The sequence below is a fragment of the Cryptomeria japonica genome, chromosome 5 (assembly GCF_030272615.1).
Source record: "Cryptomeria japonica chromosome 5, Sugi_1.0, whole genome shotgun sequence".
Taxonomy (NCBI): domain Eukaryota; kingdom Viridiplantae; phylum Streptophyta; class Pinopsida; order Cupressales; family Cupressaceae; genus Cryptomeria; species Cryptomeria japonica.
The window spans coordinates 594774142-594846230 of record NC_081409.1 but is presented as its reverse complement, the minus strand read 5'-3'; the positions used below and the strand labels follow the sequence as shown (position 1 = coordinate 594846230).

The window sequence follows — 72089 nt, the reverse complement described above, 5'->3', positions numbered from 1 at the left end:
TTTTTGTGTATCAACATCTACTATGTATAAGACTTCAGGATTAGGATTTATAACATCTATATTCATACTTTCAATTGCCGGTTGATCTTTTGTAGTTGTTGTTACCGGTGATGTAATCAAAGGAGGTGGGGGTAAGTTGTCTTTTACTTTGATACTAGGAGGTCCACCAACTTTTCCTTTACCCTTGTCCTTGTCCTTCTGATATACCTTTATAGGTTTGTGGCTCACGTACTCTTCCTGTTTTTCTTTTTCAACTAGGAATATATCCCATGCATTTTATGTTTCTTCAGTTACCTCATTAACTCGTCCAACCATTAAAGCAATATGCTGGTGTGCAGTAGAGAATACTGACCAGTTAGCTTCTGCAATTAAATCATCTATCTCCTTAGGTGAGTTTACTGGGTAAACAGCTAGTAACTTTTCAATTTTGATTTTCTTATCAAGCTCTATAACAGCTTGTCTTCTTGCTTCCATTCTTTTGAACAGTTCATCTGGTACTTCATCTATCACTTCCATCAAAAATTTCTTATACATGTCCATGTGCAAAATGACATTATTTTCCACTTGTTCTTTTTCATCTGTTGTCAGAGTGTCATACAATTTCTTTATATTCTTTAGTTTCCCTTCCTCTGTAATTTCAATTAGCAATATGTCAAGAGGGGCCATGTTTTGTTTTGTCTTCTTCTTCTTTAGTGTCAATTTCTTCTTTGGTGTAGTCTTTATAACCGGAGATCTCACTGTTTGTTGTTTCTATCTAGTTCTCCTAGGTGAGGGTGTGGTTGCCGATGAAGGATGTCTTTTCCTTACAACTCTTTTGAAAGTTGCAGGCATGTCATTCTCTGAAGAAGTAGCTACCGGTGATAGGTGAGTTTTGGGCTATAGAGTTCCTAACTCATCCTCAGTGATACCAGTTTGTTTTAATACATCTTCTTTAATAGCCTTAGCCTATCTAGAGCCTCTTCTCACAACTCCTTCAACCTTTTTCACTCTCTTCTTAGATTGAATTTGACTTTCTATGGTCTTAGCACTACCAAATACTTCTTCCTTTGGTTCATTTGGTGCTTCCAGAAGTGCTTTAGCATAAGTTTCAATTATATGATCATCAGTCTTATAACCCATCTCTATTACCCAGATTGTTCTTGGGATGACTGCTTCCATCCAGATCTCATCCTTTTTTTATACAAAACATATATCATCCTTGTATTTGTCAACAATCTTCTGTGATAATCTAATTCTCTTCTTCATTTTGGCCTTAAGTACTTGAAAGTAGTCATGAATGTTCTTTTCCTTGTCTTCACCCATGTTATTCAATAGTTTTGTTAACTATTTTCCTACCAGTATATCAAATCCAAGTTCTTTATAGCCTATACTGGGAACCTATTTGGTTATGTGTAGCATCAAGCATACAAGCAAATTACCAAACCTAAAATTTCCTTTCTTATCTTTCTTCATCTTGCCTAAGTTGTCAATTAACTCATCTTTTAACCATTCACATATGCCAATTTTCACATTGTTTGTAATCATGTCATAAGCACTCTTAATGCACAAACTTGAAACTGAGTTGAGTCTATTTGCATGAGTAGCTTTATACCCAAAAATCATGCTAACAAATCTCACATTTATATCTGTTACATCATTTACCCTTAATGACCTTCTGTCTGATGTTGCACCAATTAGTTTAGTTACCAGGTCATTTGAGACCTTAGTCTTGTCTGGTCTTTTACTGGTGGAAGGTAACCCTGTGACAACTTTCATAGCTTCCTTGGTAATTTTGTGAATTGCATCTAACCAAAAAAATTCACCATATACCCTGCTTAAGACTATCCTAATCACATCCTTGGGAAATTTAGGAATGCAGAGGATTTCAGTAAATCCTAGGGTTTCAATGATTTTATGTTCCAATTTTACATTTCCGGAATTATCACATATGACAGATTTATACATTGTTTTGATCTCTTCATCTCCTAATTCCTCTATGTTGCAATGAATGTAAATTCTGGGGTCTTTAGCATAAACAACTCCTTTTGGAACTTGAGAAAAAGCACCTACAGTGTCATCTTTCTTTGCTACCTCAGAAACTAGTTGAAATACGGGCCTAGGGCATTTTATAACCTTGACTACAGTAGGGTTTGCTATATATTCATGTGCAGAGGTGGATGCCATGATGATAAATACCTTTTTCTACCTTAGGGTGAATTGATCGCTCGAAGTGTTCTTTCCTCTTTGCTCGAAATCCCTTAGCGCTCTTTGAATGTTTGAAATCTCGATGAAGTGAAATGGAGCCAAAACCACAAATTTATAATGTTTATTTGCCATCTACCACATTTAATGTATGTCGGTTAAGTAGTCACTTAACATTGTCTACCAGCATAGAAGTAATTTCCAACTTCTCATCTCTAACCAAGGGAATAATAGCACGTGTGTCCTTAGATTGCCAAACCCTCAAAGAAACTTTCTTCAATTTGATGAAGAACTTCCTGCCGGTGGAGCACTACTCTGTTCTATCGGTGGAGTAATACTTTGTTCTACCGATGGAGTGTTGATTGGTTCTACCGGTGGAGGAGTGTTCCCAACATTTAGATCAACTTTTCTAATCCATTGTTTTGAGAATTCTTGCTTAACCTCTTCAACTTTTTCTTTACCTTTCAAGCTAGAACCTTTGTTGTCTGCCGGTGATCCTTTGCTTCTATAGAATTTTGCAATATTTCCAATTTTGTTACATGCATAACAAGTCACATTATTCTTCTAAATAGCTTTGCCATAGCCTATGCCGGTTTGTGTTCTACATTGATTAGATAGGTGTCCAAATCTTCCACAAACATAACATCTCACATTCATTCTGCATTTTTCAGAGTTGTGACCAACTTTGTTGCATTTTGAACATTGACCGGTGGGTGTTTTGATATTTTGATAGTTTCTAGATCTATATTCATTTGCTCTATGACCATACTTATTATAGTTAAAGCATTTTCCATTGAATTTATAAGCATTAGGTTGCCTTACCGGTTTTCCATGATCTTGTATGTTTGCAATTTGAGAGCTTTCACCAACTTCAAAGCCAATTCTAGAAGTGTCACCTTTAGGTTTTTGATTTTTCAGCAAGTTACCAAGTTCCTCTGAGCTTTTCTTGAATTTTTCTTTATGTTGATTTGCAATATCTAGTTCTCTTTTTAATACTTCTTTCTACCTCATCAGTTCATTGGAGTCATTCTGAGTGTGCATCAGATTTGTCTTTAACAAATCATTTTTATAGTTGAGTCTTGTGTTTTCATTTGCAGCATCACTTAGTCTTCTGGTCAAATCTTTTTCATTCTTCTTTCTATCTTCAATTTCTTTACAAAATCTCATAGTCATATCCTGCATCTCATTCTTTGTTGTCATGTTCTCTTGTTTCAGCTTGTTTACCATATCATTAAGAGATTTCTTTTCATCATTCTCATTTTGCATCTTTTCACAAAGTTCTCTTCTCTTATTTCTTGAAATGGTAAGATTTTCTTGAAGTGCCTTAATGATATCCTGGGCTGCTTTTAGATCATCTTCTAATTTGATATTTTTCAGTTTCTCTACATCATAGTCAGAAAGAGTTGTTTCTAGTTGCTTCATTAGATTTTCCATCTTTACCGGTGTCAAGATCTTCCTCAAGCTGTTAGGCTTCTGAAAATAGAGGACCAAGCTCTGATACCAATTGTTAGGATTCCCATAGATACTAAGAGGGAGGGGGTGAATCAGTATCTAACCGGTGAATGAAATTTCTTAACTTAAAACATGTAGAGCATATTATAACAGTGTACCGGTATGCAAGAAATAATGCAATAAACAGAATTAAAAGAAACCACATGAAAAACACACCATAACACAATGATTTAATGAGGAAACCCAGTGTGGGAAAAACCTCGGTGGGATTTGTGACCCACAATATTCACTTACTGGCCAATAAGAGAATATTACTTACAAGAGGGGCCTGCCCATGTAGGAAGGCCAACTACCTAGAGCTCACTACTCAATGGGAAGTCTCACTGACTTACAATGATGGATTATACAAATCCAATATCTTGTACTGCTTCAAAATAGCATCTATAATACCAGATCTAGTACCGGTTTCTGCTCTGCTTCTTACATAAACCCTTAACCTATATTTCACATAATAGGTCTGCCTAATATTTCTTCCTTTTTTAACTTTCTACTTACTTACAAAATGTCTACAATGATCTCTCTTATATATAAGAGTCATTTTACAACTTGCCAAGTCGGCTTACAAAGTTTTTACAATAATAAACAAAATATAATATATCAAAAATCTTGTCGGCCTCTATGCCAATATGCTTCCTTTCTATGTGCCGGTGTCGGTGGTCTAAGTGCCAGTGTAGAGTGTGATTTGTTGATGCCAGTGTAATGCCTTGTCGGTGTCATAGGATTGTAAGGTTGTCATCAATGACAAAACCTTCAATCACCTACAATGTCTCATTGGAGTGTACATATGCCAATAGAGATGGCTTCCACATGTTCATCAAGTCTGGGACCCTTGTTAAGTTTTATGGATGGTATGTGATGACAATCCACTCCTACATGAGATCCTTTGTTGTTGATGTTCTTGATTCCTTTCCTTGTTGTTTAGCATCCGAGAGTTTCTTGATTTCTTATGTGGTCATTTGTTCATTCTTGAGAGTATTTAATTAGTGTGTGTCAATTCTTAGACCTAGAGTTGTTTAGGGGCCTTCGTTATCTCCTAGCACGGGGGGTGGTTCCTTGCAAGTTCCACATGGTCGAGTGGTTGGTGTATTTTTACCATTGGGTTTTTTTTTCCTTGCTTGATGGTTTTCTTCTCTCTTGCATGGATGGATATTCTCTATGATGGCAGTTGGATTATTATGGTAGCATATTTATGTAAATGGAATTTTGATGTATCTCCTATTGTAGTCTTCATTGATGTAAGGAAAATATTAATGCATTCATTGTAGTAGATTGTAGGAAATATTGTTTAGGTTAGTGGAACTATGTTCATGATGTAGTATCATGAACATGATATACTCATGATATGCTATGTAATAGAATGTAGTCATGTTTATAATTGAGTTAGAGGAAGGATCTTTTAATGAATTACTATGGATGTAGTAGCAATGATGAAAAGTTATTCATGTTATTGATTTGGTTTAATGATATTGTATTATGATGTGATTCATGTTGGAAACATGTTCTTGTACAACCATAAATGAATGATGAGACAACTAGACTTAAACCCAATGATTCATGGATTATTAGAGTTGAAAACTTGGAACTAAAACTTAGAAAACTAAATTGAATGAGTGGCTGAAAATTACTATCACTCTAATGATCAATGACATCCTCCTAGAAGTAAATATGATGTCATAAGATGGCTGCAATAAATCAACCCACACATGGTTAAATTAACATTCATCCTCTTGCATTGTCATCTTATAATTTATGCATTTTGTGATAGGATCAATGAATGAGCATATAGGTTTTATGCATTATGTTTATGGGTTGCATTATAAACCTAACATAATGGCATTAGAATCTCTTAATGTGAAGATATTGCATAAGGTATATGTAGTACATAATATGTATCAAGGAGGATGTTAAGTTAGTGATTGAGCATTGCATTATGCATGAGATTTCATGATAGGAAATGGATATGTTAGATGCATTATTTCTAAGGTAGATGATTGAATATGCATTAGGATTTGGTATAACATAATAGATGCATTGATTCTAAGGAAGAGTAAATATGGGAACTAGGAACATTTGGTTTTTGGAGCTTAAAATGAACCTTAGGTAAGAAGGGGAACCTTGCATTAATCATATAGTATATGGTTAAGAATAGCTAGTTGTATCATGAGAGCTAGGTAAATGGTTAATTTGCATATGTGCATGAATGGGAGTTAGTGAATGTCATGTAGATGCTTCTTTCATAAGCAATCAATTGGTAGAATGCATTCATGATCATGTAGTTGCATATCATGACAAGAATTTAGATGAGTTACATTCAAACATATGCATTGGTAATAATGAATGAGTAGTAATGTTAAGTAAGTGATGAATTTAAAGTACCTTATGGATAGAGATGGTATCATTAAGTAATTCCGCTTGTGTAATTTCTAATCAAGTTAATTATTAGATAAGATGTGTGTGTTCTAGAGTTAGTTCACGGTGTAAATCTTGTTAGGACAAATATTAAATTAAACTTTAAGTGTATAAAAAAAAAAATAGCCTGTTTAAGGTTAGATTTGTGTAGTTTCTCTAGGGTATTTTGGGTGGGCATTACAAGAAGAAATGTTCTCATCTTCACTCATTTTCAAGTTCTCATATTTACCCTTCAAGCTCTGTAACTTAGCAATTTTTACATAACTATCACCTTCATGCAAGGTCTCCAACTTTACGTAGATCTTGTGAGAAATTTCTAAGTCCATCACACAAGTCATCTCAAAATTTGACAAGGCACTCAACAATGATTCCTTCACTCTAATAGTGTATTCTTCTTCTTTTAGTTCATCCAGAGTAGAAGGACCATTCTGGGGGACATTATAGACATTCGTAGTGGTCTTCTAATACTCTTCTCCAATGCATCTCAAATGAACTTGCATCTAGCCCTTCCAGAGATTGTAGTTCATTCCATAAAATCTCAGACTATCCTTCTTGAAAGCAAAGGTTGTCACCCTGGATCTCCTCAAGCGATCAAGCTTCTTCTGGAGGATCTAGCTCTGATACCAATTGTTGATAAAAATGCAGCAAACTGAGAGGGGGGGGGGGGGGGGGGGGTGAATCAGTTTGCACCAAAAACTTATTGCAACTTAAACCTCAAAACGGATCTAATAATTAAAAGTTAAAGCTTGAAACAACATCACATCAATAACACACATAACATCAATATTTTTGGCATGGAAAACCTGGTTAAGGGAAAAACAATGGTGGGAACCTACCCACAATTAGATAATACCCTGTTAAGAGTGAATGTGAATATTACAATGGGAATGCACATGCATTCAGGAACACTGCCTAGAGCTCACTACTCAGAATAAGAAACCCATAAATATACAACCTTAAGGGAAGGCTCACTACTTTATATGAAGTCTCACTGACTTACAAAAACATTCGGACTACAATCCAAATTACATGAACTATGTAAATAGGATCTCCATATGCTTGAGTATAGTTCTGGTTAACCACACAGTCTTCTCTACAACACTTTTCTCCTTCACACTTCCAAAAGATCAGATCACTTGTTCACACATCCAACTTGATCATACACTCGCATATACAACACAAGCACTTGCAGACATCCATCTTACATGCTTATTGCATATATTTATACAAACCCTCAACCCATGAAATATAGGTAGACTAAACCCTCAATAGAAATTACAAAATAATATCCTCACACACTACAACAATACATGCAAACCAAAACAATGTCAGCTAAAACATAGTCTAGACCCAAAACAATATTGCAAATATGAAACACCTCCAAGAATTATGCCTCGATCATCCACAACACACTACAATCACCAAGAATGTCGCATAACATGAAGAACATCACCGAACAAGGAAAATCTTCAATAATGTGCACAATAATCAATGCGGACCACCAAGACACATAGAACACAATCTAGAGATATTCACAAGCAATATGAATTGTATCACAACAACCATGTAGTACCCCTACCCTAATCAGATTTTAAATTCCGGTTTGACCTTGGTTGACTTACCATGATGCAATGTTATAGTAAGATATTATGACTATTGTGCGTACCTGTAAATGTGGTTTTTGCATCAATTCTTATGTAAGTTTATTTGTTCTTCTGATTTGTGTTATTAATCTCAGGCTAACACTTTCATTATATATATATATATATATATATATATATGTGTGTGTGTGTGGTTCATGATTGTAGGAGATTGTAGGTACAGTACGAATAAGTACGAGGTTCGTCTCCACCTAGATTCACAGGTTTGAGTGTACCTCATTGGTCCTAAGGAATTGGATTAGGTAGTCGTTAGACCCTCATCTACCCTAGTCATTCTCAAGTGAGCATCATCAGTCGTCCGTCAGTTTTCCCTTGGGTTGGGTATGCGAGTTGTGTATCTGGTTGGCTTTCTTGGGTTGTGTGTTTTGCATGTGGTAAAATTGAGTATTTAATCCTAAGTATTTAATTTGATTAAATGTGTTATTTTACAGATTAGTAAACTAAGGGGCTAAATTAAATAGGACCCCTTTTTGTGTGATTAATCATTAATTAGAATTGCTCAATTCTTGTTTGTAGCAAGTTCGATTAAATGGTTATTTTAAATGATGAATTAATTAAGTTTATGCATTTTGAAAGGAAAGGCTAAATTGTATTCAAAAATAGCAATATTTTACCCTCTTTGACATTTTGAAATAGAAATGTTAGTTTTAATTAAATCAAGAAAATCTATTTTAGAAGAAAAAGCAAGTTATGCATATTTGAATTGTTTGGGAAAAATTATTTTCATTTTTATTTGGAGGAAAATATTTTAAATCCAAAAAAATGAATTTTGGTCAAGCATTTCCTTTTAACCTAGGTTTTGAAAATATTTTTGGAAACTGATTTTTGGAATGAAATTTTTGGGGCATTTGGAGAAGAAGGAATTTCTTGTGCTTGCAGGTTGGGCTCTTCATCAAATCTTTCCAGGATTGCTGAACAAGGTAGGATTCTTGTTTATCTCTTTGGTTTCTTTTCTAAATAGAGATTGTATTGATTTTGAAGAAATTTGGTTGTGTTTGTTGATAATCTCATATATTTTGGAAAAAATGGAAGAGTTTTAGTGATATCTCCAATTCAAACCCTCCTTGCTTCCTTTCCAAACCTCCAGATTAAATTTTGGTTGCTCAAATTGATTTTAAAATAAAAAATTAGGATTGGCTGTTCCTAATAAGTTTTTGTTTAAAACTCCATATGAATATTTTTTGATTCAAGTTTTAAATTGGGAAATTAGTTTGTCTTTGGCAATTAGTTGGATAAATATGTATAAATCGATTTTATTTGCCCAAATATGGTATTTGGATGGAGAGATTTGCCTAGTTTTAACTATTCTAGGTCTGGATATTCAATAAATTTTAATATTTGAAAAGCTTGGATACTCTAGAAAATTGTTTTAGTCTCACTCTGAGACTGTGAATTTAAAACTGGGGTTTTCTATTTTGAAAGTTTTAAAAAAAAATTATATATTAAAAAAAAAAATTAATTTGTGTCTGCGTGTTTGGGCATGGGGAGCAATGGCTCTACCCACAACCCCCGTGTAATTCCACAGTCTATGGTTCCACGGCTATGGAAACCATGGCCTGTGGCTCCACACTATGGAAACCATAGCCTGTGGTTCCACACTGTGGACACCACAGACCGTGGTTCTCCATGGTTGTGGAGACCACAGCCCATGGAAACCATGGTTGTGGTAACCACAGGTGTGGGGGCCACCATTGTGGCATTAAAACAAATAAATTAAGTTTTGTTTTTAAATATTTTTTTTATTATTTATTATTAATTTATAAATTAATATATATTATTAATTATATAATAATTGCTAATTATTAATTAATGTATATTTTTAAATATATATTAATTATTGTAATTATATATTAATGTATATTATTAATTATATATTAATTTCCATTACTAATTAATGTATATTTTTTAATATATATTAATTGTTGTTTAATTATGAATTTATTAATTAAGGTATATATAGAGAGATATATATACTAATTAATATCTTTAGTTTGTATATTCGTTTAAATATATGCAAGGAAATTTTATTTCATTGGGAAATGATTATCTAGTTTAAGTTTCTTTAAATGTATATTACCATTTTCGGGAAAGTGTATCTTGGTTTTGGAAAAGATAAGTTTAGTTCAATTGTTTTGAACAAGTATGGAATGATGTTATATTTTGAAAAATAAATATCATATTTTAGTTTATTAATGTATATTTGTTTTATTTTTGTATGTTCTACATATAATTATAATTATAGTAATGTGATTTTGGTTTAAAAACTCATGATGAAGCATTTATATTATTTTATGATGCAAATTGAATTATGGTGAGTTAGTAAACCATGAGCGACATGTACCTAGACAAGGTAGACAAATCACAATCAATTAGATCTATTAGAAAATTGGATCGATTGTAATGTTTAAACAATATGAAAAAAGATTGCCATTTTCAGATTTATGCCTATGCATGTTTAGCATTTGATTAAGAAATGGCAAGTCCTGGATTGTGATTGTTGGATATTGTTGTATGTTTAGTTTGGAATCCTCTTATGTCCTTGATCTCGAGTATTGACTATCTTCTTGTGATTGTTTGTATATGGTCATGTCCTTTATGCGAGTGTTGGGTGTTGTATGTGTTTGACTGTAGCTAGTCATGTCTCTAGTCAGAGAACCTTCAGTCAATGCACCTCGTATGAGGACTTGTTTGGCCAAGGGGTATTCCTATCGTATTGAACTTTGTATGCTTGTCCTAGTGTATTCCTTGGTTTAGGAGTTCGTTTGATTATGGTCTAGTGTCATATGGGAAAGTGGCTTTCGAGTAGGGGTTGTGCCCAAAGTGGTTGCAGGGTAACCCATTGAAAGTGTGTCTAAATAAGTGATAACATAATATCATATTAGAGAGTTTAGTTAATGAAAACACTAAGTAAGATAATTGTGCCTCACGCATGGGATGAGTGCTAGTATAGACACGGCATGCAGTAAGAAGGCCTGAAATGGCAAACCAATAACCTTGTTTTCATGAAAGGATGTGTTGGGTCCACATGAAACTTGGATGGGTCAGAGTTTCAGGAAAGGTTGTCAGGGTAACTCAATAGATGGGGTCGGAACCTATGGAGGCCTACCATGGTAACCATACCAAGTTATGTGATGACACTTGTCCCTTATGTTCACTAGTGTGTAGTTTGAGTGGTCTTTGTTAGGAACACTATTGTGGAGTCATATCTGGTTGTTTATGCCCTTGTGAGAACCTTTTATTCATATTAGACCATGGGTTGCTTATGATGGGTTGCGAGGACTTAGTTTTGTGGGTGCTCTAGTTGTTCTTTTGAGACTACTTATTATCATGTTCAAATGGATTCGTTTCCTTTTCTGGGATCATTCATGTATCTATTGGACCGATGTGGTCATATGTATTATTGGTTTATGTGCGCCTTGATGGAAGGATGTAAATGATGTGAACCTTTTTATATTCTTCACCCTATTATTTATTAGATAAGGGTCTTGCAGTTGAGAAAATCCAGAGATGTAGCCCACTAGGGGGGAACTCTGATATCAATTTGGTGTTATGTGGTGTTGGTGTTCATTTGTTTTCTTTTTATTTAGCATGTATGGATGGCATTATGGTTAAAATGTATAAAGTGGATTGGATGATGTTAATCTTATATGCATGTATGTAGTTATCTTATTAAATGCAGTAACATGGATCATGAAGAATGTAGGTTGGTATAACGGAAAGTATTCATTACTTTTTAATGCAATTAAAATATGTAAGAAAATTAAATGCATGACATATGTGTTATTGTAAGTTTAAATGAAATGTATGGTTAAATTGTGATGGTGAACTTAATCATGTATCTATACCTTTATCTTACCAAATGAGTTTATCCTTGTTTAAAGTATTATCATGTCATTAAGTTAATCAACTTAATTGGATTTATTAGCATGAGTTGAGTTAAGTGTTGAATCAAGTAATCACGTTGGGAAACTCTTTAGGTGTTATTTAAGTCTTCCGTTGTGTAATCTGAACTTAATGTTAACTCAATGTATCTTTGACTTTGTTTTAAATTTTAAAAAAAAATTATTTGCACTCTATTCTTGTGTTTTATCTTTATCCCTTTGGGGTTTCCTGGTGGGGCATTACAAACCGCAACGACTCGGATTACCATAATCATCATCATCTTTCTACTGGAGCACAAGAACATCAACATAACTGAGTGTTAAACTGAAAGATTTGCTTGTGGACCTCCAAATCATGAACCACACAAACTGAAGACACACATCAACATCCAGAACACATCCGCAACCAAAGATATATAAATTTTAGAGAAATACAAAGCACAAACCAGAATATCGAATAACATGAACAACTGCATAACATCCTCAATACCAGATCTAATAACTCAATCAAATCATCATTCAAACCTCTACAAATGGGAATGAACCATCTACAGACAACATACCAGAAACCCTTTAAACCACATCATCTTATCTGCAACACATAGGCTCACTAGTACATTTGGGCCTAATTTTCGATGGCTAATTGTCGGATTTGCGATGACACAATGTTGGACTTCTGACCAACTTTGCCATCGAAAACTCATCGTCAGGCTTCCCGACGATGCCATTTGCATCGTAGTCTGACTATGTTATTAGCTCCTCCGACAGTGGCTATATTTGCACCCTTGGCCACAAATTTTGGCGGATTTCCGTCAAATTTCCAACTGATGCTATGTTTACTCCTCGATGACTGTCCATCCTTGTCGGATGTTTCACTAGTTGTCATCGAAATTCTGACAGCAAGAGATGATGTGGGTCAAATGGCTTTGTCGTCAGTGCATGAAAGCATTGAACGAGTTCTACTTTTAAAAATTGCACAAAACATTTATTATTTATTTGATTCAATGTTATTTGCAAAAAATGATTATCAATGATGCTTCCTTTCTCCAAGAATTGTCTAGGATCTTTCCGTCAGATAATATGTAACATTTAATGACTAAATCTTTTCTTTACAAATGCTTATTTTATTTAATTATTATCTAAGCATGAATTAAAATTTATATATGTATGGAAGTAGAACATACAAGTTGAAGAGTCATGTGCAAGCAAATTTCATAAAAGAAAGCAAGTAGGCATTATCTTGAATGACATGGAAACAAGCTCATCAGCTGCCTAGAAGAGAGCAATTAGAGAAAAGCAGAGGAAAGTGTTAAAGGGTGATAAATAGATAGAGAGTATGCAATACAAACAAACAATGTCTGGAGTGTGTGATGTGAAGTCTCTAATTTATGTCCGGAGGGACTAACTGGTTTTGGAGTTCCTGTGAAACCTATTGGGCCACGCTTGGAGCAAATCAATGTGTTCATGCAAGGAGCACCTTTTTTCTATTATGAGAATGATGCTTTTGCACCAAAGGATATTTGGAAGTCAATATCCAAAAATTTCTATAGTGTGGAACCAAAGTTGGCAGACTCAAAGTAATTTTCAGCTTTCAAAAGACCAAGAGGTTATGTACACAATCTCCCAATAGAAGGGTGATTCTCTCCCCCCCCATGACTATTCAGGAAGAACTTCCTCATACAAAGGACTATTGGCCTCCATGGGATCAAAGAAAAAAATTGAAGCATAGACTTTAGACGATGTGGTGGTGTCCTTCGTGAAGAACTCTGCACTATAATTGAAAATTCACAAGGGAAACTGCAAGATAGTGAAGAGAAATACAATCTTGAAAAGTGAGAAGAATGGATCTTGGTTTGGGTGGGGCCAAGTCAGGTGGCTCTTGTAGAGGTTGACGAGATAGAAATCATATTAAGATTTGATAAATATCACACTCGTGGAACTTCGTGTGCGACTGATCGATTGCAATGTTTGGGTAATGCATTCCAAATAGATACAGTTTCATACCATTTATCTATCTTGATTAAAGCCTTTTATCCTAATGGCATTAAATTAAAGTACTTTATCCTTCTGTTTCCCTATATTTGAGACTTAATAAAATTATTGTGACTAGGAAATTGATTCAAGAGCTACATGTGAAGAATTTGGCAAAGTAAATGATGACAATCAAACTCAAATTTTATCTGTCTTGAAAGCCTTTTATCCTAATGGAATTAAATTAAAGTTCTTTCTCTATTTTTAGGTGATCTCTGGAGCAGAGGTTTCTTTGCATCAACCTGGGATACATTTAACTTGTGTTGTATCTATGGAAATATGTATCATAGGTCGATGCAATGCAACCTCTGCTCCACCAATACCAGATAGAAGAAAAAGTACTTTAATTTAATGTCATCAAGATAAAATGCTTTCAAGACATATATTAGGTATAAAAGGAAGCCTATCCTATCATTTGAAAGGGTTTACCTACAATTCAAGTGATCTCTTAATTATAAAATCAATTCAATTCCAAGTGAACAGGCAATCAAGCATTCATCAAGAATTGAAGGAGAAATCGGGTTAATAAAGATATTTAATAGAAGAGATATTTAATAAAGATATCATCTTTTAAATTAAGAAATGGATAGGAGATTAAGAATACAAACCTTCCATATTGCACACTTCAAGGTATATTCAAATTACAAGTTACATTTATAGGGTTTGTCCTATTCGAGCTAGCTACTATTTCAACACATTCTAACATGTATCTATTTCTATGCAATAATTAGTAGTAGCTACACATAGACTAGCATGGTACATAAGTTATTTTCTAATAGTGCCCTTCATATGCAATTCTTTCAAGATTATTTATCCTGATGGCATTAAATTAAAGTTCTTTCTCTATTTTCTAGTGATCTCTGGAGCAGAGGTTGCTTTGCATAGACCTGGAATACATTTAACTTGTGTTGTGTCTACGGAAATATGTATCATAGGTCGATGTAATGCAACCTCTGCTCCACCAATTCTAGATAGAAGAAAAAGTACTTTAATTTAATTCCATCAGGATAAAATGCTTTCAAGACATATATTAGGTATAAAAGGAAGCCCACCTTGTCATTTGAAGGGGTCTACCTACAATTCAAGTGATCTCTTAATTATAAAATTTATTCAATTCCAAGTGAACAAGCAATCAAGTGTTGAAGGAGAATTCAAGTTGGTGCAGGTGCATTTGGAAGACCAAAGGACTCAATGAAGCCATTAAAGACTTTTGAATCTCTTAGGAGTGAAGAGCCAATCAATTATGATGTCTTAAGGTCCATTATGGTGAATGTAAGAATGGAGAAATTGCTTCCTAAGGAGCAGCGGTAGCAAAACCACCTTAAGGAGGGGCACATTTTATGATTGATAGTGTTTAGACATTTCAAATGAAAGGTGAATCCATCATCATTTGGATGGTATAGTGTTTGGAAGAGGGGTATATGAGAAACCCTACTTTTAAGGGTTTGTGAGAGGCTAAATAAGGGATTTTGCATCTAAGAAGGTTAAAACTTGTAAATAATTGCATTTCCTTAGTTTTAAATCATATACTTTCCAAAACAACCTTTTGATAGTAGATTATGTGTACCATCCTAATCCAAAAAGCATTCATTTTGTCTACATCCGATAGTCATTGCTAAAATCAGTTTAAAGTGTATTCATTTAGGGACCTTTCATTAAATATTCTCAACTTATGCATCATAAAAGGATCTTAAAATATTCATTGTTTATAATGATAAGAATTTGGTTGTTCCATACACCTTCCTTTGCTATTTTAAAAATATCATCGACCAAAATATTGTGCAGCAATAGTATGGAGTGCATTTCATCTATTTTATGCCTAAATATTTCATCATACCACTTTCTTTTCAAAGGCGACTGATCGATTGCCATGTTTGGGTAATGCATTCCAAATAGATACGGTTGCATACCATTTATCTGTCTTGATTAAAGACTTTTATCATGATGGCATTAAATTAAAGTTCTTTCTCTATTTTCTGGTGATCTTTGGAGCAGAGGTTGCTTTGCATCGACCTGGGATACATTTAACTTGTGTTGTATCTACGGAAATATGTATCCTAGGACAATGCAATGCAACCTCTACTCCACCAATACCAGATAGAAGATAAAGTACTTTAATTTCAAGCCATCGGGATAAAATGCTTTCAATACATATATTAGGTATAAAAGGAAGCCTACCTTGTCATTTGAAGGGGTTTACCTACAATTCAAGTGATCTCTTAATTATAAAATCAATTCAATTCCAAGTGAACAAGCAATCAAGCATTCATCAAGAATTGAAGGAGAAATCAAGTTAATAAAGATATCATCTTTTAAATTAAGAAATGGGTAGGAGATTAAGAATACAAACCTTCCATATTGCACACTTCAAGGTATATTCAAATTACAAGTTACATTTATAGGGTCTATCCTATTTGAGCTAGCTACTATTTCAACACATTCTAACACATGTATCTATTTCTATGCAATAATTAGTAGTAGCTACACATAGACTAGCATGGTACATAAGTTATTTTCTAATAGTGCCCTTCATATGCAATTCTTTCAAGATTATTTAGTTGTATCTACCTTCTTAGGTTATGCAAATGGAGATTAGATTAGGTTATGTATCTACTTTCTTGCTCTGTAATTCTCGTTGTGTTTAATAAATTTTTATCCCTTTGGTGAAAAAAAAGGAGGTTGATGATAAATATCTATGTTGTCTATTAGTTGATTCCCATGACAATAAGTGGTTAATGCTGATACAAAGTAACACTAACAAGAAACTTTGATGACAATCTAATACATATCACTATTGAACTTACCCATGTCTCATATAACCCTATGTTGGCTAGGCCCCACAATAATTAGAAGATCCTAATTACTATTGTCCTAAACCTTGCATTGACCGTCACAATTTCACAATGAGTTGAGTTAATTAGTCCATTAGCGAGATTGGGAAAGAGTTTGGTATTGAGTTAGGTGTTGGTGGAAGGTTTAAGGAGGTACACTATCATCATAATTAATGTTAGAGAGTGTTGTGTGAAGAAGAATGGCCACGAAAGGAGTGACTATCCTAAGTGCTTGAGATTGTCACAAAAAGTGAGTGTTGCAGCAGTGAATCTTCCTTTGACCTTTGTGTGTTTGGGAGGGTAAAGACCCATGGTGGTATATGTTGAGTGGTTGGGAGGGCAAAGACCCACATATCAACTATCTACTTTGACATCCTAGGATAGTGTCCACCTACTCCAAAACCTTGTGGGCACTCTCTGTCTGATACTAACATATACATAACATGTGCCTCTCATATAACCCTATGTTGGCTAAGCCCCACCATAATTAGAAGATCCTAATTACTAAAAACACTAGATTCTCCCCTAAAAGGTTGTTGAGTCATAGAAGGCCTAGCTTGATAGCCCTATATTCTCTCATACCTAAAATATCCTTGTGTTGATAATGGTCAAATGTGACTACCCTATGGCCCCTACTATGCTCTAGTAGACCTTTGTCCTTAATATTGATACTATTGGGTTTTTCTTTGTAAATCATATAGTAAGTCTAAATTATCCTTTGAAGGATGGGGAGGCCTATGGACACTTTAGTCCCTTCATCAAGGTTACAAACTTCTTTCATTCCTAGTGTGTCCTCCCATGTACCTCCTTTTCCATAAGAGACTTTGCCATAGCAACCCTAAAGTCATTTGGATTGGCCATGTGTAGGAAAACTGAAATTTTGGGCTTTCCACCCCTAATGAAATAATTGACAAGTAACTTGTCTTGAATGTAATCTACAAACTACAAGAACTCCAAAAACTAACTCTCAAGTTGAGCCACTATGAAACCTTATTATTCAAATTGTGAAACTCATCTATGCATCTCTGTCAAAAATATTTTGAAATAGAACACACTTTTAAGCACTCCAAAATGGTATCTGGAGAGGGTTTCCAATGTGAGTTGGTGCATTTTATCCTCTCAGTACCACAAGGTGGAAGCAAGTCCTCTCAAAAATTGTATTGAAAATTATGCCTTTAGGTTGCTCACATATAGATGCAACCCAACGCATAAGTCCAAGCTAAGTAACCAAGACTTATCCTCAACCCCATTTGTGGATCTTAAAAATGTAGAGGATTGGAGATGAAGCAACTCTTGAATATGATCCTTTGGCTCATGATATGTGCTTGCTATAGTCTATACCTCTTGTATTTATGCATGATGAGGCTAGGTAATGTGTATTGATCAATATTCTATCTCCTTTATGTGTATTTCCCAAATTCAAGGTGAACTCCTAATAAGCTCCCAAGATGCAAGTATATGCTCCTCTAGTACAAGTGGATCCTCATGGCTTGTAAAATTTGAGGTCCATACTTGGGCTACTCATCTTGGTGAAAACTCTCAAAGTGATATGACCCTTCCTTCCATTTCCTACACCCTATTTTCTAACCCACACCTCATAACCTTTACCTCACTTCCTATTATTATTACCTTCCATCACCCTTTCATATCCCCTATCTTAACCTCCTCCACTTTCCTACATCCTATCCTACACCTTAACCTCATACAGACTTACTTTTACTTCACCTACCTAACCCCATTCCATCCTTCACATCCTTTTATCTCCCCCCATTCACTTTCCTACCTTCCAAACCCCTAACATGTCCTAACTTACTCTTTCACCATTACATCCTTCATCACTTACCTCCCTATCTTATCCTAACCCACACCTCATAACCTTATACCTCTCAGCTTCCATTTTATACCACCTTCCTAATGGTACACTTATGCTCCCTTCCAAAACACCGACAAAAAATAGCACTCGATCACTACACATTGCTCTCACGGTTCTGCAGCAGGGATTTTCTGTCACAACCATATATACCAGCATTCATAATTAGGATATATTTTACATAATGGCACTTGATCACGAAGGTTTAGGTCATCCCTCTCCTTAATTAGTATATATTTTAAATATGGAAAGTAGTGTTAATATGTTTCAGGCTAACTATATTGTTCATTATTTAAAATGCAGTGTTTAATTAATACATGATTGTAGGATTGTTCAACGGTTTAGGTCTTGTAAGAAATTCTTCTTTTAAATCGATCATATCATATTACAGAAACCTCTCACCATCTCTACTATTGGAAATTAATCTGATAAATATATAATAAACTTTGAATCTAAATATTTGAATATGTATAACAATGAATTTGTTGATTATACCCTACCTTTTTTCTGCAGCGATTAAACCATTCCTACATCCTGCAGTGATTAAACCCACAAGGAACTATGTCTGCCTCCCTCCTTCGTGTTCATCGGGGGATGGCCCCTACCTACATGTTCCCTATTGTGATCCCCATTGTGATCCCCTAATATGCCCCGAGATAGCAAGAACTAAGATACCTTGGGAGGGCCTTTAGGTAGGCACTCGTTCACTCAACTGGGAAGGGACGCTTATGCAAATAGTTGTGATTGAAGCCAGCGAAGATGGATGGAGATCGATAGTGAGTTTCCAGGAATTCAGGTTGTTTCTAGTGTGGCTCTACTTGCTTCTTTAGGTCAATAATTCTCATTCGTTGGGAAAGCACATAACCAAATCGTACTCCCTCCACTTCCAGCCTGAGCTACAGAACTAGCTGGTTTCACACCAATGATCTTCCCCACCATGATTAAACCCACAGGTTCATTGTAGAGGCAGGATTTTGTAATGGTAGAGGCGAGATGAAGAGGCAGGATTTTGTAAAGAGGCGAGATTTACGAAATAACTTGGTCTTTTCTTTTTTTTTTAAGTAATGCACACAATCGTCAGAATTTTGATGAACACGGGCACTTTTTCTAAAAAAACCCAAATGTCATTTCCAATTCCTTCTTCGTTGAAACTAAATGTGGCATTATCGTCGGAATTACGACAAAATCGGGCATTTTTTCAAAAAAAAATCAAATTTGATCACAATATACCTTCTTCGTCGGAAACCTCTGACGGAATTTTAGGCCAAATGTATTAGTGGCTAAACCAACTCATCCAATCAAACTACAACATTGGAATACATAGAAGAAAAAATTCCAACAATCTCCTCATCAACAATCTCCACATATGCTAGCATAAATGACAAAACATCAATGACAACATATCAGTGAATATCCAATACTTCTTACTATGTGGACCTGTCACCACGTTATCAAAATTGGGCCCACAATGGCCCCCTTATCTCAAAAATGTCTTCAGGAAGATGGCCCACAAAATGAGTTGGCCTTGCCAGTTGTTGTCATACTTCCACCTACTCACCAAAGGAGATTTCTTCGTATCGTGGGGTGGACCTTGCCATCGCTTAAACATTGGCAAAACTATGAAAACGATAAGGTCTTCACTATTTTGTGGAGTGGACCTTGCCACATCAGCTGACCACCGCAAAATGGCGAAAAATATACCTTCCGTTTTCCATTTTGCCAAGGGAAGGAAGCCTTTACAAAACTAACTTGCAAACCCACAAAAGCATAAGCTTTCCTCGCTAGTCAGTAGTGAGAAATAAAAGGAATCGGCCCGCCACAAACAAGGACCCTCCATCTTGTGGGATTTAAGTGATTTGATTGACTGGGGTGGTCAACAAAAATTAGAAACTGAAGCCCGATGAAGGATGCGGCCAAATTGGCTCCAAAGCGGATCACTAACCCTCATGTTATGCAGCTTTCTAAAAAATTAAAGAGGTAGCTAGCTCTGTTGAGTATGACTAACATGATGTGTCGACTAACACGACGTGTTAGTCACACAGACAAAATTGAAACCAACCCCGCCAACCTGTACGACCAAAATGTTAGCCTACTATTGCGATGACTAACACGATGTGTTAGTCACATTGACTAACATGACGTGTTAGTCACACTTAATTTTTTCAAATCTAATTTCTGCTATGGTTGACACAAAAATGTCAATAGTTTCATTTACGTTATCCTATCATATCATTTTATACCCTCCATTATCCTATCATATCCCTATCATATCCTCTTAACCTTGATTATCCTATCGTCCCTCACGTCCATATTCCCTATTCCATCTATGGTCTTGACAAGGCTAAGGATCTTCATGAATGCCATACATCTTGTTCGCATCTTTCAGTCTATCATAGCTTTTTATCTTTATCCATTGGCTTATTGAAACATTTTATCCATATTCCTTGGCATATTGTAACCTTCTGTCATTATCCTTGAGCCTATCGCAATCTTCAGTCAATATCCCTTATCTATTTTTTATCTTGTTTATCCCATCTATATCCTATCGTCGTCCATACACTCTTTTTTGTCCCTTGCTCTTTATTCGACATAAGGACGTAAAATGCAAAACATGGTTTCAAAAACCTTTTGACATGTCCCTCATGTTATGTCATTGCTTTACATTGTCATATCCAGACCCTTATCTCGTTGTGTGATAGCCCTTGGAAATTGAATCCACTCTGTCTCCATAATAAATGACCTTTGTTTTCCCTCTATCCACCAACATTGCAGTAAGCTTATTTATCCATTGTCATATTCCTTGCCTTGCTAGACACTAGGAGCAAAAATTGAAAAAAGAAAAAAAAAATTAGATAATATCCTAAAAAAATCAGTAAAAATGAAATAAGGTCCTAAAAAAAGCACTAAACATTTGAAAAATGTCTTGAAATAATCTAAAAAACATCGTAGGATGTCTTAAAATAGCACCAAAAAAAAAAACCAAAAAGTTCAAAAATCCAAAAAATTGGAAAACAATCAAAATCCAAAAACAATCATTTTTCATTCCATCAATAAACTGTCCCTTTTATACATAGATAGGCATTTGAGCAGACGTCAGACAAAAAATGCATAAAACATTGTGCTTAACAAATCATGCATTAACAGATGAACTTTTCAATCAACCAAGCATTCAAACTGGTCAACTTGTCTTATCAATCAAACAACATCAACATCATCTGTCCTTTTTCAACTTTATCATGTGTCTTATACAAGGTGTGGTATACTCAAAACAAGACTGTGTCTTGTCTTAGACGGGGTATTGCATTCCCTAAAACCAAGTAGCATGATCGTCCTACCATCCAACACAACATTATCACTTTTGGCAACAAGATTAGAATGGTTGTTTGACTAGTTTGGATTTGTGAGTTATCTTTTATTGATTTATCTTTGACTATGTTCCTATGTCGCTAAATGATGTCACTGAGTAATTTAGAGTGGCCGGGATGGCTCAAGGTCATTGGTTTTTGTCTTTTATTTGCATTCTAAAGCAAGTATCTCTTGGGTGTCTGTGTTGGCACATTCACATTGTGGTTGTCTCACATACCTCAACCTTTGACACAGGTAATGTCTTAGGATGGTTGAACCATTCCTTGTCTACAACGTGTTTATTTTACGCAAAGGGATTTCCTTATCGCCCTGGCCTTCATTGCCATGGTGCGATGCATCTGTTTTTCCATATCAAATAAAGGTTCTTACCTACTATTAGCATTTGTGAAAGCAATATTTCATCACACTAATCATTCTTCACTTCTCACTTGTATTTCTCTTGGCTAACATTTCTTCTATCCCATCAATCATTTTATCTATTCATCAAATCAATCATTACATGCCATCCATTCTATCTAATCAATTGAGAATTTATTAATTTGATATCAATCAACCCTTGTCTACAATCAATTACATTCTTCACTTCTTACTAACCATTTTTCTCTTTTACCTACATTCTTCTCTTCTTTCAAGAAATCATTCATTTCTTTCATACATAAACAATCTCTTGAGGGGGCATACTACCTCCATCCTATGGTCTATTGGGGCATGATTTCTCAATTTTTTCTTTGAAACAATGCTCGAAATCGTATTATCTCAAAGAGGGACAAAATATAGACACTGAAATTGTCCTAAGTCTTCGACGACACTTTTCACTAACCTTTTTCGTCTAAATTAATTAAATAATTTTAATTATTTAATTAGTACTAATATTATTCTTCTAATTTCCTATAATTAAATAATTCTTAATTATTTAATTATTTTTCTTCTAAACCATTAATTAAAAATAAAGATTATTTAATTAATATTCATCATTATCTCTTTCTAATCAATTAATCTTGATCTTAATCGATTAATACTAACAATTCCTCTTTGATTAAATAATTCACTTAGTTAGTTATTCTCTTTATTGTAAGCTAATTATTATTTCATGATTAAATAATTATTTTAATTATTTAATCCCCTTCTCCAAATTATTCTAATTAAATAAATTTTTAATTTATTTAATTACCATGTGAGAATGAAATAAATAAATTTTACTTATTTATTTATGACCCCACTTAACTCTTCCACTTTCCAGTTTTTATATCCACTTATATCTTCAAACTTGCTAATTCACCACTAGTCTTTTCCTCCACTTTCATTTTGGCATATTTTAGTAAAAATTAATGTTTCCAATAATATTTTCACTTAACTCTATTTCATTTTGGCATATTTTGTTGAAAATAGATGTTTCCAATATTCATTTTTACTTAATTATTTTCATTTCTATTTCTTCCTCAACATTGGAAATGCAATTTCCTTTTTATCCTCACTTAACAAGTCCTCTCATTTAATCTCGTTCATTTATTAATATAGTCCCAAATCAATCTTAGTCATCCAATCAATCTTAATTTTTTTATAAATTGAGTGCTCATTGCTCATTTTCAACAACCACATTTTGAGTATCCTTACACTGTCGAATTCATCTTATCTTTCCATCATTTTGCTTGCAACACATTTGCATTTGTAAATGAGATCCACATCCTTTTGAAGGAGAAAGAAAAACAATGGAAGAACAATGAAGGAGATACCTGTGTTGGTTTACATTTATTTTTGAGTATTTTATCTTCATGCTTCCATTGAATGTGTTAGGGGTTAATTTCATAACATTTATGATTTGTGGTGTGTGTGTGTGTGTGTGTGTGTGTGTGTCTGTGTGTGTGTGTGTGTGTGTGTGTGTGTATAATATGTATGTATGTATGTATGTATGTATATGTATATATGTATGTATGTATGTATGTATGTATGTATGCATATATATATATGTGTGTGTGTGTATGTGTGTGTGTGTGTGTGTGTGTGTGTGTGTGTGTGTGTCTATATACATACATACATACATACATACATACATACACATATATATGTGTGTGTGTGTGTAGATATATATATTTGTATATTTGTGTGTGTGTGCGTGTGTGTGTGTGTGTATTATACTCCCATCTAGTGAAAGGAAGTCATGACGTCATATGGAGCTCACAAATGAGTAATACAAAATCATTATCTTCACCCTAAATCCCAAGCAAACAATATAATAAAGATCTATTCTACACATAAAATAAAATTTATAGTCAACGTTCACATGTTACTAAAAATATCCACTTCTACAATTAGAAAGTTTATCCAAATGCAAAATTAGACCAATTGGAGACACAGTGAAATTTACTAGGAATGGACTTACTAAAAATAGACACTGCTAAAAAAAGTAAGTTCATGAAAAACACCCAAATTTCACTAATAGGCTCTTTGAAAGATTTCCTTTTCTACACCTGGTCATAGATTAACATCTCATAAAAAATCATACCAAGTCACCAATATATAATCCAAATCATAAGTATACCATCACTAACATCAATATGTCCATTTGAAATAAAGTATAACATTAATCATGTCTTGAAACATAAAAGCATCATAAAATAGTCCAATAACATGGATCGCATGAATGTATCCATACACACGCACACCAATGAAATAAACCACATGTAATGAGTCAAGCATAGTCTAACAAGTCAAAGTAATAAGCATCTAAATAAAATCATGGAGGGGTACTACATCCTCCCCCCTAGAACTAAGCTTACTCCTGGAAGCCTACAAACAAGAACAAGGCACATTTAGTGTAAAATCTATCAATCACATCAACACATAAAAATGACCCTTCAACTCGTCAATAAGTATAGGTTGCACCACACAACTCAACCAACTTTACCTCATCTCAAGGAAACCCAACATGAAACCGTGCCCTCAATGATCTCTCCTTAGACCAAGGAAATTTTTTAAAGGGCTTCCTCTTGAATTAAGGGAAGTAAATATCATCCTACAAAACATGATCATGCTCATCAGGAGCTCATTGAAATCCGGAAAGAATCTCACTTATTCCACCATAATCGTACAAATGCTAGGATTCCTTACAACTATCACTTTCGTCCTTAGCTAGGAATGATGGAATCACTAAAGAGAACTTCTCCAACTCATACTAACCTTCCAACATGGAGTCTAGAAAAAGGCATACATATAAATATACAATAGATATACATATTATAATAAGGCACAAAATTTTTATCTAAGGGCACCCCATCCCTACACAATGTCAACCATGCATGTAGTCAAGGAATCCACATTTGAAGTGATGAATATAGTATCCTTAAGCAACCAAATAACAAGATCAATGGTACCATATACACCAATACAATCAAGCCAAGAGCATCAAGCATAAGGCAATGCACAAGCTCAAACCACACAAGGAGATAAATGCATTCTAGGTGAATTAAACCACACCATGACACCTACTAGCAATAGGGTCTAACGAGAATAATTTCACATGATTATACTACTACCAACACAAGCTCATGCAAAAATACAATGAGCACAATATAATAATCCTTCTACATTTAGTTCATAATCCAATCGCATGGCAATGATTTCCATAAGCATAATACAACATCAAATGCACACTTCATTATAATCTAACATGGGCATTCATGCTTATGCATTATCACCTAAAACATGTGGTTAACATTCACTTAAGACAAAATTTACAATTTATCATGATCTTCCCTAATGCAATATTATAAGATTCTCATTTGTCATGTCATATATTTCTAACCATTTCATATACCCACATAATTTCAATCACATTCAATTATAAAAACATCTTTTAATCCTTTTGCTGAGTTACAATTCTATCTACTCAACAATCACATGTGGTATGTATTTTTGCAATATCCTCCCTTGTACATACTATCAGAGGCTCATAATGAACATGATAGAAAACAACACTTAACACACAAATAGGACCAACAACGTCAAACATTCAGAATAGTCACCATGAGATTTGAAAAACAAAAAATCCAAGTGGGAGAGTTCATCAATTCAACATTTAATCAAGAATTTTTTACAATTTTAATAATACATTAAGTGTGACAAGTGTCACAAAATAGATAGATAGAAGAGTTTGATGACTGATTTCAGGCATAAGAAAGCTCAAAATTCAATGCTAGCCCATGCAATATAGGAGACATCATCACAAACAAATTTTCACATAACTTAGTGACCAATATTGACCACATATGAGAGAGTAACCACTACACAACACCCAAGGACATAATATCTAGGATGATTTAGAAATTGTACACCAGACAATAGACACTTGATTCATCCTACACTTTATTTTTAAACAACATTTAAGCAAGAATATATGTAATCGTGATTTCTACTTACTTGCAACATTTGCTATTTTTAATGCAATGTAGTTCCTTTCTTATGCAAGTAGAATTATGCAATCATTTATTTATGTAGGAAAATATATGTAGAGGGTCATAACACTATGATCACAGGATAATACATTAATGCATGGCACAACTTCATTTGCATTGTTACACTCACGAGGAAGCCACAATCATAGGGATTTGTTACACTGAATCCACCTTACACACATATTCACAATACAAGGCAACACAAAGTATGTTATGGTTACAATACCAAGGTATTTTACTTACATACAGTAGGAGAGTCACAATAAACATATGATAATCATCTTAAGGCCTAATGAGGATATGCATGATCCAATAAAACAAGAGTACTTTGCACTTCACATATACAACGGTGACTAACGATTATTCACATGAGGATTCCCTCATAAGGGTATTCATATACTCACAATACAAATCAATATCACACAAGGGTGCACTAAGATTCACATACTCACAAATACAAGTCAATAGAAGCACACTGCTCGATTAACACTAAGCATAACAAAGAACTTTACAATGACAAAATGGGTTGCTCACATAAGCAATCAAAACCCTAAAAAGGACAAGGCTAACATGCCAATTGCCCTTTTGAACACCCTATGACGCACTCAAACAAAGGGAAATCAACACAATATGATACCGAGGTCACAATGCAAGATGTGCATAATGTAGATGAATCAACAACCTTCTCAAGGCCACAAGGCTATGGGACCACATGATGCTCATACAAATATGATAAATAATAAAAATTGGGGACATAGGTCCTTAACCCAATTGATCTACCATGATTATAGATTTTCCACATGATCATTTGTTTCATTTATGCAATGATGCATTATTACCGATGTTGGTACACCACACACACTAATACAATCACACAATATAAACACATCACTTTATTAATCAAAATAATTCCTTTCACATGTACCATAGTGCATCATTATGAATCATGAGAGACAATATACACAAAGAAAGTACAATAATTCCTAACACATAAGAGTATGAATTACTTCTAACTGTATCACATCTGAATGTAACATTATACAATGAGGAGCATAATGCTCAATCAGGATTCAACATAAACATTTTAGTCAAAGTTAATCAAGAAACAATCACACCATCGTACTAGGATTATAGCAAAAAACAAGGTCATTCAAGAGTCCCTAACATCCATGAAAGAAAAAATCAATCATCAAGGAGATCATCACACTAGGAAACTCCTCGACACAAAAGAGGGTCAAATCAACCCCCAAAATAAAAAATGCTTGTCAAATATCATACTAAGCCAAATGAGGACACTCATCCACTATCACCAACAACATCAAAACACACATACGACCCAAGGGATAAGCAAGAGATTTCTCTCATGGAGCAACGCTCCAAACAATTGATCCCTAGTTCACTCAAGAGTCCCTCTCACAGGGGTATCCATCCATCCCTCATAGGTGCAAGGAGCTAGGAGGTAGTCTCCCTACTCTGCATGCTACTTGGAGCAACACTTACTAACATGTATTAAACACCACTAAGTTAATCACATGAATATAAATTTACCCCATTACATTATTCCAAGTCACATAAAAATTCATAGTAGGATACATTGAATCAACTTAATCAAATAAACTCTTAATCATTAATCATATTACTCATCATATAAAGGCCTATGCTAAGATCATTTTAAAAATACCAAATGAAAGATTTTTATGATAGCATTCATTAAGAATAAGAACATACATATAATCTACATGAGTACATTCACTTACAAGTTATCCATTAATACAAATGCATCTATCATAACAGTACTTTTACAATACTTTCCACTAAGAGTATCCAATTACAAATATCCTTTCAATTACAAGTACAAACATACAATTACATATCCTTCTGATGAACTTATAAGGCTGGTATAGGAGCACCTCATGACTAAGATAATAAGAGAAATAAAGGCTAAAGGAAACACATGAGAATGTGACCTTTCAATCTATGTAATAGGGTAGTCTTGTTTGTTTAAAGTTTGATTTGTTTGTAATAAACCCCACCTTGTTACCCAATGACATGGATTTGGCAAATTGATAAGCCACCATGGCCATATGGGCCTAGGGGTATTTGGTTTAGTATTTTTCTAGGTGTTTATGTGTTGGATATTTCTTAGGAATTTTTAGGTCATGTTGAAGCACCTCTAGGTAGGCGGATTTAACATATGTCAGAAGTTGCTCAAACTTGACAACTTTTAATGACAACTTTTGGTTGCAAATAGAAACTTCCTTCCAATAGTCACCTTGGTTCAAAAAGTGGTTGATAACCATTGAGGAAGGTATAAAATTTCATCCCCAATCATCATTGGGAGGAGAGAATGACTTTGTAAACGTTTGGCTTCAATGAAGTAATATATTTTTGAGAATTTCCTGCAATTCCGTTATTCTACACGGTGTACCATACTGTACGATCATTTTGGAATTAGGAAACCAGTGGGATGTGTTAGAGTGGCCAATAACCTTTCAGATGCATCAATTTTGAGGTCCTAATTTTCCAAGACAAGGAATAAATCGGCAAATTTCTGGAAGTGTTCTAGATTTGACGGTTTTGTCTAGGGTTTTGCAAAGAAATGGCCTTACCTTGTTGATCCTTCATTGGTGGTTCATGGATTTGGAGGGGATGCAAGTATGGCCAATATATTTTAGGAATTTGAAGTCCTTTTGCAGGTTAGGACCAGTTGGAAGCAAGGGTTTGATGCATTAGGGTGGGCAACTCCACGTGGCCACCATGCAAGTGTAAGCAAACAGGTCTCACATCAGGGGTTAAAGATTTGATCATGGCCTAAGACTTAGGAATTGGTGTATTTACAATGTCTTAAGATTATTCCTTGATTTTTTTTGGTGATTTAAGGTCTGTTTCTACACACTTCTTTGTAAAATAGGACTAATTGGGCTATACCGGTCTTTTAACCAAAGTAGGGTTTGGATTCTTGTGTTCCCTACCGATAAGAACCCTTAGGATATGTTTTGTAACTCCCAAAAGGGTATCCAAATCTAGGATTTTTTTCTGGTCTTTTGGAGAAATAAAGAGTTAAGTGTGGAAAACCGGTCTGGCAGGGCTATTAGGTTTTGTAGGCCTTGTTGCAGCAGTTACCCAAACCGGTAGAGGGAACCTGAATTCAATGATTGAAGGAGGTCTCCCTAATCTAGGAGACTTCAAATAAAACCTTAAATATCCATTTTTTCATTAGAGAAGGGACCAAACCGTTGTTGACCATAGGGTCCTTGTACCAGTCAATGAAAGAGACCTTGTACCGGTAGTCTTTTGTTTGGAAGAAAGGAATGTGGGACTTGTCAAACTGATATTCCTTAACCCCTGGGAGTGTTGTGTGATTTCTAGGATCCTTGGTTTGTTCTTGGATTAGGGGAACCTATCCTATACCTATACCAGGACCCTACATCAAAGGCACTGAGAAGGGGGGGTGAATCAGTGCAAGCAAAAACAATATAAATCTGATCACCAACCTTAGCAACTTAAAACTTAACAAGCATATAAGAAATATCACTACATAAGCTAATTCCCAATAAAACAAATTCCACATAACACAAGAAATTGTACGTTAAAAACCCAAAAGGGAAAAACCACGGTGGGAGTTGGTACCCACAAGATTCACTATCTGTAGAATAGAAATCTTGATCGGTTAAGGTCTTACAACTATGCTCTATTAGAAGCAGACCCGGTTAAGGGATTTGAATGATAAGCCCTGTTAAGAGAAATGACCTGTTAGGAACAACCGAACAAGAGGATTTGAGACCCTAATTCAGAGTTACCCTGTTAGGGGATTTATAGATTAAGGCATGTTAGGACCTACCCAGTTAGGGGATTTCACTGTTGCAAACTGTTAGGAGAACAACAATGAAAATATCTTCAAGTAACACCTTCTGTGTTTGATAAGATCCACTTCTGATCCTTAAAACATCAACAACACTTCATTACAAAACTTCCCTAATCACCGCATGATCACATTCATAGTATTCAGTCATGAATTCTTTCTTCACACATACATACCGACTTTATACCTTATCACACTTTTTATAAACATTTACATTTAGTCGGCTACAACCTTGGAACAATTTCCTAGGTTAAATAAATCTATACAAATCGACATCACATTCTTTAGAAATGTTGGTCATTGATATAACAAATTAAAACATGTACCGTGTTACCGATTTAAGTGATTATATCACTATTGGTTAAGTGTTGTACCAGTTTATTTGTTCTATACAACAAATCTCACTCATCTAGTTGAATCTGCCAATGTGGTTGAGAACATAGCTCCAAATACCTGTCACCATCATTGTTGTAAAACCACATCATTCAACTCTTCATGAATCGCTTGTACCAGTTGTTGGAATGCAACTCTATCTCAATCTACCGGTTGAGATCCTAATTACTGGTTCTCTATAAAACCATCATCTATATTGGTTATACCTTACCGGTTGGCTTCGAAGACTTAGATGACTACAAAAACATTGTTGCCATCAATGACAACACAAAACTTAGTCATCAAACATGAATCTCAGTCACTTCATCACATTCACTAACCAATCATATATCGGTCGCATATCAACAACAATCTTTACTAGTCAAATGCCAACAATCTCCCCCTTTGGCATTGATGGCAACACTTAGGAAAAATTTTGTCAACTAAGTGTGCAAAACAAAAATTGACTATATAACTTCATGACATACACTCCCCCTTAGCAATTACTCATACTATTACATACAAAATTTTGACTCAACTCTTACTCCCCCTTTGACAACAATGCCAAGTGAAAATAAAATACATGTGATATCAAAATTTGCATTAGACCATATATATAGATATAAGAGTCATAAAGTTTTTACACGGGAATTCTAGAAAAAAACATTACTAAAATGAGACTTCAAATTTTTTAAGTCATTGTGCCATGTCTCTAAAATTATGCCTGTGATCTCCACATGAGTCTTGATTTGTCCAACTAGCTCCTCAATTGCATCAAGAGTGCTCATTTCCGATGTATCAAGAATGGCTTTAGATTCCTTGTATGCTCGTTGCAAGACTTTGACCTTCAATATAAGTTGTGTTTGAAGTTCCTATAAGGATCTGACTCTCTTCACCTATTCTTGCTCATATACTTTCAGCTTGTGTTGAATTTCTAAAACTAATCTTCCAAAATGAATAGCAGAGTCATTAAGGGGTTTAAATGACTCACTTAGAGCCTCAAGTTCATGCTCAGCTTCTTCCCTTTTCTTCTTCAAATCAACACAAAATAAGGAGAATGTTGAAACAATAGAGAGGATTTTACCTCCAGTTTCCAGTTCTTCCTTCAAATAATCCTTATTAACAGTAAGAGCCACTTTACCTTTATCAATTTTAGACATTAAGTGCTCTGTTCTTTTTTTCTTGTAGTTTTTCTCCACATTGACATAAGTTGCATCCTCTAATGACTTCATCTGCTCTCTGGCATCAGAAACAAGTTGTCCTAGCTTGTCAATCGGTGTCACAAAATTTCCTATATCAGTCTCCAGTAGGAGACTAGACAAAATATCTACTGCATTCCTTATGGTCTCGGCCTCCTTCTATTGTTCTTTCATCCTCTTTTGTTTAGCTCGAGATTGCATGGTAGTTGCAATCCCCATCAACTCAGTAGAACTCAATTTATCCATGTCAAGGGGTCCTTGAATGCTTAATGCATCATCATCATCTTCTTCATCAACACCTTTCTTTTTAGAATCAAGTGACAAAGGTGTCACTATGGGTTCAGTCTTTTCTATCTTATTCTCCTTTGTACCCTCTTTGTTTTTAGTTTTCTCTTCTTCCTTTTCCTTTTCAGTTTCTTCAGTCTTCTCTTCTTTCTTTTCTTCATTAATTTCCATTTCTAGTGGTGGTTGAGTATGTACAGTCTAATCTATTGGTGGCTCCTCATCCTTCTTTTCTTCTTCATCTTTCTTTCGTTCTTGTTCCTGATTTTGCTCATGTTGTTTAGACATCTGAACATCTACATCATACACATCTATATTATCAGCAATATTATCAACATTATCACCATTATCATCATCAGGAATAAACACCGGTTTAGTTTGTGTGTTCACCAATTGGTCATCTAACACAATGTCATCGGGATTAAAATCAATAGGTTTAATACCTTCTAGAAAATATTCACCCTTGAGCTTTATAGGTTCATCATCCTTATCATATTCCTCTTCAGGAGGAATTAGACCCAAAGACTTCTTTAACAAAATTTCAGTCTCTTGTTGGACTGATTCAGTCTCACCGACTAACATCCTTGTCAGTCTTTTCTTAGATCTAAAGGAAGATTTTTCTTTCAAAAAAATATCATCTAATTCTTCTTTTGTGGCTTTCAATTGAATATTTTTGATTGTGTACTCAACAAATTCTTTGTCCTGCTTCATTGCGGCTACCACCTTTCATCAATTTTGTTGTATAATGAATTTTAAATTTTTCCTTGCAGCTCAATAAGGGCTTTACTATATTTATTCATCATATACACTACTACATCTTCTATTAACCTTTGTTCATTCTCACCAAGATTATCATACAATTTATTTAATCCCTTAAGAACACCATATTCCATAATACTTCCTAACAATTTATCAAGAGCAGTAGGTTTATTTATCGATTTCTCCACAGATTTGATAGTGGAGGTTCCAACAACCTTAGATTTCTTGTGGGTGGTCCTTAGGACTTTCTTCTTTTTCTCAAATTTAGTGTCTTCATCATCTGCATCTATCGGTGTTGATTTCTGAGCTTGTTGCTTCTTTCTTTTACTAGTTTTAACCGGTTCACTTGGAGGATCAACAACCTTTCCTCTTTTCTAAAATTGAATCTTTGAATATTTTATTGTGGGTTTCTTTTTCTTAACAGCTGTTGGTTTTACTTTTTCTGCAGCTTTCCCTTTTTCAGCTCTTGTTAGCATACCGATGGAGGTGTCGGTAGGAGTACTAGATGTTCTAGCCTATTGAGCAGCTTTAGCAATGGATTCCTTTGTGAATCCTTCTTTCTTAGCAAAGGCTTCAACTTCCTTCCTAACTTTCTTAGCTATTACTAGTTGGTTAAGTTTTGAGTGCACTTGAAGGGATTTCTCCTTGTAAGTGCCAAAATGTTTTGTTGTAGTATTTACTAGTTGGGCAAGCAAATGATCAACATATACAACCAAAATATCTTTATCTACTTCATATCCCATGGGCATCACCCATGTAGTCCGGAGCTCAACTACCTCCATCAAGCAAGTATCTGTGTCCACCATAAAGCAAATTGTGTTTACATATCGGTTAACTACCTCTACCAGTATCCTTTCTCTTGCATGTATTTTCTTCTAAAAATCCTTGAAGCATCCCCATGCAATCTTATCAAAATAATTATTTAAGCATCCTAATGCTATTCTTCATTTGCATCAAAGCAGGTGTACCTCCAATCCATTGAATATCTCCAATACCAGGGAAAGAATTTTGAAAATAAAAGAATAGACCAAGAATGAGTTGACCAAATTTGAACATCAATCTTTTGTCCTTCTTAATAGCCTCCAGGTTCAGTATCAATTGAATTCTCAATGCTTCAGATAGATCATAATCAACATCTTCTTTTATCATCCAGTAAGTAGTATGAATAGCAGTTACTGGTACAGTGTTCATCCTTCTTGAGTAGTAAATCTTGTAACCAATCACCATTGAATCATATTTCACTTCTGGATCACTGATGTTGTTCACCATCATAGCTCTACCATCCCATTTGGATCATGTCATCTTTTCTACATCATTCTTTGGAATGGATCTAAGTAAAGGGACCTCACCGGTGGCACAAAGTCTGGTGACTGCATGAATGGCTTCCTTAGAAATTTTATGTGGTCGACCGAGCCACATAAACTGATCATGTATCCTACTAAGAACATATCTAACATGTTCATCAACAAAGTCATCAATGAAATTAAGTGCATGATGAAACCCTTTGTCGATAACCTTCTTGTATTGATCCTTCAAAATACCATTCTCATCACATAGTGCTCTATATTGATCAAAAATAGCAACCATACCCAAATCTTCCAATTTGGAAAAATGATCTAACATCTTCAACATGTAATACACCGTAAGGAACTCCGGATAGGGCTCCGACAAGACCAATTTCTTTAGATTTAAATGGATGTCTTTTGAATTTAGGTCATGGCCTATTGATAACATCAACTAGATGTGGTGTATCCATTATCAACAAATCAATCTTCAGAAATAGATAAAAAGATTCTTGCAAAATACCTTTTTCCCATTTCTACACTAGGGTTTCAGACGCCGACAAAGCTCTCTAAACCGATTGTCGATCACAAATCACACTAGATCACTTCAAATCTTTGTCAAATAGGTTAGATGTTGTAAACACAAGTTTGTTGTTCTCTATTCGTTCTCCAAGTTCTCATACAAATGCAAAGTGACAAATAAAATTCAAAAAGTTCATTTTGTTTGCCCATTAACTACCACATTAAATGCCATTATCGGTAAAACCCTAAAATATCTTAAAACATAATACTGGTTCACATAACACATCAAACCTACCGGTTTGATCACAGAATCACTTCTTAATACCATAATACATCAAAGTATGTAGATTTAACATACCTCATGTTCCTTTCGGGGGTTCTGAAATAGATCTAGCATTAAGTTCCCCCTAAGCTTTTAAACAACTTAGTTTGTCGGTGAAGGGTTCTCCACACTAGGTAAAGAAATACGATATTCAGATGATTTGAATTCAATTATCTCATCATCCTTCTTTTTCCAGATTTTATTCATTTCAGCTCTGGTCTCCTCCACATCAACTTTCATCTTCCCTTTTCGATCACCTGATTGATTCATCGGTTTGTTCACTTTAGCTCTGCAGAACTTTATCATATGTCCCAGTTTTTGACAATGATAACAAGACATACCAGAAGCTCTCCAAGGTCCAACATTGCCTCTGCCAGTCCTTCTTCTGCAATTCATAGCCACATGACCAAAGTTATTACAGATTGTGCAAACCACATTCATTCTTTTCTCCATCTCATAGGGACTAGACCAGTTAGCATAGGATCTTTGCCAATTAGGATTTCTTCGGTCATTGAAATTCCTTCTCCAATCACCAGAAAATCTTTAATTCATGTGAGGATAGGATTATTTTCTCCATGCCTGCATTTAATAGATCTATGCCCATACATCTTGCATGTGTAACAATAACCTTCAAATCTTCTAGGCACATATCTCTTATTAGTATTAGGTCTATAACCAGTATTAACATCAGATCTGCTTCTACAAACATTAGTAGTATGGCCTAGCTTATGGAAATTGAAACAAAAAGGCTTATAGGACCTCTTACCAGTGATTTTCTAAATCTTAGGAGATGGTTTACCTTCATACATGTTGAACTTAGTACCAGAAGGTTCTCCTTTCTCAAATGTATTGTATCCTAATCCAAATGTATCACCGTTCATCCTTTGAGATTGGATCTATTCATCAAGCATGATAGAACATTTGTTGAATTTTACAAGCTTCTCATTAGCATCAACAAGTTCTTTTGTAAGATCTTCATTCCTTTTCATGAGAGTCTCTCTAAGAGACATTGCCATATCAAGATCTGCTTTGATTTCTTCTTTTTCTTCTTTCTCCTCATGCCAGTGTGCATATAGAGTGTCATTTTTCTGATTCATCTTGAAGATATCATGTTCTTTCTCTTTGATTTTGTCTTCTACCACCCTCCTTGCTTCAAGCTCTTGACTCATCCAGATGGTTAGGGCTTCAAGCTCTCTCCTCAAGTTAGTTTTCACACCATTTAGTTTCTCCACTTCTTCAACCAATGCATCTATGTTTAATTCATCAGAAGAGATTCTTTTAGATACTTCCAATAGTTATTTAGTAAGCTCTTTCTTTTTATCAAGTGAAGTTTTATACTTGCCTCTCAATGTTTCTAGGGCATCCTCAGTTTCAGCAAGTTTAAGAGACATCTCTCTATAACTCATGTCCCCCATGTCTGCCTTAGGAATCCTTCTCAAGTGGTTAGGCCTCAAAGAAGCTTGGCTCTGATACCAATTGATGAACTTAAAAAGCACTGAGAGGGGGGGTGAATCAATGCAAGCAAAAACAATATAAATATGATCTCCAACCTTAGCAACTTAAAACTTACCAAGCATATAAGAAATATCACTACATAAGCTAATGCCCAATAAAAAAGATTCCACATAACACAGGAAATTGTATGTGGAAAACCCAAAAGGGAAAAACCACGGTGGGAGTTGGTACCCACAAGATTCACTATTTGCAAAATAGAAATCTTGACCGGTTAAGGTCTTACAACTATGCCCTGTTAGGAGCAGGCCTAGTTAAGAGTCACTTGGTTAAGGGATTTGAATGATAAGCCCTGTTAAGAGAAATGACCTGTTAGGATCAACCTCACAAGAGGATTTGAGCCTCTGATTCAGAGCTACCCTATTAGGGGATTTATAGATTAAGGCTTGTTAGGACCTACCCGATTAGGGTATTTTGTTGTTGCAAACTGTTAGGATAACAACAGTGAAAAGATATTAAAGTAACACCTTCTGTGTCTGATTAGATCCACTTCTGATCCTTAAAACATCAACAACACTTCATTACAGAACTTCCCTAATCACTACACGATCACATTCATAGTATTAGCTCATGAATTCTCTCTTCACACATACATACCGACTTTATACCTCATCACACTTTCTATAAAAATTTACATTTAGTCGGCTACAACCTTGGAACAATTTCCTAGGTTAAATGAATCTAGACAAACTTACATCGCACGCTTTACATATGTTGGTCATCGACATAACAAATTAAAACTTGTGTCGTGTTACCGATTAAGTGATTATATCACTACCGGTTAAGTGTTCTACCAGTTTGTTTGTTCTGTACATCAAATCTCACTCATCCAGTTGAATCTACCAATGTGGTTGAGAACATAGCTCCAAATACATGTCACCATCATCGCTATAAAACTGCATCATTCAACTCTTCATGAATCGCCTATACCGTTTGTCGAAATGCAACTCTGTCGTAATCTACCGGTTGAGATCCTAATTACCAGTTCTCTTTAAAACTATCATCTGTACCGGTTATACCTTACCGGTTGGCTTCCAATTTTTAGATGACTATAAAAACATTGTTGCCATCAATGACAACACAAAACTTAGTCATCAAACATGAATCTCAATCACTTCATCACATTCACTAACCAATCATATACCAGTTGCATATCAACAACAATCTTTACCAGTTCAGTCAAATGCCAACACCTTTTTTATCACTTGTGGAAGATACATATCCAATACAATTATGATGGTAGAACAATCTGCATCTAAAACTGGAATACAAAATAAGATCCACCTAGCAAAATATGAACAAGAACTTCAAAAACCTCAATGGATGATAAAAACTACCACCCAACCATTTGGAACCTAGAGGTCCACCCTTTGTGCTAGAGATAGACACAATGCCCTAAACAACAAGCAAGAAGCCTATGGATAAAAGAACCGAACATACACCACAACCAAGATACACAAGACACCATTTATCAAGATTACAAAATAATGGATAACTACCAAAGAACATCCAAAGATCTCCTAGAGGCTTCCACATAAAATTTGGCACAATAGGATACTAGGATACATAAGGAGAGAGTGTCATCACATAGCCTCAACATGGGCTATCTTGGCAACTTGACCATCTCTGAACTCTAGGCCCCGCCCCCCATGGAGAGCTCATGTGATACCATACAATTCTTTCCTAATGGCAAGGTATTGCATGATCATGCTAGTTCCAAATGTCTCTTCAGATGACCAAGCCTTCACAATCTCATCCTCTATCTATACGAGCACATGAGGCCATGGGTGGGGCACCAAAATATTATTTTATTAGTTTGTAAACCCAATAAAACCCAACCTAAAGTTTTATTAATGTTATCACTTATTAATAAACTCTCCTATGGGCTATCCTAGCTACCACTGTGGGCCTTGGCCCCCATAGAGAGATACTCCCCCTCAATGCACCTAAATAACCTATCCTATATGGCTCAAAATAAGCATCATAAAACATATGATACAAATAGGAACATCAAAAATCCATATACATGAATAGATTACATAATTTGTAATTAGGGCTTCCAAACAAAGATCGATCACAAGGTCAAGTCCTAAAACTAAATCATAAGCTCAAAATCACTATTCCTTTTTCACAAACCTAATCAGGAAAGGGCATATGAACACCAATCGAACCAAAATTAAGTCCAATTAGAAATGAAAATCCAAAATTGACAGGGTTGCAGTCACCCTAAGCCTCTGGAAATTGCAAACCAAATCAAAACCTATAAAACTTGCGCAATTGGTTATTGAACCTACATAGTTGCTTAGAAATACAGTAAAATAACGAAAAAAACTTAACATAAAACTCATAACTGAATTTCAACAAAAAAGCCATTTGAAAAAGGCTTGATAATATCCTAGAAACAAAGAAAAACCAAACTTAGGGAATCATATAGCGTTTTCAATCAAGCATGAAGAAAAATTGATCAACTGAAACAATCAATCCCCACACTTGATTTAAGCATATAGCACTCTTTTCAAAACATGAATAAAGAACCAATTTCAGACAATAAATATAATCAAAACAAAATTCCCAATTCCTTCCTAATAATCAATTTTGATTAAAACTAAAATCAAAATTGGGAGATAGAAACCTACTTGAAAACCTGTGAAGAAATAAAAAAATAAAGAGAATTTGTAGACGAATCTCTGAAACATGAATCCTCTTCCAATCAACAACAAAATTTCAACAATCAAGCTCAAAGAAATCCAATCCAAGCTCCAAGAAAAACTCAGAAAAGGAATCCTCCAATCAATACATAAAAACTACAAACCCTTCCCTTAAATTCAGAATCCAAATTTCTCCTTCAAATTCTCCACAATTCACAATCATAATTCTTCTCCCAAAACTTCATGAAAAGAAAACGTAAAATAAAACTCCTATAAAGAATATATATATATATATATATATATACAAGACTCAACTACAACCTAAACAAAGCTTCACAAAAACATGCACAAAAGAAAAACAAAACCCTAATTTGAAAATCATTAAAATATCACCTAAAAACATTAAATCAATAATATTAAATTAATTTCCAAATAAAAATCCTCATAAAACAATTAAACAAATACAATTTAAATATTAAAACACCAATTTAAAACTCCCTTACAAATAGTTAACTCCCACTCAACGACATGCAAATAATAATTAATTATTTCCAACTAAAAATATAATTATCCACCAAAAATAACAACTAGTTCCACCAAACTAGAACAATCAGTTGCACAATAAAGCATAATTTCCACTCAAGAAAACCCCCACACCAAAAATATTCACATGCACAAAATTAAATCATCTAATAAATAATATCCAATAATAGGAATATATTTATTAAATTGAAAACACAATTAAAGCAATAATAAACAATAATTAATTATTAATTGATTTATAGCACTTAGGCTATGATTAATATCAATAATTAAGATAACAAAAAATATCACACTCAAGTAAATCATAAATTAATACCAATATCAAAACAAGACTTGCCACTAATAACAAGGTGATCAAATATTGTCTATATGGTGATTAAGCTTCTAGATTTGACTATGTGTACTTATTTATTATCAACATTTTGAATCATACTCTAGATTCATCATCAGGATGCACTTATTCTCTTCTCTAGCTCATCCTGATGATTAATCATAGAGTATGATTTGAAATGTTGATAACAAATAAGCACACACAGTCAAATCCATAAGCTTAATCACTATACAATTATGGACTGTGGAAACTTAATGTCTACTATTGTCTATATGACAAATCTGACGAGATAAAAATAAAGACTAGATAATTGTCCATAGGTTAGGACAATGGCTAGGGCTAGATACATTTTGGGCCTTGTAGTATCTCCTATACCACCATTGGGATTTAAAGGCACGTTCAGACCTGTGGGACCAGGTGGAGTCGATTTCTGGTACCTACACCAATATATAATCCAAATCATAAGTATATCATCATTAACATCAATATGTCCATCTCAAATAAAGTATAACAATAATCATGTCCTAAAATATATAAGCATCATAAAATTGTCCAATAACATGGATCACATGAATGTATCCATGCGCACACACACCAACGAACTAAACCACACATAATGAGTCGAACATAGTCTAACAAGTCAAAGTAATAAGCATCTAAAGAAAAGCATGGAGGGGTACTACACCACTAGAGAATCATTAACAAGTATTAAAAATATGAGAGTGGATATACATAACATAATTAGATATCTCAATTTAGAGTGGAGCCCGAGTCTTCATAAGATATTTCTTAACAAATTCCATGAGACCCTATCATACACCTTGTTCATATCATTTTTTGTAAATATCCATGCCCTTGTATATTTATCTATAGAATGAATAGCTTCATGAATTATATTATGTTATCTATAATTTGTTTTACTAATAAATAAGTACCTTGGTGGATAGAGATGATATTAGGTAGATGAACTTAGGGTCTCATGGTCAAAACCTTGGAGAATATTTTGTAAAAGTAGTTACGCGAGCTAATTGATATGAAGTCCTTCAAATATTAATTGCTCCCACCTATTTAGGCATGAAAGTTAAGAATGTTTTATTTATTTCCTTAAGAATGCTCCCTAACTAAAAGGATTGTGTCATTATTATGACCACATTATCTTGAATAATACCCCATAAGTGCTAGAAAAAATATTAGTAGAAAACCATCAACCTTGGATCTTATCCCCTTCCATATCAAAAGTCATGTACTTAACTTCATCTAAAGAAGGGAAATTGAACATAATCGCAATATTATCTTGTTCAATAGTACTAGAAAAATATTTAGGATAGCATCTTCCTTGCCAGGATTTGGTTGGGCTCTTCTAGAGAGAATGTTCCTAAATAAGGAATCCTCTTCCTCACAAATTTCATCCTCTAAGAAAAATCCATCAATATATTTAATCAATTTCTTTATCCTAGTGGAATTCTTAAGTATAATTGTAGAAAGAAGAAAGAACATATGATTTCTATGTCCCTCATTTAGCCAAAGGCTCCTAGATTTTTGCCTCCAAAAAGATTTCTTGTTAGTATTGAGATTGTGATAACAATTCATTAATTATTTCTCTTTTTGTCGTAGATCTCGGTTTAATTCTTGGTTCTAGATAGCTTCCTCAGTAGTTTACAATTTATTAGAAATCTTCATCTTGTTCTTGAAGATGTTTCCAAAAATATCTTTGTTCTACTTCTTCAACATAAACTTAATATTCCTCACCTTATGCACTACTTTCAATTTGAACTTGTTCCTTCCACCATTTTTTATTTTTTCTTTCAATATTAGTGCAACCATATTTTCTTAAATCTAAATGGATGATTAACCTTCCTATATTCTTTTAACAAGTGTATAATTATTAATTTATTGTTAGAGGCTATCCTCAAAAGGGATGATAGGTTACTATTTTGGTTTAAAAACATTCCAACAAATAAGATAAACCTATTTATTTTGATTTGTGTATGCTTGTCTTGGGCATTCTTTTCTATTGGTCTAATGTTCCATTTGGGATCCATATCTGTCAAGTCATTTCTCGTCATGAAACATACAAAGGTCATATATACTCGTTGGTAAAACTAGAGAGGTCCCGTCTTTCTAAAGGAGATAAGGGGTATTGAAACCCCTTGCCACCATCCAATCTCGCTCCCTACAATAATTCCTAAAAGACCTACAGATTCTACAAATTTGTAATCTCTTCTAAGGATCTAGGAGTACTAATTTCAACACTTAAGAAATTCTTCCAAATTCTATCCTTAACCAAAAAAAACAATTACTCTTTACCATATATTTTTCTTGCAAAAAAAATAATAAGACTGATTTTTTCTAAGATTCTTAACATTTCTATGCTTGATCCCATCATCAACAATAAAAAACTATAAATATCCCTATCAAAATGTTATGGTCTTAGTTCTAGAACTACATATTATATTCTAATCATATATTATATTCAATCTATTTTTTAATTTATTTTTATTTTAAAATTTGATTTAATATATCATATATTAACGTTAGACCCACATTGTATTTTTTGTACACTTAAATTTTATAAAACTTACTAAATTAAACATTTTTATTGAAATACTGTTATAACCTTTTTGATAAATTTACTCACTTTGACATTTATATCTTCTTTCTTTTTTCAAATTTTTAAAACTTTAAGTTATATTTGTTTATAGTCAAATTGTGCGTAAATGTGAAATGTTCATAATAACTCAATATTCTCTTATAAACAATGAAAGCTTAATGCGCTTATAGATTTTTAAATTTAGAAAAAGAATAATATGTATGTCTTTGTCAAATCACTATATCTATAGTTCTCTTAAAAATAATAGAGGACTTTAGACTCATGGATTAGAATAATATGTATGTCTTTGTCAAATCACTATATCTATAGTTCTCTTAAAAATAATAGAGGACTTTAGACTCATGGATTCTTAGATATGTCTCTGTCACACTATACCAATAATAATAAAAATTAACAACAATTTTATAGACTTATATATGTTGGTCAAACTAATAAGACATGTACCTAAAGCCTCTCTATTTTAATTTAGTGCCCAACTATTCCCTTTCATTAGGTCAACTCCTATAATAGGACAACCCTTATAGTAGGACATTATATATATTGCTAAAATCCTTTTGATTTATTTTATGTTCTTAACATTTACAAGGAGCCTTGAGATGCTCAATTCATGCCTCGTTTACTTCATTTTTAAATACAAGGAAATATTGAGTAGTCCATTAAAGAGCCAAGCAACACAACATGAAGACAAGGAAATATTGAGTAGTCCATGTGCATTTGGAATAAAGGCCAAAAAATGAAAAGTTCTTTTAGATTTTGGTACGATTAGGTGATTATTAATATTTATTAAAAAGCCTTCAAAAAGTGATGTAAAGGCAATCCTCATTTATTAATTATTATGTATTCATAATGGTGAATATTGCATCCCTCTGCCCTTTTCAGAATCTAATAATTAGTCTTTAATACGATAGCAATTTATAAATTCTATTTTTTAAAATTTTATTTCAGAATATTATTTTATTTTTTATACTTAGTTCACTTTATAGATCTTTTATTTATTATTTTGAATTAAATTTGTAGAAATTTTAAAAAATTAAATTATAATTTTTAATTATTTTGAATTAAATTTCTGAGTATTTAAAAAAAATATTATATTTTTTTATTATTTTGAATTAATTTTGGGAGTTGATTTTTTTAGTATGATACATTCAAGAATATTCATTATTTTTAAATCAAATAAAATTTATATAAGAAAAATTATAAGTACATTGTACTAAAATATTGGAACATTTTAGTACAACCTGAGTTAGCCTAGTGGTGGAGAATTTGACACCTTATCGGCTTCCACCTACCTAAAAGAAAAAACTATTACTTAAAATATTCATTTGTTATCAAATCCAAATCATTTTTACATACAATAATATTTGAAAAAACTATTACTTAAAATATTCATTTGTTATCAAATCCAAATCAGTTTTACATACACAAATATCAACATCTTTGATGCGAATTCAACCTTAGAACATAACACAAACAATTTATAAAATTTAAAACATTTATCTTATCAAAACCCTATTTTTGAACATATTGAAAATCAATTGAGATAGACAACACTAAAATACTTGTTTTATTTATTTCAATTTTAATGTTTACTTTTATCTTCTATCCGACCTCATTATGTTAAGTCTAATTCATTTATTATAATTTTATTATAATTAAGCATTCCATTAATTCAAAAGCAATTTTCATATATTGAACAAAAAAATTAAATTTTGTATAAACCTTTTAGACATATTTCTGTTCCTCTATCTCACTAAGATTATGTCTTAGACAATAACTCACACCAACTGGATTTATAGCAGTTATACATACTTAAAAGTTTTATAATCATAGTTTTTATAATAAAATAAATTTCAATACTTATAAAAATAAATATTATAAGAGATCTATTATATTGATATTATGGATATGAAAATGGATGCTTATTAATATTTCAAAGAAATGTATTAAATATATTCAAAAATATTGTGCAGTCATATTATAAGTTAAATCTTATTTTTGCATTAATGTTCTGAATCACATTGTGTTATATATCATCAATAATTTAAATAACTGATTGAAAAACTTTAAACTGAAAACATTCTATATCATGTCTCTAGTTTGAACCTGGGTTTTGACTGACAGTTTGGTGAATTCAATCACACCTTGTGGGTCTCTCTCTCTTATGGCCGTTATTGTTGCACAGATCTCTCATTTAATGACTAGAATTGAAACTAATTCAAAGCCTGTGCCTTCTTAGTATTAATGGAATGTACTGTGTTTCAACACAAGTATTAGAAATGCTTATATTTTCTACGATTCAAAAATGCAAGTACAGAGAATGTGCCCCCCATTTAATTAATGCTGACTGTCAATGCAGGGCAAGTTTTTTTTTCACTTTTTGAATTTGCCTCCAGACCATCTGCTGATAAACCACAGTGAAAGGATGTTACAAATTGAAATTACAGACTGGTATGCAATATGATTTCTGGGACTAAAGATTTCACATGTTACGCCCATATATATATATAAACAAAAAAACAAATCCTGCCACAAATTGACAAATTATTTATGATCCTGTTACAGCAAAATCTTGATTCTCCATTCCCACTACCATACTTCAACACTGTAAATGTGGAAAGTTTATGGCTACTGTACACAAGTCTCAATCATGTTCAACTAGAGTAACATCATCTTGGATCACAAGAGGGCAGGCACCCTTTCCATTGCAAGGCTCATTTGAGCCACAGAGTTTGCTGGCTTCAAGCAACCAGAGAGTAACCAGCAAATATCCTTAACAACCTTCTACCCATCTACCTAAAACTATGCATTCCAACCCAAACTACTAGAAATAGCTTACAAAGTCAAATGGAAGAAATATAATCAAATCAAATCACCAGTCCTTCCTGATCTCAAAGGTGTAATTTATTTCGAGGTGGCATCTCTCATCATCATCCACAAACTGTAAACAACCAAAAACAGAAACATTAGATCACCAACTTATCATTATTATATCAAAAATTAATGCATTATGATAGTTATTATATTTGACATGACATTTCAACTAATTCATATTACTACTGCTTTTGTTAGGAATTGTTTACAGTGTTATTAGCCTTCTACTGTTTATTATATTTTGATTTTTATGGTTATGTTCATAGGCTTTTTCCTTGCTTTTTTTTGGGGTTTCCACGCCTCACATGGCATCTCTTGGCACTTTATATGGGACTGTTCTGCTATTCTGTTATGATTTGCTCTCTTAATGAGGATGGTTTGGGGAAGGTCAGAAATGTCATATTGCTGTTAACTAAATTCACAATGTAAAAACTATGACTCAGTGTTTCATCAGTTAAGCTTTTACATCTTAGAAAAAAAAAAAAACTTTTAAAAGAACAATCTATATGAGAAGTATTTGCATGAGAAGAAAGCATAAATCCACTAATGACCAAAATAGGTTAATGGAATTTGATGACACAGCTGATACAGCTACTGAGCAGCAACTAATTAAACAAAGTATACTACCTTGGTTCTGGCTGAGTAACATCCCCTGGCAAAAATGCCAGAGGGTGTCGTCTCTTCCTCCATCACATATGCGTATGGCTCTTGCTGAGGGCTGAATGTTCCAAGCATAACACGAGTGCTGTCCACTGTAAAAGGGAAAAAGCCACAAATCTTAAAACTGTTTAAAGTTAAACCTAATGTTGTCCACTGCAAAGAAGGCTTAAAACTGTTTAAACTTTGAACAAAACTGTCTAAAACCTTGGAAATTTCAAACTTCTGGTGGAAAGGATTATCTCACCTCTTACTCCACTCTTCCAGACAGTGTTGATGTAAGTGAGCCCTGAGACAATATTATCGTGAACCGAGAAACAAATTTTGAGATTGTAGTGGCTGCCTTCTTTGAGTATGAAGGAGGAACCCCTTGAATTAGTAGGGACAAAAGGAACAGGTATAATTAAGTCCGGCCTTCCTGCTGATAAAATCCCAAAGCTTATAATCTTAACATCTGCTTCCAGGCGTTCTGCAAATTGCCCACAAGGTCATCATAAATCTGGGTGTGAAATGGGTTTATCTAACAAAAGTATAAACGCTATTTCCATGGACTAAACATCATTAAAAAGAACGGCGTTCATGACTGAAGTACAGAAGATCTGGCAGGATGTCTGGCCTTCCGAAGCAGGGCAAAACAATTGCAGATATACAAGATTCTGCACCAAAAACTCTCTCTTTCAGCCTAACAGTGATCTGCAACACTGTCTTTGCCTAAAAGTCAAGACAATACACAAGAAATGCACAAAAAGAAATAGACAGCTAAAGTTCTTACTATATTTTATGCTATCTAATTGTTCAGCGACCAAGTTCTGGGTTTTGAGAGTCAACCCAATTTTCCTATGACATACGAGTTCATTGTTCAGATCCTTTGAAAGTTTAATGTTTGGCTGCATAGACAAACTCTAACAGGCAGCTTGCACTCAATACCCCTAGTAACCCAAAGTTTAGCCCCTGATCCAAGAAGAATCAAACATATCTCTGCAAATAGTAAAAAACCAATAGTCTCACCTATTGGTACCCTAGACAATCCTAATAAACAGTGGATTAGGCCTACTTTCAAGATAAATCACCTAATTCAAAAAGGAATCGACCCTGTCCTGCCAACATTAATACCCCAAAAGTCTCACCTCCAGGTAGACCACAAGAGTTTTCTCGTTTTATCCAATGTTCATTGTTCAAGTCTGCATTGTAGACAATAAAGAATCACATGCACCTACTTTTCCACTTCAACTTATGTTGCAGGCCCAGTTTTTGATCTTTCTTAGGAGGCGACCTTATATTGAAATGAGATATGTCCTATGGCAAGCCTCGTGTACGAAGAGATTTCCTCGAGAAACTGCCTTCACTAAAGATACCATTCTTCACTATATTTGATTATGGGTTTGATGCCAAGCTAATTATTTAGAACATACACATACATGCAGTGATTGTACCAAAGTTGAGGTAAAGATTTGCAACCACTCTAAAATTGGGCAAATTTGCAGCTATTCTTAAGTTTGTGAGTGAAAAGATAGAAAATGGCAGTACCTCCCATGGAGTTAACATCCAGGCTGCCTAGCAGTTGTTCTTTCCATCTTCTCAAGCTTTCATCCTCCTGCAAGAAGATCCATTACCCTTTACAACCATTACTAGAGTAAGACCAAAAAATTTGTACATTTAACTCCTTCACAACAATATACTGAGATGGGTATCATAAAATATGATCTTCCAAACAAAAATCTAGAATCAAAATTTCCATACCCAATTAATTTTACCTTGTCTTTCTCAAGCTGTTCCTTGAGGGGAAGAAGAGGGCCAACAACAAAATCCCCTCCAACCTTGGCATCACCATGCTCCTCTTCCTCTGAGTCATAATAAGTAGCCTCACTGAACTGCCTCATGAGCTTCTCTGAAGGACCGGCAGGCTCACCACTCACCTTGTGTTCCACAACTTCACTTAACACCTCAGCCTTAAATTCTCCCCCACCACCAGAGCAGGCCAGAGATTTGTTTCTTGTCATACTCCCAATCAGCATTGACATCTTAGACATTTCAATAACAATTCCAGGCTCTTCTTTCTGTATGGTGAACCAGGGGTGTCCTAAGAAAGCACCTTGACCAACTTCCCAAAACTCCCAGCTATTTTCCACTAGACCACCGCCAACCCACAACAATTCACACACTTTTTTCCACTTTTATTGCCGGTAAATCCTTTCTAGAACAAGAAACCCATGCTATACTGAAAAGGCACGCCTGGCCAGCTGTGGTAAAGTCCAGCAGATTTACCTCCCGAACACAATCAAGCGTACACCAATTCAAAGACCCAATACAGTTACAAAGACTTTAGATTTCGGAACAGAATTGACATTTTCTCCATGCCCAAAAACTCAAAACCATACAGACAACACAGGTCTTTATTTATAACTCCCTTAGTCCTTCCTCTTTGGGAAGAGGACCCCCTATATCTCAGGGACTTTCCAGTTTCCTAAAGCCCACTTCCCCACATAGATTGTAGAGAGTCCCAACTGTTACTATTGACTTGAATGAATAAAAGAAATTAGCAACAACGACTTCCCAATCTGGGTATATAAGAACGGCGACGTGTGTGTCTCTACCCCCCTAGTGGATTAGCGTTGGGCCACTAAAACCAATTAAGAAACATAACCAACTGAAGGGCTCTTCCGCACAACCAGGCAACCTCCACCACTGTTCAATTCCCCACTCCCTTGGCATTATATAACACCAAATATCCACCGCAACCTAATAAATTGAATACACATTTTCTCCAACTCCCAAACCACATTTTTCACGTCTGCAAACCTCCAAACTTTTGTTTGAAAGCAAGATTGTTGATAAGGAAACTGAATAACCTTGAAATTTTTTTAGAGGAATTTATTGTCATTGCTATAGTTCGTTAAGGATTTTGTGTTTGTTTCATATTAGTTCTGAGATCAATTTTCTTCATCTTGATTGATCCCATCTTGATTTATCCATTAATTTTTTTATCTTATATTCTAACCTAGCTTTGAGTTATAGAATTGAATTTTGCTTGTAGACAACTTGTAAAAACGAAAATCTGTATCTAGGACCTATTTAGCTTAATTCCTCAGACTTATTCACCTTGATGTTTGTAACTCACATCTAAAAGAACATATTTACATAAAAATTTATATCTAGGACCTATTAACCTTAGTGCCTAAAACGTATTTACCTTGATATTTGTAACTCACATATAAAAGAACATATTTACATAAAAAATTATATCTAGGACCTATTCACCTTAATGCCTAAAACTTATTTTGTAACTCACATCTAAAAGAACATATTCACCTTGATGTTTGTAACCCACATCTAAAAAGGGGTGGTGTCAATAATCATTGTATAGGAGTTTCCTAGATTGCAAAAGATTTCCTTTGGTCAAACTCCAATTACTAATTTAACAATTTGGTGAAAAGGATCCAAGATAGTAAGTAAACATACAATGATGTCGAGGATAATAATGTAAGTCTAATGTAATCTCTAAAGCGAATTGCACTCTTGGATTCCAGATGATGAAAATGGTATAGGGTTTGTCCTTTTATACTACACAATAATGCACAAGTTAACAAATTTGAAGCTTGCCCTAGATAATGGCTAGTTGGAGGGAGTCAACTTGGGTCCAATATTTCAATTTGAATTTGCTAGTTTTGGGGTCATTTCTACCTGCAAGAATAAACTAGATTAGTTACGTGATTCCAAATTTCATCCTAGATAATTAATGGATAAAACTAGGAATAATGAATTATCTATCAAGATATCTGCAAATGGAATTAGGTTAAATTTGAGTTATTTGCCAACTTTCACAATGAAATGTATCACTAATACAATAATTATTGCATTAGAAACAACCTAATCAAAATAAATTTAAAATAAATGGAAAAAGTAGATATTGTGCACTTTTTACCACTGGTAAGGTTAAGTATTTTGTAGATTGGATTAGAATATTTAAACATAAAAAATAAAATTATTAGTAAGATTGATTTTATTTATTAACTCTCAATATAGAGTATGATATTTAATACTTTTATTAAATCTTTGGAAAAATGGCTTGATATTGAACTATTAGAATCCAAGAATACTGAGAAGGGGGGGTGAATCAGTGTTCTGTCGGTTAGAATAATTTTAGCCTTATTAAAAAATCTACTTATTAATTGATATGCATAAAAGAAAGTAACAACAAGTAATAGCAATGCAACCACAAGAATCAACACCATAATACAAAGATTTATAAGTGGAAAACCTCAAAGAAGAAAAACCATAGTGGGATTGGTGACCCACAATATCTATCCACTAGCCAACTGAATAAATATTACAAGAGGGGCCTGCACATGCAGGAAGGCACACTGCTCATCACAAAGGAGCCTCACTGACTACAGATATGAAATACTGAATTACAAACAAAATCTAAAGCCTAAATGTGCATTTGACATGCTGGATAAGTTATGGTTAAAGCACTATCTATACTAGTTTATATTGTAACCTCCCTTACCGGAAACTTAGATCGCTCTCCAATCCTCTAGACAAATACCCAAGACCGACTACAGATCTTTGCATTCGCATTCCATCAATCAAGACGTCGCTCGCATAACATCACATAACCTTTTGCATCTTTATATATCCAAAATGACCTAATCGAACTGACTTATATACCCATTTACATGTATAAACATAAATGCATTATGGTGGCTTACAATCATATACCAAAAGATATGAGACATGTCGGCCCAGACAAAATATAAACATAAAACTATATGAATGTTGTCACTTCCACGTTTGTCAGATCAATCTCCTATGTCGGCCTTAGAATATCGGTTCAAGTTTGTCAGTTACATGCATGCCAGTTCCCTGAATGCCAGTGATATGAATGTCAGTTACCTTGATTGCCAGATCTTCCAAGAAGTGTGTTTCCATCAATGACAACACCTAGAACCTGGATGAGTGTCAATTGCCAATAGAACTAGGGCAGAGAAAAAGTAGACAAAATAATGTTCAAGTTTTCATTTGGAATAAATAAAGCAAACATGAATTTTGAGGTCATAACTAAAGGTATGAGCATCCCTGATGGAAGAACAAAAGCAATGATGTAGTCAAGAGTTTTAAAGATAGGTGGTCAAATTGTCCAGGTTAATGGACAAATGCAAGAGTTGATGTAGGGTGCTACCACAATAGTGTGTCCTACTTATGGGACATCCTACTTTTTGCTTGAAATCACATTTTTTTAGAAAGTTAATGAGTTAAGCCTTGATGGGTTCCATCTAAAGGTTTTAGTTGAAAAGGGTTAGATCAAACACTCTCTACCAAACCTCCTTGGATAGAACCTACCTAGTATTAGATCAAACCTGAATGGAATCTCTTGCAGACCTATTAGAATGATAACCAAAAATCACTTTTGGTTCACCTTTTGTGGGATCAAATGAAATCATTCCAAAAAAAATTATTTTTTATTTTTTTTAGGCAAAAGTGTCAAGCCACAGATATAAATATATTAATAAAAAAATTGGTTTAAGAGCTCAATAGGGAAAGAACCAAGAAGAAAACCCTATATCCTTGCTTAGTTAAAATGAACAAAGAGAAATCAGAGCTATAAGAAGAAACCCCCCAAAGATCCTAAGAAAGAGATGAATTATGCCCATAGTACATTCCTCATAGAGGCCAAAATTAAGTCTAGCGGATCTAGATAAAATCCTTATGCACTCATAAAAAACTGCCACCACTATCGGTTTCCACTAAACTTGAGTACTAGAATGCCATTCTGAAGTTTTATTTTGTAAGTATATAACCCTTATAATAAACTTTAAAAAAGTATAATTTTGAATATATTTAATTTGATTATTATATTTATATCCTATTTCTTGTGAGTGTAGGTTTCTTACCAAACATCAAGGTCTTTGTTTCACACAAATGAAAACATAGAAAAATAGAGAAAAAAGTCTAAAAATGTCTCTATAATAGACATTGATGTCCTCATTTGAACAAAGAATAAAGAAGTTAATTTGGATGTATAGAAAAATGTTATGTGATATTAAATAAACCTATGTATACGTTATAATTAATTTTAACTAAAAAAATTAATAAAAAATAAAATATGCAACAAAAAATTATGAGAACATATCTACACCCTAGGTATTGGTGTTACCAAACTATGTTTATGAATTTATAATTTTATAATTTTTTGATAAAAGTTATGTGATATCAAATAAACATCACTTTTTAAAAATGTTGTTAACTATAGAAACTAAGTTGTTAAAACTTATGTAAAAAATTAAAAGAAAACTTTTACAAATCAACCTTTAAATTCATTTTTCTTAAAATACATTTATAATCGACATAGAAAACTCTAAAAATTACTAGTTCAAATTATCTTCAAATTCTTGATGGTTTTATTGTTATGGGTGATAAAAAGTGAAAAATATGATTAAAAATGTTAATTTTTAATGTCCAACTTCAGCCAAATGGTGGAACAAATTATCATGGATTGACCCTATGAAGCAAGAGGAGGTTTTATTTGAAAACATAGACTTGTGGTATGGAGGAAGGAGAAGATAGATTCTTGAATAGGAGACCAAGAAGAAGGTTTGGTTTCTCAAAGGAGAAAATTTGCTACGAGTGCGAATAGAATCCTTGTGCAATCCAAACACCTTGTAAATTGCACTTCTTTCTTTTTGAATTATAGCTAACTTGCCTTTTCTTTTTAATCTCACCTCAAGGTTGTTCCTTTCTTCTTAAAGCAAATTGTATATTGTCCTATGAGGTCTAAAATTCAAAATTTGGGGGAGAACAAATGGGGAAGGGATGGCAAAATTAAATTGTTGCATAGTGGAACGCTCTTTGTGTTAGAATAAATGAACACTAAGAGGGGGGTGAATCAGTGTTCTACAAATTTTAAAGTTATTGATCTGATTATTCAACCACCAAATGAGCAACAAAGAAAGCAAAGTGCAAAAACATAAAGCAAGTAACCATGCAACCATAACACCAAGATTTTTATGTGGAAATCCAAATGGGAAAAACCTTGGTGGGATTTGAACCCACAATATTAATCCACTATGGCCAGTAGCAAAATAATATTACATAAGGGGAATGCACTTGCATTTAGGCACACTGCCTAGAGCTCATTGCTCAAGTTACAAAAACAGGGCTACAACCCCGGAGGAAGTCACACTGCCTTACAAGAGATTACAAATTGATTACAATAAGTAGTGAACTGGAAAATAACATCTGATTATGCCAAATATCAGCTCCAGTTAGGCACAAAATAATCCGCTGCACTGTTCTGATAATCTGCTCTATTTTGCATTGTTTTGCTTTACCAGATCAACACAATTCTGAGTGTGCATGTGAAATTGTGCTTAATTGCTTCAAAAGAACCACACATATTATATTTGATACCTAATCCAATAACACAAATGATCTTATATATCTGGACACTCAAAATTAATCTCCCATAAGTCGACTTCACCAAATATCAAAATGTGAAACGTGTAGCTGCAAGTCGGCTTAGATCTATTATTGAACCATATATCGAACCCAAAATACATGATCACATGCTTCCTATAGGTCTCACATATCATTACAAACACATTTCCAATCACTAGAATTAACATAAAGAATTCAGACACACAATACCCCATCAAACATGAAGAATACTCTGTTTTATTGTTCTACCGAATACCGGCTCTTCAAACAGTCGTAGGAATCAATACCGAAGGGTGGATTAACGTGATAATCTGCTTCATATACCCAACCAATTAATCATAGATCACCAAAATCAAAACCTACTTCATCGGAAGTCACAAAGTCGTAGGTTGAACTACATTGAGAGACTTTATCCACAAATACCATATTCAAGACATCTGGTTAACCAATTCTTCATACCGAATCAGATCATAAGACTGAGTTTCCATCAATGACAACTCCTAAGAATCTACAAGCATCAAGAACCACCAATCTTCACCGGAGCATCACTAAAATACCAAATGCTAGCAATCTCCCCCTTTGACATTGATGGCAACACATGTGAAAAATGATGTGACCAAAATCTGCAAAACACTCGGAAATCTGAATTCTGTACATTCAATCTGACTAACTCCCTCAGAATTGCTTACTCTATTTTTCATTGCTCTCTCTCTCCCCCTTTGGCATCAATTGCAAAGGGTGGTTATCCACCAAAACTTATATACAAAAGAATGAATGCACTTGATTAAATGAACTTAAATATGTCAGAGTACATCACCTTTAAGGATTTCAAGTACTCGTTCCATCCTCTCAAGAAACAATCAAAGACATTTATTAGGGCACTATACATAAATGCATGAATATCAACACTCTAAAGATCGGATGACACCGGTTTACCTAAGGCACTTATTGCATTCAGCTATGCTCCCAATAAGGTATCCATCCTGGGAGTTATCAAAATCCTCAGTTCCCCTACTCTACTCAACATCATCTCGTTGTCATGGTTCAAGCCCTTTATTTTATCAAAATAATCTAAAATTTGTGCTTCAAGGGTGCCCGAGAAGACAGATTGAGGTGCAAAAGAATGACCTATACTGGCTAACTTATTCTCAAGATCTCTTATTTGCCGATCAATGTCTGCAATAAACTTGGGCAAAAACAAACATGATTTGAAAATTTTCCCACCTTCATCCAATGCCTCTTCTATACTCTTCATTGCAGACTTTAGGCTCGATTTATCTCTCTCTATTTTTTCAACTTTTCTTGCAGTCTCATCTCATTAAATATTTTATGTACAAATTCATCTGCAGCCTTTTCTAATGATACAAAATTGGAGTTCACAACATTTAATAGGTTCTTAAGCTTTCTAGAGGGAGAAGCACTAGAATCTTGACTAAAACTGGGTAAAAGCTTTTCCAAAACCTCAGTGGCAAGAGAGATGACTTCTTTATCTTCAAACTAAGATTTCAACTAATCTTTGCTTGTCGTGATCTGAGCTTGGGTGGCAAGTTTCAAATCTTGAAGAGGGAAAAGGGTCCTTAAATCAATCGAACCATGAGAAAAGTCATCCTCTACATCAATATCCTTACCTTTGTTGGTGACAATGCCCGCAGTCATGGTTACCAGAGGTTTCTCTATTTGCTCATAACTCTTCTCCTTCCCAACCTCTACATTCACTCTCTTTTCAACTTTCGCTATCTCCTCTGCTATCATTTCTGCAATCACTTCTGTCTTAGGAGGATCCTGAGTAGCTTCATCGGAGACATCTGGAACTAGAATCTTGGAGGGTGCATCTAGTGCTGCTTCTTTCTCATCAGATTGTAGATCTTCCTGACCACCAGAGACTTCTACATGTACTTCCAAAATGGAAGTGTCAAGATTTTGTCCTTCAAAGTGGGAGGCATCTTGAGGTTGATTTACCTCATATCTCAGCTCAAGTAAAAATTCTTTCATTATTTGTTTTGTTTCTCTTGCAACTTCATCAATTTTTCCAAGCATAATTTTGTTAACTCTTCTCTTGCTCTTGAATTTTTCTTTTGCCAATTTTAATAATATTTCAACTTCATCCCTAGTAGTGACTGAAAAAGTATTCACCAAAACATACTCCTGGATTTCTTCATCTTTCTAGCAGGAAGCATTTCTCTGGATAACAAGAATATCATGCAACTCCTTAGGAAACTCGGATGACAACTCAATTAGAGCCCTACTAAAGTTATCCATATATAGTACAATTGCTTCCTCAATTTCTCTCCTTTCCTTATCATCCGTATTCTCATAATATATAGTAGGATTATTCATATTTCCATCCTTAATGATTTCATTCTTTATATCTTCTAAGGATTTAGGAGGAATAATCTCAATCTTACCAGACTCCAAGATTGCATCTATCTTAGATTTATGCTTCTTGGTTCCTCTAGGATTCCCAGATGGCTCACCTTGAATCTTTATCTTCTTAGAGGGTGGAGCATCACCAGATGGCTTTCTGACCACTCGAGCATAAGTAGCAATCTTCTTCACTTTTCGGACTTATTCATCTGACTCTGTCTCCTCCTCAACTCCAACATACTGTCTTTAAGCCTTCTCCTTTTTCCTTTTCTCCACTCCACTAGTTGACACTATTGGTTTGGGCTTAGGTGGAGGTACTGACTTCTTCACTCCGAAGACAGGTGCATACTAACTAGGATTAACTTTGGGCTGCATAGAAGGGTTTGCCAGTTTGGATTGTGGTTTGATTACATCCTCTTCCCTTAGAATGTTCTGAGATCTTTCCCTCTATACAAATTCATTTGTCAATCCTATTTGTTTTGCAACAACCTCTGCTTCCTTTCTGATCTTTCTCTTTCTTCCGGCATCAATGAACTGTTTATGCAGACTTAAGTCATTTTTCTTGAAAGTGCCAAATCTTTCTTCTTTTGGATCTACTGGTTGGCTCAATAGGTTTTGAGCATATGCTTCAAGCATGATAGCGTCAAATTCATACCCCATGGGCATGATCCAAACTATTCTAGGCTCAACCACTTCCATCCGGCATCGATCTTTATCAATCATGAAACAAATAGTTTGTTCATACTTCTCCACAATCTCCTTTGGGATTCTTTATTTTCTCTTCATGGAGGTTTGAAAGGTCTTGAAATAGCCCCACAATGCAGATATTCTCATTCTAGCATCTCCTATGCTCCATAATCCCTCCTTGATTTCCATTGCCACATGTCTATCATAGGCCCATTGGACCTTTCCTTTTATACCGGGGATCTCATTCAAGAAATATAAGGCCAAACAAATAAGAAGAGACCCATACTTAAAAGTGTGCTTCTTGTCTTGCTTAATTTTCTTTAAATTACTCATTAGTTCATTTATAAGGATTGTGCATAGATCATATTGTTGACGACTCTTTTGACACACTCACCAATAGTCAGGTAGTTTATGCAAACACTCACCACCTCTCCTAAAAAGTAACAGGTCTGGGAGAACTCACTACTCCAAGGTCTCTATAGTCGGTTCTCAACGGTGATGGGAAGTCCGATGGTTGATGTGGTTATACCTGTAAAGGGGCATGCTAGTTAGAACTAAATCTCGCTGGTTACAGATAATTGCACTTCCTCTCTTTTTGTATTTTTATGGTTTAAGATTCTCTGGGAAATAAAATGTGAAGCGTAAAGGGGAACAAGAAAATAACAATAAACACCAATATAATGACAACTTAATGAACTACTCAATTAGTTCCCTTCAATCCAAGCAATTATCAAATATTATCTAAGTTAGCATTCAACAACGGACCTCCAACAAACCTACAAAAATCATTGATTTCACAAGTCTATGGAAATAAAAATCATCAACAATATGGCCTATCACAATAGTTCTCATACACCACTGACGTGCACAATATGATGCATAGAGTAATAGACAAAAAGATTAAACCACGTTGCTAACCCAAAATAATAGACGTTACCAGATTACACAGAACAATTTGGTAGAATAGAAACATAGATCAGGCAATCTATAAGTTGCTTTTCATATTAATCTCCATGAATGTATAACAAAAATAACTCAAACTTCTTAATCAATCTGCAAATTATTATAAAATCTCTAAGCAGGCCACAAATCATCTATTGGCAAATGCACACTCTAATGAGACATTGTAGGTGATTGAAGGTTTTGTCATTGATGGCAACCTTACAATCCTATGACACCGACAAGGCAATCCACTGGCACCAGCAAAGTTAGATTCTACATCGAGACACAGATCACCAGCACTGGCAGTGAAAGGAAGCATACTGGCACAAAAGCCGACAAGAATTTTGTTGCTAATATATTTTGTTTATTATTGTAAAATCATTGTAAGCTGACTTGGCAAGTTGTAAAATGACTCTTATATAAGAGAGATCATTGTAGAACATTTTATATAGATAGAGGAATTTAATTAGGCGAAATAAGGCAGACCTATTATGCGAATTATAGGTTAAGGGTTTATGTAAGAAGCAAAGCAGAAACCGGTACTGGATCTGGCATAGTAGATGCTATTTTGAAGCAGTACAAGACACTGGATTTATATAATCCATTTTGTAAGTCAGTGTGACTTCCCATTTTGTAATTGAGCAGTGAGCTCTAGGCACTTGGCCTTCCTGCATGTGCAGGCCCCTCTTGTAGCAGTAATATTATCTTATTGGCCAGTAAGTGAATATTGTGGGTCACAAATCCCACCGACATTTTTCCCACACCAGGTTTCCTCATTAAATTATTGTGTTATGGTGTGTTTTTCATGTGGTTTCTTTTGTCTCTGTTTATTGCTTTACTTTTTGTTTACCGGTACACAGTATTAATATGCTCCACATGTTTTAAGTTAAGAAAATCTTACAACCGGTTAGATATTGATTCACCCCCCCCCTCTCAGTATCTGTGGGAATCCTAACAATTGGTATCAGAGCCTGGTCCTCTATTTTTAGAAGCCTAACAGCTTGAGGAAGATCTTGACACCCGTAGAGATGGAAAACTTGATGAAGTAACTTGAAGGAGCTCTCTCAGACTATGATGCAGAAAAATTGAAAAATATCAAACTTGAAGATGATCTAAAGGCTGCTCAGGATATCATTCAAGCACTTCAAGAAAATCTTACTATTTCAAGAAACAAAAGAAGAGAACTTTGTGAAAATATGCAAAATGAGAATGATGAAAAGGAAACTCTTAGTGATATGATGAATAAGCTGAAACAAGAAAACATGACAATAAAGAATGAGATGTAGGATATGACTATGAGATTTTGTAAAGAAATTGAAGATAGAAAGAAGAATGAAGAAGACTTGACTAGAAGACTGAATGATGCTGCAAATGAAAACACAAGACTTAGTTATGAAAATGATATGTTGAAGACAGATCTGATGCATGCACATAATGACTCAAATGAACTCATGAGACAAAAAGGTATCTTGGAAGGATAACTAGCTGCTGCAAATCAACATAAAGAAAAATTCAAGAAAAGCTCATAGGAACTTGGTGACTTGTTGAAGAATCAGAAACCTAATGGTGACACTAATGATCTTGGCTTTGAAATTGGTGAAAGCTCCAGTACTGCAAACACATAGGATCATGGCAAACCGGTAAGATAACCTACTGCTTATAAATTCAATGGCAAATGCTTTAACTGTAACAAGTATGGTCATAGAGAAAATCAATGTAGATCTAGAAATTATCAGAATACCAGTACACCCACCGGTCAATGTTCTAAATGCAACAAAGTTGGTCATAACTTTGAGAATTGCAGAATGAATGTGAGATGTTATGGTTGTGGAAGATTTGGACACTTATCTAATCAATGTAGAACACAAACCAACATAGGTTATGGAAAGGCTATTCAGAGAAATAATGTGACTTGTTATGCATGTAAAAAAATTGGACATATTGCTAAATTTTGTAGAAGCAAGTCCTCACCGGTAGACAACAAAGGTCCTAGTTTGAAAGGAAAAGAAAAGGTTGAAGAAGTTAAGCAATAATTATCAAAACAATGGATTAGGAAATTAGACCTAAATGGTGTTGGGAATACTCCTCCACTGGTAGAACCAAGCAACACTCCACTGGCAGAACAAAGTAGCACTCCACTGGCAGGAGTCTCTTCATCTAGTTGAAGAAAATTATTTTGAGGGTTTGGCAATCAATGAGAAATATGCTATTAGTCCCTTGGTTGATGGTAAGAGGTTGAAATTACTTCTATACCAGCAGATATGTTAAGTAAGTACTTAATCGACAAGCATTAAATGTGGTAGTTGGCAAAATTGATATTATAAATTAATGTTTTTGGCTCCATTTCACTTCACCGAGCATTCAAACATTTGAAGAGTGCAAAAATTCCAAAGCTAAGGCATTTCGAGCAAAGAGGTAAAGCATTTCAGCATTTCAGCAATCTTTCGAAAGGTAGAAAAAGGTATTTATCATGGCATCCTCTTCTATACCCGAATTCATAGCAAACCCTACTGTAGTGGAAGTAATCAAGCGCCATAGGCCCATTTTTCAGTTAGTTCCCAAGATAGCTAAAAAGGATGATAATATTGGTGCATTTTCCCAAATCCCCAAAGGAGTTGTTTTTGTAGAAGACCCTAGAATGTACATCCATTGCAATATAGAAGAACTAGGTGATGAGGAAATCAAGAACATGTACAAGACTGTCATATGTGATGATTCCAGTAATGTGAAACATGAACACAAAATTATTGAAACCCTAGGATTCACAGAAATTCTCTGCATTCCAGAATTCCCCAAGGAAGTGATAAGGATAGTATTGAGCAGGGTTCATGGTGATTTTTTCTGGCTAGATTCAATTCATAAAATTACCAAGGAAGCTGTGAAAGCTGTAACAGGGTTACCTTCCACTGGTAACAGACCAGACAAGACAAAGAAGGTCTCAAATGACCTAGTAATGAACCTAACTGGTGCAACATTCGATAAAAGGTCTTTAAGGGTGAATGATGTAACTGACATAAATGTGAGATTCATTAGCATGATTTTAGGTTACAAAACAACACATACAAATAGACTTAACTTAGTTTCCATCTTATGCATAAAAAGTGTTCATGATATGGTTAAAGATAATGTGAAAATTGATGTATGTGAATGGTTAAAGGATGAACTTATTGACAATCTGGGAAAGATCAAGAAGGATAAGAAAGAGACATTCAGATTTGGTAACTTACTTGTATGCTTAATGCTACATGTAACCAAACAGGTGCCCGATATAGGTAATAAGAACCTTGGATTTGACATACCGGTAGGCAAACAACTATCTAACTTATTGAACAACATGGGTGAAAATAGAGAAAAGAATATTAATGAATACTTTCAAGCATTAAAGGCCCGAATGAACACTAGAGTAAGATTATCACAAACAATTGTAGATAAATATAAGGATGACATATACTTTGTGATTAAGAAGGATGAGATCTGGATGGAAGCAGTTATCCCAAGAACAATTTGGGTTACTAAAATGGGTTATGAGACAGATGATCACATTATTGAAACATATGCAAAAGCCCTTCTGGAAGCACCCAATGAACCTAAGGAAGAGGTATTCGGTAGTGTTGAAACCATTGAGAATCAAATTCAATCCAAGAAGAGAGTGAAGAAAGTAGAAGCAACAGTGAGGAGAGGTTCAAGGTAGGCTAAGGCTATCAAAGAAGATGTACTAAAACAAACCGGTATCACTGAAGATGAGTTACAGGAACAACAACCAGAAACTCACCTTTCACCGGTAGCAACTTATTTAGAGAGTGACATGCCAGCTGTATTTAAAAGAGTTGTGAGGAAAAGACAACCTTCATCGGTATCCACACCTTCACCTAGAAGAACCAGACAAAAACAACAGGCAGTGAGGCCCCCGGTCAAGAAGTCTACTCCTAAGAAGAAAAAGTTGACACCAAAGAAAAGGACTCAACAAAATATTGCTCCGATTGACAAACTACTAGATGAAATAACAAAGGAAGGATAGTTGAAAAACATCAACAAACTATATGACACATTATCAGCTGATGACAAGGAGAAAGTTGAAAACAATGTTATCTTACACTTAGATATCTACAAGAAATTTTTGATGCAAATTGTAGATGAAATACCAGATGAACTATTCAAGAGATTGGAAGCAAGAAGACAATCTATTGTAGAGCTTGACAAGAAAATAGATATTGAAAAATTACTTGCTATCTACCTAGTTAACTCTCCAAAAGAAATAGATGATCTAATTGCAGAGGCTAACCAGTCAGTATTCTCTACTGCACACTGGCACATTGCACTAATGGTTGGAAGAGTAAATGAGGTTATAGAAGAAACTGAAAATGCATGGGATATATTCCTTGTTGAGAAGGAAAAACATGAAGAGTATAGAAACCCTAAACTAATCAAGGTATATCAGAAAGACAAGGATAAGGGAAAAGGAAAGGTTGGTGGACCTCCAAGCATCAAATAAGAGATAATCTATCCCCACCACCTCTGGTTACTCCACCGGTAACAACAACTGAAGATCAACCAGCTGATGAGAGTATGGATATATCACAGGAGGATACAAATCCTAGTTCTGAGGTACTATATACAGTAAATGTTGATACTCAGAAGGTCAACATTGTGGTAGATAAGGACACAACCGGCAAAATAGATAAGGCTAGTGAGCCACCGATAACTGATAACACAGATAACACTGAAGGTAAACTAGCAAATGGGAAAATAGAACAAGTAGCAGAACATCAAACAGAACATCAACCAGAACAACAAGCTCCAAAATAGGAACAGGTTAATACAGAATCAGTGCCACCGACAAATACCGAGCAAGACAAACCCTTGTTTAAAGAAATAGAAACACAGACTGACCTACTAGAGGTCACTACAAGAAAGGATATTGCTCCCACCGATGAAATTCAGAGTGTTGACTCTTCAACTGTAGGATTTAAATCAACAAATATAATTGACCTTCTTTTAGATTCTTTAAAGAAAATAACAAATTGTAGTTCACAGGCATATAAAGCTATAGATGACACAATTCCAATTTTGAAGATGATAGCTCCAAAATGCAATGTAGATAATAAGGATTCTTTGAGTCAACTTGACACTTTGTCTAAGTATATTACTGACAACACAGTGACAGTTGAGCAAATAAAGGAAAAAGCATTCAAAGAGATGTTAGAAAAAGAAAAATAGAAATTCTTTGAGGAACAAATAAAGAAGTGTACAAGGCAGTTTGACACACTTCTACCAGAACTATGTAGCACACTTAAGGAGTTCAAAACTTTGTACAGAGACACTTGTAAGACAAACTTTTTGACAGTTGACATAGACAAGAAAATGAGCAAGATGCAGGAGGAAATTAATGAGCTAGCTGACAATTTTATTAATTCATCTGATTCATTATCAATTGTTGAGCAAAAGATAACAGGTCTTGAGGAAGAGTTACTAAAGCTAGAAAGAGAAAAAGAGAAAATAAAAAGTAAGGCTAAGGATTTGAAATGGAGATTAAGTCCAAAGTTTGACTACCTCGCATGTTTAAGGAAAGAAATATCTGATGCATTAGTACAAGGACATAAAACACCAACAGAGCAAATGCAACACCTCACCGGTACAGTTCAGAGGACAGAGGCCGCAATAAAACACAGTAAAAAGTTCATTGAGAACTTGAATTTGGTTCTGGCAAAACTTTTTCAAATTGTAACCAACCGGTTGCAAGGTTGAAATAGGAAACTACACTCTATTGACACTTTGACAACCTTTGTCATTGATGCCAAAGGGGGAGTAGTAGTATGAGAAAAATCCAATAACTTAGGGATTATCTGCTCAGGGGGAGCACACATTTTTGGTAACAATTAATAGACTTCAATTCTTGGATACACTTTTGAATTTTTCTCATGAGTGTTGCCATCAATGCCAAAGGGGTAGATTGTTGACAAATGCACACTCCAATGAGACATTGTAGGTGATTGAAGGTTTTGTCATTGATGGCAACCTTACAATCCTATGACACTAGCAAGGCAATCCACCGGCACCAGCAAAGTTAGATTCTACACCGGCACACAGATCACCGACACCGGTAGTGAAAGGAAGCATATCAGCACAGAAGCCGACAGGAATTTCGTTGCTAAAATATTTTGTTTATTATTGTAAAATCATTGTAAGCCAACTTGGCAAGTTGTAAAATGACTCTTATATAAGAGAGATCATTGTAGAACATTTTATATAGATAGAGGAATGTAATCAGGTGAAATAAGGCAGACCTATTATGTGAATTATAGGTTAAGGGTTTATGTAAGAAGAAGAGCAGAAACCGGTATTGGATGTGGCATAGTAGATGCTATTTTGAAGCAATACAAGACATTGGATTTATATAATCCATTTTGTAAGTCAGTGTGACTTCCCATTTTGTAATTGAGAAGTGAGCTCTAGGCACTTGGCCTTCCTGCATGTGCAGACCCCTCTTGTAGCAGTAATATTCTCTTATTGGCCAGTAAGTGAATATTGTGGGTCACAAATCCCACCGAGGTTTTTCCCACACTAGGTTTCCTCGTTAAAATATTGTGTTATGGTGTGTTTTTCATGTGGTTGCTTTTGTCTCTACTTATTGCATTACTTTCTATTTACCGGTACATAGTATTAATATGCTCCACAAGTTTTAAGTTAAGAAAATCTTACAACCGGTTAGATACTAATTCACCCCCCCCTCTCAGTATCTGTGGGAATCCTAACATCATCAATTTGGGACCCTTACAAATGAAACCAACTTCTCAATTTATAGAAGTTCTTCACCCTACTATCTAGGAAATAACTTTATTCTAAATTAAGAACTAATCCTAGGAGTTGCAGCTAACTTGCAAGTTTCTGACTTGATACTCCACTTAACAACTACAAAATGGGGACTACATGAGCACTACGAAGACCCTGCTAGGTGAGCCACATTTTCGTAGTCATGCAAAATTTCTCTCAAAATTGGAACTCGAGTAGGAGCAGCAACTTTAAAATACAAGAAAAAAAAGCTTTGCTATCTTTAGCAATTGTGTGCTTATCTTTTATTTCTTGGTAAAAGCTTTATAATTTTCAATTATACATGCAACTACTTGGACTGGAGGATTAGTTACATACTTAATTCTAAATTTATATTTCTTCAAAACCTCATCCGCATGTGCTTCTTGTTCCTCTAGCTCCTTCACCATGTCCGCCACCTCTTGACACTGAGTAATCAGATGTGTGTATCTGTCCATAAGGGCGACATCAAACTAGGTCGTAGGTCCTAAGTTTTGTGCCTCATATGCATCCCACTGATTCAAAACTTGTTGCTGGTCCATTATTCCCATATCAGCTATTCTGAGGCCAAAAGGTCCTAGTATATTCATCACAAAGTTCTCGTATGATAAAATTTCTCTAAGGAGAGGGTCCCAAATGTCAGTTATATCCTTGATATACTATTGATAAATCTCAATCTTCAGCTCCAAAATGTATACATAGGACTGTAAGTTTTTATAGCTATCGCCTCCTAAGAGGTCTTCTTTTACTACCACCTCTTCTCCTAGCCGTAGTATCCTTTTCAAAACTCAGAACTATTTATTGAAAGTGCTCTCCTTCTGCTCCCATTGTGTGGAGCAGGTTGCCAAAGCTTCACCTGTCTATACCGCCTTACGGTATATTTCTACTGTACTTTGCAAGAACAACCTAATCTTGGCCACATTTACCTAGGTCCAAGATTTGGCGGCAGTTGCCACTCGTCTCGCCTCTACTAGTGCCTTTACTTCTCCCTCTGGCAGTGATGAGGCTGAAAGTAGGTCACCAGCTCTATAAGAGTCTAGAGGTTTACCCATTTCTATCAAGAGCTGTTTATATTGCCCAAGTTGCGCTTTAAGCTCCATATTTGAGGCGTGCTCCTTTTCAAAGAGCCCTTAGACAACACTTGTGGCTAGCTCCAAAGTATCTAGCTCTCCCCACTTGGTTTGCTTACCCAAATTTACCTGGGATATTTGATACTTGGGAGAAACCTATCCTTCAACTTCATGTGGAATTGCCACATCTGCAATCACCTCACCGGAATCTGTTTTTGACAAATGATGGATGGTTTTCAGCTTTTTAACCTTTGGTGGTTCCTCAGTGATTACTTGTTGTAGAGTGACCTTTGGGAGTTATGCTTTTCTCTTTTTCTTCCCAAAGGTAAACTCCAGCCATTGTGGTATATCTTCATCTTTATCACCCTGATGTGATACAATATCTACAATTATGACATGAACCTCTTCCTGCTCCTCTGCTTCATCTCTTACTTCTACTCCTGTTTTCCCAGGATCTTGGGGTGAGGAAATCTGGCAGGCTAGGTTAGCTTGGAGAAGTTATTGTTTGTGCAACTCTCCTAGTTTGCTACTGACCTCCTCGTTGAATGTCATTTCTTCATCACCTGGCTCCATTTCTACTTGCCCGGATGCTATATCCTTAAGAAGGTCCTCTTGATCTTGGGGAGTTAGGATCAATCTTTCATTCAACATGTCTTGTGCCTCACCCCCTTCGCCTTCTAGCAGCCTTTGTTGCTCAAGGCCCTCTTCTTCCTGATCAGAGTCAAACTCGATGTTTCTAACTTTCACCCCTCCAGTGGTAGATGTGAAGCCTTGCACCTTGGGCTAACTTGCAGATATATTGACTAATGGTGGTGTAGGAGCGGTGGTGCCTGGAGCACTTGTGGCATCTGTTGAAGGTGGTTGAGTGAGTATCTCCTCAGTAACTTCTAAATTCTCTTCTTGTTATTGGGTACCCTCTCCTTCGGTGTGGCCTATAGCCGTCCTTGGTGGGAGAACTTTGGTAAGTGGTACTGCTCCCAACCCATTGGTCACTCCCAGTTCTGCAAACTTTTTCAATAGTTTAGACTCCCTCATCTTATCTTGGAGTTTCTTTAATAAATCATCAGTGCTTTCTTGAGGCTTGTCTTCTTCACTAGGGTCAGTGGACATATTTTGCCTTGAGGCTGACCTTGTCTTTCGAGCGTACTCCTTATGACCACTTGACTGAGGTACCCCTGAGGTGGATTACTTTTGTTTTATCTTTGAAACGTTGGGCCTTACCCTCTGGCTTAACCATTATTTAGTCTTGTTAATGACCACCTAGGAGACCTTCTCCATATTTGTATCTTCGCTTGTAGACCATTTTATTGGGGAGAGGGGCCTCTTATCTATCTCTGATTCTTTATAGATTGTATCAAGTAACTCTCCATCATCCCTCAGGTCTTTAGGGAGGTTAGTATCAATACCAAAATCTCTTACCTGTGGGACAGATAACCTATTATAGTTCTTTTCCCCGACCCTACAACTATCTTGTAAGTTGGCCCAAAAGTCTTCTAGGCTGGGCCTGTGCCCCTCATATGCCTTAGGCATAGCTTGTTTGAGTTTCCTATAGGGATCATAAAATTCCCTAGCATGATCATATTATTTTAAGTTTAAATCCTAAAGCTCTTGTTCCACCAACTTTGCCACTTGTATCTTGGAACAGGCAAAGTATCCAATAGACACCAAGAAATCAATTCCTATTTTATATTTTGATCACAACAGTGACTGGAGGCCTACAAGCTGCCTTACATATTCTAGCAGAATCACCCTATCATTGCAATAATGAGGCAGCAACATTGGGTTCCCTATGAATCCACTAACCCTGATGTAAGTGGAGTGTGGGTTTTGGATGAACCAACATGCCCACTCTCGGATGATAGCCATAGCCTCTAGGCTAATCCGATATCCTGCATCCCCTGTTAATTTGATGATTATTTGGAAAACAAAGGCATCATTAACTCTCTTGAAGTGTACCTTAGCATTGGCTAGAGTGAGTTGGGAATAATACTCCCATATCTTTTTTTGTCCTTCTTTCTCTCCTAATTGACCTTCCACCTTTAAGCTTGGGAATTTTCCAACACTGGCAGCTACCTAGATGACGTATGATGTGAAGAAGAACTTTCGGGTATGCTGCACCTCTCTCATCTGCTTACAGATATTATCAGAGAGGATCTGTGGCCAATCAAAGTATTGTTTCCCTATTAACATAGTGCTCATGAACTGGAACATCTAGGGATGGAAATGCTTGCAGTTCGACTTGCCAAAGGCCCTATTGAGCATAATGATCAGGTCCTTTTGAGGTTCTTTGAAATCTGCCCTTAGGATCTATGTTGCCTTGAGCCTTGTCTTTCTTTCTTCTTCTAGACAATTGGTATTCATGTGCCTCTTACTGGCTGATACTTTGTTGTTCCATGCCTTTAAGGCTTCTTCTTCAGTTAGCAAAAATACTTCTTCCCTAGTGGGGATACCAAAGACGAACCCAAGCATATCTGGGGACAAGTCTATAACTGTTTTTCCTTGTGCATATGTGCACTTTCTAGTCTCTGGATTGTAAAATGGAGCAATGGCCATTATTAATTCTGGTGCCTGCAATGACTGCGGGAATACAGTAGCCTCCACTAGGCTGGATCTCTTGATTCTTCGGTGGAGGGCCTCCAGACTAGGTTTATTCAATTGAGCCTTGATATCTTCAATTTCTATGTGGTTGATTTCAGTATCTATAGCACATCTAATTTTATCCTCAAGCTTTGAGACATGGACCTATCCCTGATAATGGTATTTCATGGTGGCTAGGAGTCTATCAATTTCTTTGCCTCTTTTGCTGGCAGATGAGTCCATCTAACCACTCGAACTTTCAAGCAAAACAAGAATCTTCAGTTTCCAAAATTAGGCATAAATTTTTATTTGCTTTGGGACTTCGGGGTCTCGGGCTAGGCACAAGGGGAGAAGGCTCAGAACTCCAGGGATCTAGGGTTCTGAGGTTAGGTCTACACAAAACCACTCGAAACTTCGGGGTTTCTGACTCATGGAATGGGATGATTCGGAACTCCAGGGCTCCGGGGTTCCAGGATGGTAGAAATGAAACCACCCAGAACTCTGAGGATACGGGGTTCCGGGGTGGTGGAATGAAAAGGCACCTAGAACTCTAGGGATCCAGGGTTCTGGGGTGGTGGAATGAAAAGGCACCTAGAACTCCAGGGATCTGGGGTGGTGAATGAAACCACCCAGAACTCCGGGGATCCGAGGTTCTGGAGTGGTGGAATGAAAAGGCACCGGGAACTCTGGGGATCTGGGGTGGTGAGTGAAACCACCCAGAACTCCAGGGATCTGGGGTTCCGGGCTCAAAAACTAGGGCACGCAATAGAAAACAAAGGGATGCGAAAACAAAAGAAAAAACAAACAAACAAGAAAGGAAAGAAAATCTAGCCTAGAAATCACAACAAGGGTGAGAAAATTCACCAACCTGGTGAATCAAAATGCTTGAAAATGCCAAGGAAAGCTCAGAGGTTCAGAAGTTCGTGACTTGGAGCTAGGGAGGAGGAGCTTTGAATGCACAAAATGAATTTTAAAAGCCCATCATCTCTATTTATAGGTCCCCGAACCCATCCATACGAAGGTATTTTACACAACCTCGGGACTCTAGTGTCTTGGGCTTCCGAGCTCAACAAAAGAACACCCCACCTTGAAACTCTGGGGATCCAGGGTTCCGAAGTAGGAGTTCCGAGGAAAAAACAAAAAAAAGGAAAAAAAAGAAAGCGGGACCCATATTTCGACTCAAGGAGACTAATGGGGAAATAGATATGCTAGGAATAACAAATGGCGACTATATGGAAAAAATGACTATAGGCAATTTAGAACTTCAGAATCTCTGGTTAACCTGACACTTAAGGCTATTATCATTCAAAAGGATGTATAAGAGTAAAAGATGAGTGAAGCGATGAACAAACAACCAAGACGATAAATAGACATGATCAAATCTTAATTGTGTGCATATGATTTCTTACTCCATCATTTCAATAATGTAGATAATCAGAGGAAACTAGGTGCAAGCTACATAGGTGAAGTCATTAATCATGTTTCGTGCAAGGTTATCCTGGGAATAGCTCTACTGCCAGTCAGGCGTCTATAGCCCCAATAGAGATACCTCTGGTTCCCATCAAATAGTTCTCCATTGCTAGCTAGGTGTCCATAGCCCCGATGGAGGTTACTTGAAACACCCATTTGAGTTGCTTAAGAGGATCATTTCTTTTCTTTTCTCTTTTCTCTCCTTTTTTTTGTTGAAAACATTATAGGATATAGAGAATGACTTCTTTCTTCAATAACCTTTTAAGCAACTTTCAAACATTGAAGTTCGATAACTGGGTTGGGAGCCACATTGGATAACATGAAACGCCTCGACTTCGGATTTTTCACTTGACAACCAATTTATCTACTATCTCACAAAACTTTTATGATGTATTTTAATGTGATGTTAGTGTTGAGTTTATCAAGCTAGCCTTTTCCAAACTGAAATTCAAAACTCACCTCATATTTAAATGATTATATACCACTTTGAACAAGTATAGACAAAGGTTTCAAACTTAACCAAATGACAATGAAATCATAAATATCAGAGAGTCGAAGTCTCTCAGAATTTGGCAAGATGTTATACAAAGGATACCTACTTCCTTTTAGAATCTTTGAGAACAAAACATGTATACCCCGACTCAACAAACAAAAGAATAAACAAGCAAAGAAACAAAAAGCAAAAGGAAAAACACACAACAAGGCCAAAAAACACGAAGCACAACCAAAAAGAAAACAACTAACTACTATATACAACAGGTCAAGCTTTATTGAGGATTTAATCGAAGTAGTGCTTGAGGAACTAGCCATTGACAGGTAATGGTACTAGTTCTCCAGTCAGAGAGCTTAACCTAAAAGTATTCTCGTCTAAAATTTCAGCTATTTGGTAAGGACCTAACCACAACCTTTCAAACTTGTGATGATCACCTTTCTTTTCCTTGGCCTTGTCCCATAACAGGACTAGGTCAAAGATCCAAAAAGCTTTTACCTTGGCCCTTTTATCAAACTATTGCTTAACAACGGCTTGGTTCTTGGCAAAGTGTTGTAGCGTATTAATCCTTTTTTCATCAAGTCTTAATAAATTTAAGAGGCGAACCTCTACCTGATCCTCAATGTCAAGTTCTTTCATTAATTGGAGGACCGGTATTTGTAAATTGATTGGGAAAATAGGGGTCTGGCCATAGACAAGATAATATGGAGAAGTTCCCAAGGTGGCTTTAACTTTGGTTTGATCAGCCCATAAGGCGTATCTCAATTGATTATGCCAATTGCTGGGGTTTTTCTCGAGTAGCTTCTTGATGACATCTAGGATGTTCTTGTTCGTAGATTCAACTACCCCATTACCTTGCGGGTAATAGTTGGATGAAAATTTTAATATTACTTTATATTGGTATGACCATTGCATCAACTGTGCAGAAGTAAAAGAAGGACCATTATCACATACCAGAGCGAACGGCATACCAAACTTGGTGACGATATGTTCTTCAATAAATTTCAAGATCACCTCAGCAGTAGCATTTCGGCATGCAATGACTTCTATCCACTGGGTAAAATAATCTTTTGCTGTAAGAATAAACTTACGTCCTGTAGATGAGTTAGGGTTAATAACACCTACGAAATCTAGTGCCCATTGAGCAAAAGGTCTCACCTCGAACATTGGTTGGAGAGGCATAGTGGGATTTCTTTCTCTGGAGGCTATAGTTTGGCACATATGGCAATGTTGAACATGCTCATGAGTATCCTTAAATATGCTAGGACAATAATATCCAGCCTTCAAGATTTGATGTGCAGTGGCATTTGCTGATCCATGACCTGTCCCATATTTCTCGTGAAATTCCTCAATCATATTATGGGCTTCTTGATGATCAAGGCACCGAAGGTAGATACCCTCATAAGTTTTTCTATAGAGTGTCAAATCCTTGATCATATAATTAGCACTTTTGAGCCTCAATGCTCATCTTTGTTTGGTTGTCAATCCCTCAGGACACCTATTATTCAACAATACAAATACCAAATCTGTGTACCAAGGGTCCCGAGTGAATGACTTCAATGTATACTATTGGCACTGGATTTGAGGGATGTCGGTCGCCATGGCCTGAGACAATCCTTGGCCTCGGACCAACTTCATTGGATGCATCTCCAAGTCAAATTATTGCAATATTGCCATCCATTTACCTCGTCGTTCTCCCAGTTTAGACTGCATGAGTAGTGACTTCATTGCTTGGTTAGGAATGATCATAAATTTTACTCCTCAGGATGTAATATCTAAACTTCTTGACTGCTCTTACTAATGCAAAGGCTTGTTTTTCAAGAGTAGAATATCTAACCTTGGCACTTTTGAAAGGAGAGCTCATAAATGTAATAGGCTTCTCATCTCCTACTTTCCTCTGCGTCAAAACAACTGCTCCTAAGTGTAGTGAAACAATAGAATATATGTAAAACGATAGTGTGTAATCAGGGCTAGTTAGTATAGGAGCTTCGGTGATGGATTTCTTGATCTGGGCAAAAGCCTCTTTTGCTTCAGTTGTCCATTCGACCTTAGCATCCTTCTTCATCATTTCATTCAAGGGCTTGACTATTTCTGCAAACCCAATAATAAACTTTCTAACAAAATTGATCTTCCCAAAGAAAGATCTCATCTCCTTTTTACTGCCAGGCATTTGTAGTTTTAATAATGCTTCTACCCGATCTGGGTCTATAGATATCCCCCTCTCAGAGATTACGTGGCCAAGTAGCTTTCCTTCAGCCACTCCAAACACATATTTCTTGGG

The 72089-nt window shown here is 35.2% G+C and overlaps 1 protein-coding gene across 1 annotated transcript; it reads right to left on the bottom strand.

The window, feature by feature from the left end:
* Positions 1-44916: 44916 nt before the first annotated feature.
* On the bottom strand, positions 44917-48678 carry LOC131029544 (rho GDP-dissociation inhibitor 1). The gene is made up of 5 exons (XM_057960052.2): positions 47722-48678; positions 47495-47561; positions 46215-46436; positions 45938-46062; positions 44917-45377 (listed from the first exon to the last, which is right to left on the bottom strand). The coding sequence occupies exons 1-5, from the start codon at positions 47995-47997 to the stop codon at positions 45309-45311; spliced, it is 759 nt and encodes a 252-aa protein (XP_057816035.1). The 5' UTR covers positions 47998-48678; the 3' UTR covers positions 44917-45308.
* Positions 48679-72089: the final 23411 nt, after the last annotated feature.

Excerpts from the sequence above, each read along its gene's own strand:
- LOC131029544 (XM_057960052.2), bottom strand. The coding sequence starts at position 47,997 with ATGTCTAAGATGTCAATGCTGATTGGGAGTATGACAAGAAACAAATCT. Across the intron at positions 47,562-47,721 it reads AACAGCTTGAGAAAGACAAG|GAGGATGAAAGCTTGAGAAG; the intron begins GTAAAATTAATT and ends ATCTTCTTGCAG. Across the intron at positions 46,063-46,214 it reads CTGGAAGAGTGGAGTAAGAG|TGGACAGCACTCGTGTTATG; the intron begins GTGAGATAATCC and ends TCCCTTTTACAG.